General features: G+C 32.7%; 2 long non-coding RNA genes across 2 annotated transcripts; both read left to right on the top strand.

The window, feature by feature from the left end:
* The first annotated feature begins 29,137 nt into the window (after nt 1-29,137).
* LOC133178811 (uncharacterized) lies at nt 29,138-44,868 on the top strand. The gene is made up of 3 exons (XR_009720038.1): nt 29,138-29,150; nt 41,445-41,666; nt 44,798-44,868. It is a non-coding gene; the product is annotated as an uncharacterized LOC133178811 (long non-coding RNA).
* A 13-nt stretch (nt 44,869-44,881) lies between these two features.
* On the top strand, nt 44,882-45,403 carry LOC133178810 (uncharacterized). The gene is made up of 2 exons (XR_009720037.1): nt 44,882-44,911; nt 45,010-45,403. It is a non-coding gene; the product is annotated as an uncharacterized LOC133178810 (long non-coding RNA).
* Nucleotides 45,404-72,089: the final 26,686 nt, after the last annotated feature.

Raw genomic sequence — 72,089 nt, 5'->3', positions numbered from 1 at the left:
ATAATAAGCTTAAGACGTCTCGTTCCTAGGTTGCCTTTGTTTTTACAACCCGACATTTTTTTTTCTCCTCTATAAATTCTTATTAGTGATTTATCCTTTCAGAGAGCCTTTGCTCGGAGAATTCTGATTCTATAAAGCTTAACAATACGCAATTTCCTCATAAGTAAAAAGAGAAAGAGATAAAAGATATACGTATGCCTAGGTCCACTGTAATCTGCAAGGTTTGATAGAAATGACTGCCTTTAAATGCAAAGATCATTGCTTTGAACTAAAAGATTTCTGCGTTTAAACGCAAAAATATTGCATTTAATCGCAGAAGTATTGCGTTTAATCGCAAAAGTATTGCGCTTAATCGCAATATAATTACGTTTAAACGCAAAAACTATTGCCTTTAATCGAAAAAATCATTGCGTTTAATCGCAAAAATATTATTGCTTTTAAACGCAAAAACTATTGCGTTTAATCGCAAAGTTATTGCATTTAAACGCAAAAGATTGCGTTTAATCGCAATCTTTTGCGATTAAACGCAAAGTTTTGCGTTTAAACGCAATATACATTGCGATTAAACGCAATCTTTTGCGTTTGAACGCAATGATTATTGCTATTAAACGCAATGTTTGCGTTTAAACGCAATAATTATTGCGTTTAAACGCAATAAAAAATATTTCTTTCTCTGAACTGGCCTCAACGGGCTTCCGTAGTTTAATATATCTCTGGAAAATAATCCATTTTTCTTATTTAAAAACTTGCTACAAAAAAATAAAATTTTCTGACACATTATAGATACAGTTAGTTATCAATTGCAATCTACCTGTGAAAATAATTTCAATGATTTCACAGTCTTTTTCCTGTTTTCTCTGTGTTTTGATAATTAAAACCAAGATTTTTTTTTTTTTTTGGGGGGGGGGGTGTTTTTGTTTTGCTTTGTTTTTTGTTAATACTTACCGCAATGGTTTTTGGTAATATTCATTCGGAACACCTATAGAGAGGACACAGTGGCAGACAACTTCAGTTGATCATTCTGAGATTGTTTCACTTCCGTCTTTAAGTCACCCAGCGTTTTGTTGATATCATCTGAGGGAGAGAAAAAATATCTAAAGTAAAATTTTTCACAATAATTAAAATGAAAGCGGATATTTTTTTTCTTGAATTTTCATGTAATTTAATTCTATGCAATTCTACAAAAGAATACTGAGCTCATTCTGATTAAAAAAATGTATTATGAATAATTAATCTTCCGTAACTAATTCATTTTCTGTAAGCCGTGCTGAGTGGGTTATGTTTCAAACATGGATCCAATCAATAAACAGCAATCGATCAATTTACATATGATTTCATATTTATCAGAAAGAAAGTGTTTTCGATATATTGTCACATATATTAGGGTAATAGATATGACCATGGGATAGTAAAAAGAAATAATAAGTTTACAATATTTGAACTATATAGTCTCATATCCCTTTTCCATCGGAATGCCTTCCCTTATTAAAATTGTGCTTTCGATATAACGACGATATTCATATTGCCGATTCCTTTCCATTCAGTTCATAGACATAAATATATGATGCACTATGTCTCAAGTATATATACCTATATTCCACGTGAACGTGGCCGTTCATTGGCATATCAGTGCCATACACCAAAAAAGGACCTATTATGTTGCGTTCATGAATATTCATGTTAATTAACAGAAATTTTAATAGGATCAATGGTCATACTTAAGATTATTAAAAATTATATACTATCAAGTAAATGTTCATATCATTTATTTTAAAGTTATATATAAGTTAAAGCTGTAGAAAATAAAGAAAAAAAATACATACCAGCTACTGATGCTATAATTGCATTCTGGGAGTTTTCCAGATTTGAAACTGACTTCGACAGCTTAGTGCTTGTGGCTATTAAATCATCGCTCAGGGTTTCCAGCGACATGTTGAACATTGCTGACAAAACATTAAACTTCTCGTCCATCATATCAGGAATAATTTTGTCTCTTTCAAGTGTATGTTTATTAAGATCAAGGAGTGTGACTGAGAGATATCGAACTTCAATTTTCAAATCACCAAGACCTGTACTTGTATTTGTTTCGAAATCGACTCTTTTCTCCTCGAATTTTTCCACAAAGTCTTGAATATGATCTTTAATCTGCGTGAAGTTGTCCTTGACGAGGTTGAAATTCTCTTCATATTTTCTGTTTTCAAGACTAAGCTTTTTGTTTTCACTTTTAAGGTCGTCCACTTCCTATTGTAAGGCTATTACTTTTTGTTCTGTATTCTGTTGTAAAGATTCCATCGACTCAAGTTTTTTCTTGAGGTCGACCATATCCTTCATCAATACGTGTACATTTTTCACCAAAACCATTCTAATAAGTGTCTCCTGGTTCAAAGGTTGTCTGAACACATCTGAATTTTTAGGATCAATGTTATTTAGGTCCAAGTCTGTGATATTTCGTCCACTATCATCTGTGAGTATAGAAAGATTATAAACACATGCACAATTAAGTAACAGTAATGCAAGTCCAAGAGCATGCTTCATTTTGAAAATCTTGAGTTGATATGAAAAGGAATATTTAGTTGTACAATTATATAAAATAAATTTATTTCAGAGCTTCCTCTTATCATGCTATATGATTAAGATTGAATTAAAAACATTTATTTTTGAAATATCATTGGCAATAAGTTATATGCTAATGGTTTAGTATATTTATCTGATTAAAAAAATCTAGCTTAAGCTTCTAACTATAGAATGAAGAATAAGAAAAAAAAAAATGGTGAGAATCAAAGCTGCACATAAAATTGAAATATGTCATGATGACACTGATGTGATACGCCTAGATAAGACCGCTTTTGTGAAGAAGATAAATTGCTTAAATGATTAATATTTACGATTTTTAAATTAAATTATCTGCAAAAATGTCTTTAGTTCTTATTTTATGTTTTAAATCTGAGTCAGGCCTTCGAAATAAATGTAAGGTGTCGAATATTTATAACTGAGAGACTTCACAACTGTAACTTATTTCCAACCCTTTTTTTCCCCTATTCCATTCATCATTTTCTGGACCGTGTTTTAAATGTATGATATATAATAGATGTCTTTGCTATTAGATTCATTTGGAAGTCAATATCTCTGTTAAGGAACAGCTACATAAATTTTAATGACAGAAAAAAAAATCATGAAGAGTTTTTTTTTTTTTTTATTCATACGGAGCAGTGTACAAATCTATGAGTTAATCAAGAAACATAACATATAATTTGGGGCGTACATTGTCCTCCTGGGTAGTCTACCTTGTGGATAAGTAGTTCATTGTAAGGAATATTGTCCGTGTTTTAAATTTTGACTTACGTGTATATTTTTTTTCTGATCGGATCAATTAACAAATGAAACTTTTTTTTTAATCTCTTTAAAAACAGAAATCAAACTTTTCAGATGTAAGACTTAAAACAAAGTTCTGAAAGAGGGGGTTATTACAATAACGATCATGCTTACATAAACTCAATAACTGCTGAAGGTTTTCTTTATGGGGCTTTGATACTGACGTACCAAAATAAAAAAAAAATAAATAGATAAAGAAAATAAATAGATAATAATATAAACAAGATTCAGTGAATTAAATTCACTTGGATAAATTTATAACGAATATAACTAGGTCAGAATTAACCAGGCATCAAAGGAAGTGAAAAAAGTGACACATCTCTAATAATACGCATCAGAGTAATTTTATATTATTTCAATTGGTGCATATGTGAAGCTTGCTGGTCTAGAGAAAATGAGATAACAGAGATAACAGTGCCACCAACTTAAGGTAGGTCGCGGGTTTACTGCTTAAAATTCTTACGAGAAAACATATCCTGAAAATTTGATATAAAGTTCCTTAGAATTTACAGCATATTATCTTTATCTTTTATTAGATTTGCTTACGTAGTTTTATTGCTATAAAACTGTAAAGGCGGTATAGTTTTTAGTACTATTTGTATGGTTTACTATAAAAATGACGTTTTTAAGCTAATTTAAAAAATTTGCGAAAAGGGTTTCTTTTAAAAAGGTTGGATAACTCTTTAAAAACATAGACGAACTAGTCAGGAATTTCAAAATGTCAAGATGAGGTAAAATTAAAACTATTGATATAAAAGCAATCAATACGTCTTCTCACTAGTTTTTTTTTTTTTTTTTTTTGTTAAATAATTTCAAAGTTTGCTTTTACATTGACAAAATGTTGCGTTTATGGCGTTATTTACGACTACAACGTCATATGTTGAACGTAATCACGTTAACATACGAGTATTAATATCTTTACATTTGGAATCTGCAAGATCTGAAAGATGACATAGATACAAAATGTAATTTTATTCATCATTTCACTTATTGCGGAAACATGTTAAGATGACCAGCACCTTATTTACACAGGTATTGTGAAATTTAATTCATAGTTTACCCAGAAAGTCCTAATGAACGGTATAAACATTCCTTGTGCATAAAAATTAACATGCAGCAACAACCCCGCGAGTGATAAATATTAATTTTTAGGATGTTCGTGTTCAACAAGATACCAAGCATAACACATGAATTTGATCATTTCATTCGAAAACGGTGAAAAAATAACAACATCCCAATACGAGGAAATTGGGAAGGGGGTGGGGGGTGGGGGGTTTACCGGCGATGTTTTTTCTATATTATTCACAAGGTAGTATATGGCCATAACTCTTAAACATTTGTTGATTTTTCTTAATCAAATTTCATACGCGAAATGTAAAACACTTGCACTTAGCTTTATACATAGACAGTTTTTGTTATATAGGTAAAAAATTAATGTACTTGATACATGTACTTGTAAATTATCAACTGTTTACAGTGTCATATAGGTCTTATAGTCAGGATGTTTGTATAAATTTATTTTTTAAAATGCATTTCACAATTTGTTAGCCTGCATATACATAGCACTACACGAGATTCAAATACAAAGTAAACAAATGATGATGATGATGATAAGAATACAGAATAAATAACAGGAAAATACATGTAATTAAATTTCACCCGTTTTTAGTGTTGAGGATTGATTCCATCCTGTAAGTATATAAATATATATTCGCTGCGAATTTGATTGGCAAATATAGTGTAATACAATGTACGCACGTTTCCTTTGAGTTGCAAATTACGTGCGCACATACAACCCTTCAAGTTTTCGGCTAAGCAATCTACGATAACTTTCTTTTTGCATACCGTAACTTTCACACTAATTCATTTGAATTGACATTTTAGCAGTTTAGTAACTCTTATGATATATATTATTCCTTTCATTTGGTACCTTTTTAGTTTGTTTTAAGACATTATACATAATCACATCGGAATTCAGACTGTAATTTAATAATACCCGATCTTGGTTCATACATGTACGAGGTTTACGTACTATGTATTAATCCACTTGATTCGTACAGAATATATGTATGAAGTCATTTTCAAAGAATTAAACGGGAAACAACGCAACGTCGCCTTTGTGACGTAACTGACGTCATAATCAAATGTGCAAAAAAAAAAAAAAAAAAAAAAACAAATCGTCGAAATTGTGTAACAAAATTGATGACAAAAGCAAACCCGCGACCTACCTTAAAAAGCTGTGTATTTATTGCACACCAATAAGTGCAGTGTTTATTGATTAACTTCTCTCCCATCTCGAAAGACATTACAAACCATGCATTCTCAGCATATTTTTTTTTTACTACAGGTACATGTACTTCCACAACAGTATATAAGACATGCACGAAGCGCGCTGGATCGAATCATTCTTGCCACCTAAAATGGCAATACATGTATATATAAAAGGCGAAAGTTTCGATGGTCGGAATTTTAAACCCAGAGGGCTATTACATGTAACAAAAGATTTGGAGAATGTTTTTAGTGTAGCCAATCCATTTTTTTCAGTGCTAGAGATCTCCTGCAATATTTTCAAAAGATTAACATTTTCAATATTGTTCACCTTTATCCATTATTAATCCCCTACCGGCGAAACCGGAGGGGACTATAGGTTTCCTCTGCGTCTGTCCGTCCGTCTGTCTAGCTGTCCGTCTGTCTGTCTGTCAGTCTGTCCCACTTGATTTTTCGCACTTTTTTTTTTGCTTTTGAGAATAGATTTAAAACTTGCTATTTAGTTCGTCAAAAAGACGACCCAAGGCTTGCGAACATCTTTTCTCGTGTAAGACTTGGTCAACATACCACAGAGGATGTAACTGTCTAAAAGGAGTTAGAAAACAATTCAAATGTGTCTGAAGGATCCCTTTCCATATTTCTTACAAATGCTCTCAAAGATCTCTACAATGAGAAGCAGTTAAGTTTGCTGCCATCGGAAGTGTTTACCATAAAGGCTCAAGATACTAGAAGAGATATATACACCAAACGAGTCCCAGTACAAGTAACAAGCAGTAATCCTCATGAAACAGGAGAATTAGAGGCTGAAATTAAAGTAGCCTTGTATGCCAGGTACATGCAGACCAAAAATGTTGATACAGAAGATGGACTTGTCAGTGGAGCTACAGGAACCATAATGAAACTGAATATTTTCACAATCCAATCCATTGGAGGGCATTTTGTATGTCAAGTTTGATGATGCAAGTACTGGGCGCCAAGCAAAAGCAAAAAGCAAATACAAAGATCTTGTTCCAATTCGGTCAGTATGTGCCACATTTAGTATAAATGACAAATGCAGCTCTCTTCAAGTTGAACGAGTTCAGTTTCCTGGGACATTAGCATGGGTAATAACTGTACACAAAGCCCAAGGCAGCACATTTGAAGAAATGATAGGAGATATGACCACTCACAACAATAAAAACAACACAATGCCAGGCCAAATTTGCACACTTCTAAGTAGAGCCAAATCAATGAATGACCTGAGATTATGCTCCTTTGATGCAGAGAAAATTAAAGTTAATTATTCAGCTTTGGATGAAATGCGTAGACTTCAAGCTACCAAACTTCTCATTCCATACACTTTCCAGAAAGATTTTGATGTAGCAACCCTTAGAGTGTCATATTTAAATGTGCGTTCTTTAAAAGAACATCACTAATATTGACTTAACTGTAAAATTGCAGAGCATCCGGATATTTTGTGCTTATCAGAAACAAATGTTCACAACTATACAGAATATCAGTTTGAAAAGATGAAGTGCATTTATAAAAAATGTAAACATGGGTCTGCCATATACATCAACAATGATAATGTTAAAATCTTTCCACTAAATACAAATGTCCTAGAAACGGTCTCTGTTGTGGTAAAAGAAACATTAATTGTTTCCCCAGCAACATCATGGACTCTTCTTGCAAAAGATATAAAAGATTTGACTCAACAAATAAACTCTTACCCAAGAAGACACAGCTTCTCAAAAATCCTTATTATTGGAGATTTTAATCTTGATGTCAAGATGCAAACTCTGCTATTTAATATGCTGCTTGATATTTGATTACATCAAATGATTACTGAGTCAACTCACGAACTTGGTTCCATACTTGATCTTGCCTTTACAAACCATCATGATTGTATAATTTATAACTTACCTGTCTGGTTTTCTGACCATCATATCATCACTGTGCATATAAATTAAATAAGTTCCTCCAGAAAATTTTAGTAAAATAATTAATCTTGGATATGAATAAAACATTGTTTGACATGTCACACTTTTACTCTCTTCTGCTAACACGAGCTTTTCTGACCAAAGCATGCATGTGTGTCTAGTGGCAGTCAAACACGTCTTTGTAAGACGGACTACAATCCAAGGCATTTCATTCATAAGCAAGTAATTACGGAAATGTCCACATTTTGGGGGGGGGGGGGGGGGCACTAATCATACACAGGGTATTATAAGAATGAATCCTAGAAAGAAAAGGGGATATCGGTAGGGGACATGTATTGCTTATGCAATACTCTCAGAATGCTTGTTTGTGTAGAAAGAATTCAAATTACATTCTTTTCTTTGAGTATGCATGTGTCTATTGAAATAAAAGGAATTTCAACATTTTTAAAATTAATTTATCGTAGATTTAAGTGAGGTGTTAAGTACATGATTTCCATTTAAAACCTCCATAGACAGTATACTTAAATACGGGATCACGCGACCCCATCTAAACATCTTATACATTTTCAAAAACGCTTCCCTCCTAAGAATTGTAAATAAACAGTCATTATATTATTAAATATATATTGAAATGCATTTAACATGTTTTGATATAACCAAATGAAAATGTCCTATTCCACAAAAATTACTAAGTAGATTACTAAAATCAGAGTTATATAAATATACAGTTTAAATAAATTTATGCAATGATTTAATATCTTACATGTAGTATAATTATGCGTGCCGCAAAATGAGTGGAAAATCAGCTGCTAAACAGGCTTTTGTAGACGATTCCGCGAACTGTTACTTAAAAATTCCACAAAACTTTGGTGAGTCTGCATTTTGGCATGATTTAGGTTGCCCTACTACTCTAGGAAAAAAATAATCATTGATTATTAAGTGATTTTTTTTTTAATATCTTCTATGTAAAAATCTCTATTTGCGACCTCCAAAAATGCATTACACATGTACAGATATATTTTTAAACGTTTAATCCGGTAGCTTCTTTAGTATTAGAGAAGTATGCTTGTAAATGTGAAATACGACTGTACTTTGGAGAATGGTTGCCAAATGGTTGTCTGAGGTTGAGGATAATAATGTGGCCCGGTAACCAGAAATATTTGCAATATATTCCTTTACCTGTACACATAATCCAACAATTTTCTAAAAAATGCATTTTTTTTTAAATGTTCAGTTTTGCCGAATGAGTATATACAAAATCTAAAGTGCTCCAACCCTTGCTGAAAGGGCAATGATTTAAAGAAAGATGGATCTTTACTGTATATGTACATGTACCTTTGGAAGCTTACGAATAAATATCACAATTCATGGTTTCCTTGTTCTTTGGGAGAAGTTTTTGAAAGATCCCCCCCCTATATATTCCCATGTTAAATATTAATCGCAATAGCCCTGGAACCACAAATTCAACAAACTTAAATCTACACTATGTGATGAAGTTTTCACATGTTTTAACTTTCTTGCTCCAGTGGTTATTGAGAATAAGATTTTTAAATGATGGGATTTGATATTCAGTTCTTGTCTGCGAAATTTTTTTCTCCCATACGGAAGATTCTTATACTGATATTTTTCAATATCTCTTTGAATAGAAAGTTTGCCACAAACAAATAATCTTATCTCTCTAATATAAGATTGACATTGTTTTGCTACTAATATTTGTTTTCAATGTAAATCTTTAAAAAAAAAAATACGCGTGTAGAATGTGAAAATAGACTCCTGAAAATTATCACACAAAAAAAAATCAAAAACAAAAACAAAAACTACGGAAGCCCGTTGAGGCCAATTCAGAGAGAGAAATATTTTTTATTGCGTTTCAACGCAATAATTATTGTGTTTAATCGCAAAACATTGCGTTTAATCGCAATAATCATTGCATTTAACCGCAAAAGATTGCGTTTAATCGCAATGTATATTGCGTTTAAACGCAATACTTTTGCGATTAATCGCAATAATTTTTGCGTTTAAACGCAATACTTTTGCGATTAAACGCAATACTTTTGCGATTAAACGCAATACTTTTTGCGTTTAAACGCAATAATCTTTGAGTTCAATGGCAATAATCTTTGTGTTTAAAGGCAGTCATTTGTATCAAACCTTGCAGAGAACAATGGACCCACGCATACTTATATCTTTTATTTCTTTCTCTTTTTACTTATTAGGAAATTGTGTGTTGTCTATATAGAATCAGATTTCTCCGAGCAAACACTCTCTGAAAGGTAAATTACTAATAAGAATTTATAGAGGAGAAAAAAATGTCGGGTTGTAAAAACAAAAGAATCCTAAGAACGAGACATGTCTTAAGCTTATTCTCTACATTTTTAATGAAGTTTCGGTCAGTTGTTCTGCTAAAAAAAACTGTCCCATACGTTGCAGTCACAAGTTTAAATCATGTATAAAGGGATTTTTGGAAAGGACTGAGGAAATGTTGGAATTACGTACAACATGATTAAGTATTTAGACTTCAATGTACATTCATAACCCTTCCTATGGTTGCATACAGTAAACACAAGAACATATGTGATGGATTTATATGAGGTCAAAATCAAAATCAAATGAAAACAGATTGATCGATGTGTACTACATGTATCAAATTGACAAGTGCTATTAATACCACTGAAACTTTCTCTATAAGTTATGATACACGTAAGCAATTGATCAGAGACTTCATTAAGAGTTTTGGGTTCTAATACATTTAAGACAATCAGGTTGTTAGGATGCCATTGTTTTATTACAATTTTCAAAAACTGGAAAATTTTGCAAAAAGAAACAGAACAAATCGGATCTTCTTAAAGTTGAAGTGTCGGGTCCTAGTACATGTAATTATAAGCTTTGACTAATTCATGTTTGATTTTGAAACTACAGTATCATTGTGTTTAAATGCAAAGCAAATCCTTATAAGGAAGGATTATTGCGTTTAAACGCAAATATTATTGCGTTTAATCAAAATATTATTGCGTTTAAACGCAAAAAGTATTGCGTTTAATCGCAAAAGTATTGCGTTTAAACGCAAAAGATTGCGTTTAATCGCTATCTTTTGCGTTTAAACGCAAAGTGTTTTGCGTTTAAACGCAATATACATTGCGATTAATCGCAATCTTTTGCGTTTAAACGCAATAAAAATTATTTCTTTCTCTGAACTGGCCTCAACGGGCTTCCGTAAAATAGAAATAAAAATAATAAATAAAAAAAAAACAACAACAACAACAACAACGACAAAAAAAAAAAAAACAAAACAAAAAAAAAAAAAAAAACAACTCCACACTATTTCTAAAAAATTACAAGAAAGTATAATGAACTGTAAAGTAACATTTTCCAATTGGTTTCCAAGCTGTATTGCATGGTCAAATATACAGTTCATTTACTAAGCAAACATAACTTTTTTTAGTAAGAGAGGTATCATTTAAGCAAAGATATTTGTTATAAGATTTTAAAAAAAGAACTGTTTACGTTATTTTTCATTTTCTCTTTTTGATAGTTTACTATAACTATACATAAAAAGGTGAAGTTTCGTTCTGATTTTTGATTAAGGCACTTTCAGTTATATTTCTCGAAGATAACCTTCAATTGTTAGAGACCAATTCCCTGAAAAATTTGCAGACAGAGGTGGGAAGTATTTCCTTTCTAGCTCGATCTAGTACAAGGTGTTTCAGAAAACATGCAACCATTTTGATTGACTATATTTTACTTGGGTTTCATCCTGTGCCGTGCACCAATATATCAAATTAAAAGGCACATTTTCAAGATTTATTCTTAAAAAATAAAATAAATATGGCAAATAGATAATGAGTTACAAAAGAATTCGGAAATTTTGAAAATTTTCATTTATTTACAAAATATGTTCTAAATGGCGTCCATTTTGCTGAATCAGTAAATCTATCCTATGTGAGAAATTTCTCATGACTAGTTCACAAGTTTCGCGTGTATTGAGTCTGATTTCATTTTTTATGGCCATTTTGAGTTCTTGTATTGTTTTGGGTTGTCTTTTATAAACAGTGCCCTTTAAATGTCCCCAAAGATAAAAGTCAAAAGGGTTCAAGTCAGGTGAGTGTGGAGGCCAAATGTTCTTTGATTTGAATGAGATGAATCGTCCTCCAAACGTTTGTTCTAACCAGTCCAAGACACATAGTGCAGTATGAGGGGCTGCTCCATCTTGTTGAAACCATGCATTTTCCACATTCTCTTTCTTTTCTTCTTCAATGAAGGTAGAAATTTCTTTTGTAACAATTTAAGATATCGTTCTGAGTTGACAGATTCAACTTTTCCATTTGCATCTTCGAAGAAAAACGGGCCAATAATTCCACTTGTACTAAGGGCCGCCCAAGCTGTAACTTTTTCACTGTGGAGAGGTTTTTCTACATAGAAATCAGGTTTCTGTGTTCCCCCAAAGCGGATGTTCTGTTTATTTACATCAGAATTCAAGTAAAAATGCGCCTCATCTGAAAACCAGGCATTATCCCAGAAATGTTCGTTACGTTCCTTTGCCCATGATGCAAATGTCATCCTTGCCTGAATATTGCTGGGTTTTAAATGCTGCATAATACTGATTCGATAAGGTGTAAGATTTAAATCATATTTTAGCATCCGATATACACTTGATTTACTCATTTTCGAGTCACAATCGTTTACAAGCTCGGTTATTTTACTTAAAAATTTTGTAGGAGTTTCTGAAACAACGTCTTTGACATTCTCAATGTTTTCATGTGTTCTAGTTGTCTTTGCTCTTCCACTTTTTCCCTTTCTTTGATCATCAACTGCTCCACTGGCTTCAAAATTTTTAACAATTCTGTATAACTTCCATTTATTAAGCTCTTTGCATCCTGGATACCTTTTCTTCGTTGTCCTCATAACTAGAACTCGTGACATGCTTTGATAAAATAGTTTCACAATTTCTGCTAATTGCTCCTTAGTAAATTCCATATTGCAAATTCAAGGTGTCTGTTTTTCAATGATGGCATATATGAAGTCATAATTAATTGAAATGATAATTATTTGCCGTATTTTTGTTATCAATAAAAATTCCTACATTTTTAGCCTAATTTGGCATAAAATTTTAGCATGATCATATTTGCATGTAAATAAAATGAGGAAAGGAAATAGTTGCATGTTTTCTGAAACACCCTGTACATTCATACAACGGTCAGGCAGGGGTTTTTTTTCATATAAAACAACACCTTCTGAAATGTAAATAAATAAAAATAGGAGTGAAGACCTCTGTAAGATTTATACCCATATTTTGTCTATTTTGTTGTTTGCTTGGATTTCTTTGCATCTAAATTCTTAACAATGCAATGTGATTCTAGCTTCTAATCTACATGTAGGTATATGTTTTAAGGTAAAGCAATGACATTTAGTTATGCACATCACTAGTAACGTAATTTTCCAAAATGTAATGAACGTCACTAAAGTCGTCACTTGCCAATGAGTAATACGCTAGAAAATGTTTAAGAAAAAGGATGAAGATATTGAACAGAGATCGATCTCATAAAAACCTCAAAATATACAAACATGTGAACAGAGCATGTACATGGACCCCTGGGAACTCCAGAGGTGGGATAAGGTGCCTAGGAGGAGTGAATATCCCCTGTTGACTGGTCACAACCATCATGGGGCCCAATATATTAAGTAAAATCAATACTCCGTATACTCAAATTGAGTACATAAATAAAGGTCTAACAGTTCTTACGAAATAAGTCACCCAAAAAACACAACACAGTGACATGTTATATTTTCTGATATGGTCAATAAATCAAGGATACGAATTTACGAAATGCATAATTTAAAAAAAAAGGTGTTGAAATCCCTGCAACATCAACCAATGTGTGAGGTGAGTAGGCTACCTCTGTATAAAAATTGAGTAGCACAAAAATTGGGAGACTTACCGGTAAACACCATTTGCAGGTGATAACGGAATATTACTCCATAAATAAGGAAAGCTTACGATGGGAAAGCTGAAGTCATCTCGTTTGTAATAAAATTCAGTTGTTAATTTGCTTTTGTCGTCGACAGTCAGTAGATTGGAAGGTCGTGTGTTTGAATCACGGCCGCGACTGACCAAAGTCGATAAAACAAATGTTGCATCTATTCCTTCGCTAAGTGCTCGGCACATTGAAATGAAAGTTGCGGGTCTTTCAGATAAAACCTTTAAAATCGAGGCGTTAGCACGATAAAGAACCCTAACTACTAAATGGCATTGAGTGCCGAGTAAAGGTCTAAATATGCAGCCCTTGACCGGTATATGGTCACGTCTCTATATGATTGAATATTTCTCGAATGGGACGTAAAGCAATATGCAATCAATCAATCAATCCAAATAGGAAAAAGATGTGAAAGAATCGGTGATTTCTTTAATTTGAGTTCACAATGATATATCGAGTCTACATACGAATGGAAATAACTATTGTTAATTGATAAAACCTTGTCGATACATGTATATCTGAATGTCGAGTTCAAGGCCACGGCAAGTGTTTTTTTTTTTTCTCCTGTAGAAGTTTTTGAATAAATTTTGCTTCATAGAAATAATGGTGAATATCCGGATTCCAAAAATTGGAAGATTTGGTCTCCAAAGACTATATAGATATTGTCAATGAGGAACTCCAGCATCCTTTGAATATCAACTTCAGAGTACTTGTGTGTAGAATCGGAGTTACTTTTAATGAAGTAATTTTGTTGATGACTAATCACAAGTTGTGAAAATTTCCGAGTTCCGTTTATTTAAGAATCAGTTGTCTATTGTTTCAAAAAAATCTAGTTTTTTTTTTCATTTAACTTGAGTAACAGAGTGTAGAAAAGTCGTGTGTGTTAATGGTATAGACTTTTGAAAAAAAAAAATGACTTTACATTTTCTAAAAGTTTTTTAAAGGGCTTCCTGTATTTAGGACCCTTTACAATCATTGATTTAAAGTATTTATTTTCAATTATATTAACACCAGTAATAACGTGTCCAGCGGGACTCTAGTAGAAAAAAAAAGAAGAGCGAGAACATTTAATACAAGGGGTTTTTTTTTTAGATGTTCAATGTCTAGAGACTGTATGGTTCGTTTATAATAGAAATATATGGAAGCAACAGTTTGGGAATATCTTGTATGGTGCAGACGTCAATTTTAAATATAATGGAATACAAGACTGAACTTTTTATGGTGAAGAATGTTACCTATAATCACTATATCTGATCCTTGTAGCACACAATAAAATAAAACCCTTGGTTGGCAACATTAATTTTCAAGAACAGAAGGGTAGAGTCAGAATTATCTTTCGACACACGTGGCGTCCTAAAGAGCATGTGCTGGGCAACATTCATAATCACAAACACTATCTTGTCTTCTACAGTTGGAGAATCTAAATATGGTCTTGCATTAGCTTCTTTAAAATAGTCCATTCAAAAATGTCAAGGAAACCAAATATAGTTTAGTGCGAATGTGATGAAGACCAGATTGTATATTTTTGTAAGGTAAAAGTGAATCAAAAGAGTATTCATGTATAATTGATTTATTGTATGATTGATGTCCATGACTACGCTTACGTCTTGATGTACTGATAAAAATTGCCATCACATTCACATTCATTGGCATGTTGTGGGCTTGAACGCAAGTGTGTTATGGCTACATGTAAGTATAGATGTTTCTATGCAAAGGAACTAATTAAAACATATAAGGGTTATATACTTAATGCATTACACAGAGAAGGTAGAAACTTATTTTCTATTACATAGTTGGTACCCTCGGCATTGGATAGCCAATAAACATTGTGACGTCATATTATTATGTCATTGTTCTTTTCTATACGAGTTATGAAGAAAATCAACAAATTAGCTTCGGTGCAATGGCATACTCTAATTAATTTTACGGAAGCAGGGCATAATTAGAGGCAGAAAATTCCCAGGATCGACGATGTCAGCAGTTAATTGCTTAGTTAGTCTTTCTAACGTTTTGAGTTCAAACAGGTTTAAAATTCAAAGTCTGGTGCAAGTTTTCTCAAATTCTTTTCAAATAAGAAAATGCATAGCATTTGTGCAGCAATTTTATTAATCTTTAGAATATCCTTCTAACCATTATACGTAAGTTATGCAAAAATAATTAGGATACGCCCTTGCGCCAACACTGTTTTGTTGATATGTATTTTACTTCGAGTAGTAGAGGATAATGACATCATGATATATCATTATGTGTACTGGCTATGAAATATTTAGGGTATGAAAAAATTATAAGAAAATTAATTTAAACTTTTCCTATAATGTATATTTCTTTTATGAATTTTTATTAGCTCATTTGCATAGAATCGCCTATACCTGACCTTAACTCATATGCGAGAGATTTCCTACAATATCTATGTGGTCGTTGCAACCATACGGAAATCAGTGCCTAGAACTTTTACCGGAGATCTTCTTGGAGTTTGTTACCCATATGCTTCGCTTATCATCAATATTTCTTCAACCTTCAACGAAATACGCCAGTTTACATATTTATTTCAGATGATGACCAGTTACTTCCCCTTATGTTTATTTTTTCATTGTCCTTGCCCTTCTGTAAAGTAAGCGCACGTTAAAAATGTATTTTAGAAAGTTTGACGCAGTTTGTATGAAAGTGAGAGGTGGAATATTTTAAACTATGAAAAAATAATTTAATAATCAAGTAAAATATTATTTTCAGATATGTTAGGGGCCTTTAACTTGGATGCAAAGCCTGTTAATTTATGTATATATATATTCCCGTACATTCCATGGTCAAGTGATACTTTGATATTGTTGTTTGCCGTTTCAGTGGATGAAAATTAATGTATCTTAGATTGGAATGAATTGATAGAATTTATTTACTTTCGTTGGACTACAGGAAGTGTTGAAATATTTATAAATCAAACTTTTTTTTTTTACTTTGTAATGTTCTATAGTGATGAATTTTTAGATGACTTCTACACTGCCAGTTTATCCGTTAAAGTCATGTGCTAAGTATAAATGAAAATTTAATCGCCCTTAACATGTAGTTTTCAACCATTCTACTTTTATCATATGTTAGTTAAGTACTAAAACAATCTTATCCTTGTAAAGAATGTATTTTTAATCTTGAAAAGTCGCCGACATAATCTGTTGAGCACTTTACCTGCACTGTGTCGTGCAATCCAATCCTGATTCTTTTAAACAGAAGTCAATATAGAGAGATAAATAAAACAGAAGCTAGTGTTGTTTTAATTAGCATGATCCTATGTATGTCTTTCTTTAGGACTCCATGTAACTGTATTATTCAAACTCCATATCAATTTCTTGTAATACACATTTATCATTTTGAACCTATCATACCAATGATTTTTCCAGTCGCATATTTTATTATGTCCACCAAGTATGTCACTGATGCTGGGTTGTTGGTGATTTCTGATATCTCTTCCGCAGTTTTCAATGCAGTGTTAACTTGTACATGTGACGATTCTTTCGGGGAAAACAGACACATTTAAAAGTATCAAATATGCTGAAATATTACACAATCCTCATGAACTAGGTCATCAGATATAATATAGATCCTTGAACTTTTACAACAAGAATTGATGACCTTGAATAATAAGTTAAAGAAGAATTACATCATTTTTTGTATCCTGGAGTTTGTTTCCGATTTATGCATAAAAGAATACTGAGTGTTTCTATACATGTACATGAATGCCTTAACCTAAGCGTGTTTGACATGAATTCATTTAATTTGTAAAAAAAGATGTATCTATCGTGTTGTACTTATAATTACCTTTTGTAGTTACCAATTTGTCACATCCCTTAAACCTGTTACAATTCTCCCTAGCACATGTGCAGTTTTCTGTGCATTCTAATCCAAATGTTGGATATTTACAAGCTAAATCCAGAAAAGAACTACACTATTAAATGATGATTTATGCTTTTTGTTTTCTAAACAATATATTTTTTTTCAGTTCAAGTAAGTAGACTTACGCAAACATATATCGTCTTCTTCAATATATTCAAATCCTCGGCAGCACCTTAGAGGACTTTGAAAAAAAAATTACATCATTAATCATAAACATTAATAATTTCAGTTATTTTTTTGTCTGGCCCCGAGAATGTACAATAGACTTTTCGTAAGTATATGTAAGTATTTGTGACTTTGTAAGATTCTTTTCAAGGTTCAATTCATATTCAAGAAAGTAAATGCAATATTCAAGAAAGTAAACATTTATTGACTTGCAGAACGGTATTGATGTATTTATAAAATATATATTATATCACAGAGAAGTATTTTAAAAACTCAGGTCAGTTTCAACACACATAAAACATAAGTGCTTGATCATTTTTGAATAATAGAACTTACATTGGTTTCCTTTCTGCTTAATCCAAATACAATGTGATCTTAAAGTTTGTAGATTATATGTCACATTTATACGCGAGCTTGGGAAGACTGTATAATATTTACACACACACACACACACAAATTAACAAAACGTGTCAATAGACTATAATATCAACAAATCGTGGTAGTATAGCAAGTTTCACCTATTTTTGCAGAAGATCATCTAACTTTTTTAATAAAAACTCATGAAAACTGATAAAAACTCTGGTTACCTATATGCTGGTGTAATGCATCGATTAAATTTATTTGTCGAAGCGGATATAAATTGTCTTGAGGTATTTTCCATCACAAATATATGATCCACATTTTTCACTACCAGTTAGGGGCCAAATCTATACACATGTAAGTGCAAAATGACAGATCACATCACTTTAAACAGAACCTATGGGGCATTATGTGAATTGTTATCAATATTGCTAAAATAATACCAATTAAATCGAAAAAAACATACCCTTCACATCGACCGTCTTGACCACTGATTGACTGAACACAAATAACGACAATTACTTCTAAAAATCTGATCATCATGAGGCTATTTTTTATCAGCAAATATCTTATTATGTTCTCTATTAATACTAGTATATATATATAGGATATACATAGTTATGAACTAAATGTAGAGTATAGTTGTACGTCGGTGTTCTATTTTGAATTAACTGTTTGAGGAACTTCCTCTATAAGTGGAGGAAATCCGGTCTGATTTTGATACTTTATTGTATTTATGAGTTCTTTTCAAACTTCATAAAACTCCTGTGTAAGCTCATTTCCCCTTAATTACTCAATTGAAAAAAAATACTCGCCTATAAGTCGGTTTTTTGGAGTTAAAATTTGGTCCAAAACTCTATGTCCGACTTATAGGCGAGTCATAAAAAGATTAGGATTTTTCTGGACAGCGAAATGTAGTATTTTATAAACATTTCCAATGATTTTCGCTGAACAATGTCTGGATATATTATATCATTTATGTATTCTAAGATTATACATAAACACATGTATTTACAAATTAAATATCGGTGTCATTTCTAAAAATATTGATCAAAACTAGGTTAAAACATTCCACCATTGATTTGAAATTGTCAACTGATTCTGGCAAAACGTTGTACCGACTTATAAGCGGGTCAATGGCAAATCCCTCCAAAATAACCTCAAAAAATACAACCGACTTATAGGCGAACCGACTTATAGCCGAGTATATACGGTATGTATATTATTTCATTTTTTTTTTTCATTGATCTCTAGGAATATACTGTACATGTACTAAAAAGTATGTTTGAAAAATGATGTGTTTTATTTCAGCATTAATATATCTTCTTTTTTTATTTCTAGTAAAAATACTTCCATCTTTCAAATTAACTAATTAACAAAAACCTATAATAAAAAACTGATTTACAACTGTCATTTGAATTTATAAGTACAGTTATTTAGATTTCAGACACCGTATGTAATTTTCATTTTATTAAGCTTGTTATTGAATCCAAACAGTTCAATTCTAATAAACATGCAATAACAAAATAGATTGTATCCAAACAAGTAAAAAAAGATTTCTTTTCTCAAATAATAGTTTACATAGTTCTCTTGAATGTAATTCATTTTATGTAAAACCGAAGGAGAGCAGAACTCCGCTTATATGTCGAGTGGTGTAGGGGAAAATTCAAGGAAGTTTTTGAATAAGTATGTTTCTATTTTGAGCACCCTATAATAGTTATATATATTACTCAATAATTTTTTACTAAGAAAATGTACTGTGACGGTACATATTGTCGTTCTGTACATATTGTCGTCGGCGACAATATGTACATACCCTCACTGTACATATTGTCGTCCATCGGTACATATTCTCGCTGGCGACAATATGTACCGAGACGAACCTTATTTTCCTCCTGCGTAATGGACAACAAAATGTACAGTCAAGCACCAGCACATATTGTCGCTGACGAAAATATGTACAGTCAAGGTCGGCATAAATTGTCATCGATATATTGTTTTGAAGAATATTTACTTGAGAAAGAAAATGGAGATTGACAAACACACACGCATGCACGGAGGGAGACAGACAGCATTACTCGCAATACTGTTGGGAGAAAACGTTTTGGTCAGAAAATTGTGTCCAGGATTGATGTACATCACTATGATACATGTATGTCAAGATACCGTAATTCTTGAAATATTTTATAAATCAGCCTATTCTTCTTCTTGTAATATATACTTGGAGATTGAAAATATGTTTAAGTTTTTTGTTCAGTAGTAAAATTTTTTTGGAAATTATCTTTTGCCGTATTCTTATATACAATCATGTGTCGATATAATTGGTGTTGGGGTGAACATTTTAATATCACCTGGTATGGAAGTTCAAGTGACTTTTTCTGATCACATTTTGTCTGACCGTCCCTCTGTCTGTCAACTTTTCACAATTTCAGCTTCTTCTCAAGAGCTACTGGATCAATTTCAACCAAACTTTCCACAAGGCATCCGTGGATAAAAGGAATTCAAGTTTGTTTAAATGAAGAGCCTTGTTCTCTTTCAAGGGAAGTAGTTAAGAATTAGTGAAAATTTAGTGACATCTTTTAATAATCTTCTCGAGAACCACTACGTCAGAAAAGTTGAAACTTATGTGTAAGCTTCAGTATGAGGTGTACTTTCAGTTTTATTGAGATCTTGTCCCTCGGGCGAAGGGTGTGGCTACAATAGGTGATCAAATTTTTTTTATAGAATATTTAGAAAAATCTTTCATTTTTTTTTTCAAGAAGTGTTGGTTCAAAAGAGATTTTACTAAGGTGAAAGCTATGTAACATAGTTCACGATCAATTTTGAGAAGCTGCTCACTGCCCCTGAGTGCCATGTCTTTGTCTATATTTGCAGCCCTCCACCGGCAAGTGGTGACGTCTACATACGAATGAAAAATTCTCGAGATGGACATTATAACAACAACCAAACAAAAACAAAATCAATTTTATTCAAACCATGACCCTAGGGATAGCGTGGGACCACACTAAGTGGTCAAAGTTTTACATAGGAATATTTATAGAAAATCCTTAAAAATCTTCTCAAAAACCAGACAGATGTAACACCGGCACCCCCCCTCCCCCCCCCCCCCCCGGTTTGTTATATTTCTGCTTTGGTAAATTCTTTATGTATAACTTGTATATACTCTCACTTTAGTCCACATTTAAAATTTCATAATTAAATAATTTACTAAACAGATAAAGTAAGACGCCTTTACAAACAAGTGACTTTTAAATTTTTTTTCTTGTCAAAAAAAAATTCTGAACCGCCTTCACCCGTTGTCCCCCGCCCCCCCCCCCCCCCCCCCCCCCGATTGAAATTTCTGGATCCACCATTGAAATCAGCAGTGGGCCCGTGATTGGTGATGTTTATATGGACGCATTCTCAGGTAGTACAGATACAGATATCTTTAAATCAAACCGGACCTAGGGTGGGGCCACAACGGGCGATCGATATTTTACATAGGAATGTATGAGATATTTCTTTAAAAATTATCTTCATAATAACAACAAAGCAATGATTAGTCACATTTATATGGATTGATTGATTGATTATTGTTGTTTAGCGTCGAGTTGGCAATATTTCAGCCATATTTTGGCGATCAAATTAAGTGTATATGACCATTTCTGAAGTTTTTGGTTTCTCTGGTCATATTTATGGAGCATTGCCGTGCATTGGCATGCGACATGTTCTGATGGACGACAATATGCGCAGTGATGGTAGGTACATATTGTCGCCGACGACAATATGAACAGGACGAAAAAATGTACCGTCACAATCATGCTGCATGAAATAGCTGAAATAGCATACGAGGCAAGTCAGTGTGATTCACACACCAACAACATTCGCAAAACTACAAAAAAAAAATCTTTAAGCAACAATATCTGTGGGACGACAATATGAACAGTAAGGGTGAGGCACATAATGTCCCCATCGACAATATGTAAATGTGTAACTTTTCAGCAGGCGACAATATGTACCGATGGACAACAATATGTGCAGTGAGGGTAGGTACATATTGTCGCCGACGACAATATGTACAAAACGACAATATGTACCGTCACATGTACCATTAAAGACATGTTCATAAACTCCTGAATCTCTCCAAATAACTATGTTCTACATGTAAATGGGCTTCATTTAGCTCTTCAAATCCATGATATAAAAATATGCATGTTATTTAAGTCTAGGTATAGGAGTTTCTATGCAAATCTGCTAATAAAAACACATATTAGGTATATCTATATATTATACAGAGAAATTTAAATTCTTATAGCCAGTACATACCAGTACACGCCGATATGACGTCATCCTTCTTTACTTCTCAAGGTAATAATACGCATCATCGATATCTAAATAGCTTGGCGCAAGGGCATTTGGTTTTGTTCAGATACTTCTAAGTCTAAAATTGTAAATCCAAAACAGTTTACGTCAAGTGATACAGTGATTCCCAAATTATCCGGAGTTGACAACATGCTGCCAGTAATTGAAAAGTCGACAGCATTAGATTTTTTACCTAGTAGAAGGTCAGATGGTTGCAGTCTTAGGAAAAGAAAAAACGGATGCTCTACTGTGTTTGTGAAGAGTATGCTTCTTTCGCACTCTGATAAAACATATCTGTCGAGAGTGATAATTCTAGCAGATGGATCTCAAAGAAATTGTGATAAGGCAATGGTAAATCTAAAGACTCCTTTTGTATCAGGTTAGGTACATGCCGGTGTTCTTGATTCTCAGTTTCCTGATGTAATTATTGGTAATCATGAAAGCATACTCAAACCAAAGAAGTACGGAAGGAAGTCAAGATGGAGGGAGATGATGACTCTACAGCTGACTTACGCTGCAGTTCAGACATTTTGCAGCCCAAAATGGAACAAGGTAATAGTGGTTCTCAGAGAAAAGCAACAGAAAAGAATTTAGAGGATGGGGTTTTCAAATAGTTATGATGCAGCAGAGAGAAGTTGATAAAACTGCAAGAATCAGATGGCAGTTTGGAATCTTTTCAGAGTATATCCCAGAACATTACTCAAGAAGGTAAGTTTTACTTTCAGAAGCAAGAATAAATTGTGTTTTTGTGAGAACAGTTTACTTGGACACTTGACAGGTGACATTACGTTAAAGCCAAGATACAAGCGATTAAAAATCTTCCAGTACCACTCACCAAAAAAGGAAGATAATTTTGGGGCCTCATTGGATTTTACAGGAGGTTCATACTTAACTTTTCTAGTCTAGTTCAACCACTCACTGACAAGACAAAAATGAATTCTCCAATAAAATAAAATTGCCAGACGAACTTGATACTGCATTGGAGAAGCTTAAAGGTAAGATTACAAGTTAACCAGTGTTGCACAATCCAGATTTCAGTCGTACGTTTGTTTTGCGTACGGATACAAGTGCTGCTGGAGCAGGCGCAGTTCTTGAACAAAAATTCGACACTGGTAAGCACCCAAACTTCTTTCTCTTTTTTTTTTTTTTTTGGTAAATAGTTTAGTGCAGCTTACAAAAAATATGTTTGTTATCGAAAAAAATGCTTTTTGATTATGTGGGTTATCAAAACGTCCCGAGTAAATTTGTAGTTAAAACAGATCGTTATTGAAACTGATGATGCCCCGTTGACAAAGTTCCAAAAATCAAAATTGTAAAATCAGAGGCTTTTAGGATGGTGTTTTTATTGCAGAAGTTTTACAGTATTTTAGTTTTTTACAGTTCAACATATGCCAGGTAATCACAAGATAAATGCAGATGTATTGTCAAGAACCAGCGCAGATTTTGAGTAAATTAATACCAGTGGTAAATTTTATCGGATTTTATTACATGTATGTTCGATTCGTTTTTATGTTAGTTTGTAATTAGGTTTGACTAAATGGTGTTTTATTCTTTAAAAAAGGAAGGTTTGAAAGAAACTGAAATATTACTTCAGATACTTCTACCGTTTGATGGTAAAATATAAAATGCCCCTTGATTGGTTATTTTATCTACCCAAGGTACCTATATGGCTTGTTCTGCAGTAGCCAAGGAGGGTGACAAAAGTACTTCTGAGTCAGCTATTTACGGGAATTATAATGTAACTGGTTAAATACGTCAATATAGTGATAAAGTATACACATTAGATTTGTTTATCCTTTTCTACTTTTTTCCCAGGGCTTTTATCCCGTTTTAATGATACAGGTCATGGGGGTTGAAGGGGAGGGGGTGGGTTCCTATTGCTGACACAAAAGCCTCTCGAGTGTGAAAGGGCGCTGATTTGATATAAAAACAACAGCTTATGTAAAAGATTGAAAAAGACAGTCTTTGCAAACACCCAAGATCAGCGCACAATTAACCGTAATGTGGTTGAATCAAGGGGCATTTCAAAAGTTGTGGCAACTGTTTAATAAAGAATTAACCGTTTTACGGAAATTATTGAGTTTGATATCATTGGAAAAATCAGAAAAATACACACATATTGTGACGTCACGTTATAATTTTTATGACGTAATAACTCCGAAAATGACGTCAGACTTCCGCATGTTTAGCACACTGACCATAAAAATGACGTAACAAAGACAATTTGATCCATAGGCACTTGGGGTATGGACCCCCCCCCCTTTTCCATTTTTTTTTCTTTTTAAATCTGGGGTCGAGTCACCTTTTTCCTATTTTGGTATTCTAATATGCACTGTATGTTATCAGTAATGTAACTCTTTTGTCTCTATAAGCTGTTTTTAAATATATCGTTTTCGACTGATACATAAAAAGAGAGAAGGCTTGCAACTCTTTTCTCATCGTCTGCCTCACCTCGCTTAAACTTTGCCTGATTATTTATCGAAAGCACAAGAAAACATGGAATATGCATACATCAATAAATTCGTTATACATTCTTCTTCCTTTTCATATTTCCATTTAATTTTTATGTGCCCCCGATTTGTAAATATTTCGATTAAATCACCCGCATCTAGGGTAAATTTTGTTGATGTGCACCAGCTGGGACGGAAGTGCCCGGTATTTTCGGGTATCATCATTACGTGTAATGTCATTCGGAACATAAATGCGAGAAGGAATAAATCCCGAATTTTCTCTTTATATAACATGTAACGGTGAGTTCTGTGAATAACAAGATAACTGTAACTAGAAATTCTAATGGATGAAGATTAACTTTTAACAGACGACCTAGACAACCAAATTTCACAATATTGTTATTGCAAAGCCTGGAATTTTTTTTAATGCAGAACATTTATAAAGTTAGAGTTTCCGTTCTTGCACTTCCGTCCCAGCTGGTGCACATCAACAAAATTTACCCTAGATGCGGGTGATTTAATCGAAATATTTACAAATCGGGGGCACATAAAAATTAAATGGAAATATGAAAAGGAAGAAGAATGTATAACGAATTTATTGATGTATGCATATTCCATGTTTTCTTGTGCTTTCGATAAATAATCAAGCAAAGTTTAAGCGAGGTGAGGCAGACGATGAGAAAAGAGTTGCAAGCCTTCTCTCTTTTTATGTATCAGTCGAAAACGATATATTTAAAAACAGCTTATAGAGACAAAAGAGTTACATTACTGATAACATACAGTGCATATTAGAATACCAAAATAGGAAAAAGGTGACTCGACCCCAGATTTAAAAAGAAAAAAAAATGGAAAAGGGGGGGGGGGGGGGTCCATACCCCAAGTGCCTGTGATTTGATCAAATTAAAATTTTAAAGACAACCTTTTGCTCATTACTCGGACGCAAGCTAACGGACGCAAATGCCAGTTGGTGGAATGTTTACATAGACTACAATCTATCATATGGTGTTCTATTTCGGAGATCTTCTTGTTCTGAAATGGTTTAAGCGAGTGCCAAACTTAGCATGTTTTTATCGAATTTCGCTAAAACTACTGCGTAAAAGAGACCTAACTGTGAGAAAAAGACAAAGTTGACAATCAAAGAAAATTAGACGATCTTGTTACAAAATTTGATGGCATAATTTCGTCATGTCTTTTAACCAGATTTGTGGGATCGATGAAGGCTCAAGAGAAGTTAAGTTTAGTAAGCCCCATATTTTCTCGTAAAATCCAAAATGGCGCCGGCGCAGTTGTAACTCCACCGTACCTCCACATATTCACAGATTTTAATTCATGGAAAATAAATAAGATTTTACATGTCTTTGTAATTTATAATCCTTTTTTGGAGTCAAAAGTCAAAATCAGTAGTGAGTTTTGGAGCGCCAAAGTTGAATTGATATGAAAAAATACGCACAGAAACAAGTCAGGGGCAAGACTTTTGTACATTTTGTTCATAAATGGTAAGAGTCCTGTTACTCAAAATATATTTGTTGAAAACTGCATTAATATACTTCAGTTTTATACAGAACATGTTTTATTTCATACAATTGAGAACTTTATAAAAGACCGAAAATCAAGTCGTATCATGTAAATAAAAATCTTAAATGAATGTCGATGATAGCAGAACCGGACATAAACCGTGCTAGTAAACAAACCATACAGCGAAATATGGAAATGCTGATAAACAGTACCATAGTCCTACTGTATCTCTTTGCAAATTAAAATTTTCTTTGAAATATTTTTTCAAATAAGCCTTTGGCAGCACTTTTACGATCGTCTCATATGGATAAAAAAGCGACTTTTCAGTATGCTAAACGTTCTATATTCTGGCGTCATTTTCAGAGTTATTACGTTATAAAAATTATAACATGACGTCACAATATGTGTATATTTTTCTGATCTTTCCAATGATATCAAACTCACTAATTTCCGTAAAACGGTTAATTTTTTATTAAACAGTTGCCAGAACTTTTGAAATGCCCCTCGAATTGTCTTTTGTTTGGAATTAAATGGACAGTCAGTGATTTATCTATGTAAGAAACATGAATTTTATACACTAAGGAACAATAACATGAACAGTACAAAAAGAGTAAATGTTTCAGAACTAATATGGACAGGAGAACATTCCAACATTCACAAATTTGAATAAAGGGACTCTAAGCCTAGAAGAATATTATGTAGTAATTGTAGTGATATGGGACATATCATAGGAGTGACAAGAACTGCATGAACATTTATTTGAGAAACAAGTTAATTCAAAAGGATTTTTCAATTAATTGTGTTAAATGCTTAATTACGAAAATAAAAAGGTTACAGGAATTATTGTTGAACTAAAATAATTGAATCGTCGATCATTTGCCAACATGTTTATGGAACCTAGGGCCAACCATGATCCAACATTACTCTTAGTTTTTTTTTAAAAAAAAAAAAAAAAAAAAAAAAAAAAAAAAAAAAAAAAAAAAAAAAAAACATTGAACTAACATTTGGCCGACAGGAAGTGTACATTGGACCACTGTTGGGCCAATGCCAAATAACCAACCGTCCAATTTTGGCCCAACGCTGAGCCAACTTGTTGGGTGAACGTTGGGCCGATGAGAACGATGAGGTACGGCCATCGCACAAAAAGTGACAGAGGGCCAACGTAATTTTCACCGTTGGGCTTGCGTTTGCCCAACGTAAGCTTGCTATCTGAGCTGCTTAAAAAACTTTAATGTTCCACTCAGTTCATATGCATGACTTGTATCCTTGTGTATTAAAAATCGGCGCACAGAATTCATACAGCTGTACCCTTCAATTGTTTGTACAAGGAAAGAATACAAATATCTGCTTGTAAATTGCTTTTATAATCATAAGAATGTTATGTCACTTATGTGATAATTTGTTGATCTCAGAGTTGGTTTTCTAATAAAATATGATTCTCAGAAAGCAAGACAACTCTTAAAAACCAACATTGCTAAACCCTATCACGAAAAAGATTTAAAGAATCCCTGCCTAGTTCGTTGGGTATGCCAGGGCATCACCGAGAGTTGGAAACGTGGGATAATTTCCATAACTGTCGAAGCCCGTTATGCATATTATCCCACGTTTCCAGCTATCGTTGATGTCCCTGGTATACCCAACAAACTAGACAGTGTTTCCTTATATTTACCTTTATATGTGAAATAAAATTGTAAATATGAATAAAAAATGCTTTCCAATAAATTTTAAATACAGGAGGCCTCGCATGTTAATTTCAATAGACCCAACCCGCTGACGTCAGACACAGACACAGTTGCACGAGATTGACATGCACATACATGTAAGCTCTGGACCTTTCACCTAGCGAAATTAACATTCTGTTGAATGATTAAGAAATCAATTCACCTAACTTTCAAAGAGTTATCGCAAGGAAATCAATTAGAAATGGAAATATATGGATTTATTTATCATCAGACTTCGTTCGCGTTAGAGCAATAACCCTTACCTTTCTTAATCGCTTAAAAAAACCTTGTTATTTTCAGTCATGAATAGTTTAAAGCTATCTCGTAATAACGATATGATTATCTGTTATTACGACTGTCATTACATGTATTAACTCATTACAAGGAGACCTTTGAAAAGGCAATTCAAACAATGCCAACATAGGACGGCAATAACTTCTTTTCCCTTTTGAAAATTTATTTTTTTGTTGATTTATTGTGTAACGTCCCTCTCAAGAATTTTACACTCATGTGGAGACGCAATTTTGTTTTCGTGCCAGAACCTATACTGCCACACGGGATTTGGTTTATACGGTGTCTCCACGTCCCGCAGTGTGATTCGAGCCCACGACGTAAGGATCAACTCCTTATGCCACGCATATATATATATATATATATATATATATATATATATATATATATATATATATATATATATATATATATATATATATATATATATATATATATGTATATATATATATATATATATATATATATATATATATATATATATATATATATATATATATATATATATATATATATAGTTATACAAGAGGCGTGTTATGGGATATTTGGCGTATCTCAGACTCACGTTGTGGGATCCTTAGGTGGTTTATGGGTCATCTATATTTTGACCCATAAACCATGTAGTCTAAACTTCACAGAAATGTTGGAAATGCTATTCCTACCATAAAAAACAAAAAAAATAATTTTTTTGACCCATAAGGATATATAGAAAAATGTCCCACAACGCAAAATCTATTTTTAGAACAGTCAGTCTAAGTCCCTCGCTTTCAACATTTTGTGTATCTATAAATGTCAATTGGAATATCCCACAATACGGTGTAGCGATACACGCAATGCATTGTGGGAGGACAATGGCGGCGTTTAGCAGGGGTTAAGAGCTGTAACTGTAAGACAGTAAGTATCTTGTTATTATTAGTAGAGCAATTGAATATAACACATATTTATGATAATTAGACGAGAGAACGACGGACTTTCGAACTTGTTTGATCGTAAGCACAGTTTAAGGTTGGTCGCGGGTTTACTGCATAAAAATTCTTACGGGAAAACATGTTCAGAGAAATTTGATATAATGTTCCTTAGAATTTGCGGCATATTATCTGAAATTTTTATTAAATTTGCCTACGTGAAGATAAGTAGCTTATCTTCTTTAGTATTATGAAATTCATAATTCTGCCCACAAAGTCAGAATGAACGGTATATTGATATAAACATTCTTCGTGCATTAGAATTAATATGCAGTAACTAGTGATGGGAATCGGTAAGAATTTCATAATCGATGATCGGGCTACTGTAACTAATTAATTATCAATTATAATCGGACATTTACAAAGTCTGTCAATTTAGTTTATCAAATGGTAAGAATGGATGAATAACTACTTTCTGTGGTGGTCCAGCTGTAGTTGAATAATCTAACTGTGTTTCGGGACAAGCCCTAGTCCTTAGGACAATATTTTAACGATAGAACGTTCGATCTAGTCCAGCTGGTTCTTCATTCATTTTGTAGAATCCAAAGTATGTCCATACCCGGGAATTAGCGTTGTTACCCGGGTATGAATACAATGTCTGTTCGTCTACGCCATTACGATACACAAATAAGTTAATAGAAAAGTCGCGGCTGGAATATTTGGCTTGAAAACTATTACACTTGTAAAATAAAATAAATAACCCGATTAATCGGAATAGAAATTTTGTAATCGAGCGCTTGGATTATGCCAACAATCGACTGATTTTCGATTATAATCGATGATTGGAACACCACTAGCAGTAACACTGCGATAGATAATATAATACAAGTAATGTTAGGATGCTCAAGTTCATTATTAAGAATTCAAGTATATCACGGTAAAGGAAAAAAAAAAGTCCACCATTGAAGGGGGGTGGGGGTTATCGGTAATGTTCTTTTTAAGTCAATCGCAATTCAGTATATAGTCAGAACTCTCAAACATTTGTTCTTTCTTGTTTTTTTTTTCTTTATTAATTTTTCATCATTAAAAAATGTAAAATACTTGCATTCAGCTTAAACACAGATAGCTTAATTTTGTTATAGAAAAAATTGTACTTGAAGTCTTGATACTTGTATTTCGTAATACATGTACAGTATATTAATATCTGTTTAGAGTGCCATAAAGGTCCGATATGCCGGGTGTTTGTATGAATTCATTTTAAGGGGATGAAGGACACATGGTCACATGACTCTGTTTAACTACATCATAGTCTCCGTTTATATAAGTGCAATATGTGTAAAGCATTAATTCTTGTATAATTTTTTGACAATTTTTTAACTTTAATTACCATCTTATATAAAAAAATTAAAAAGTTTTTATGTTCTTGTAAACATTAACAAATTATGAAAAAGATTGATCCACTCCTCTGTTTCCCTAAACTGCGTGTCCAACAAGTCGGTGACGTCATACATGATCTGTTAGTACAGCAAGATCATACTTGGTGAACACAGGGGTGGTATTACATGTATTATGTAAAAACAGTTCATAATCAGTATATGATGAAATATTTTGAGAAATGGGGAACACAAAAATTATTTTTGCATGGCTGATGACGGAAATCATATGTAGGTATTATCTTATTTCGCTTATTTAGCTTACCTGTGACGTCATAGTTGGTTTTTCTCGTAGTCGAGAAATGTAACATGACACATTTTTGTCATGCTTATGTCCTCTTTAACGATGTCCTGTGAAATAATGAGGTCAGCTTCATCATTTGAAATTTTTACAGTTATTCAATAATTTGAAGGATTTGCATTTCAACGTAAATTTAAAAATACTGAATGATAGAATTTTTTGTAAATTACGTTTTTTATTGTTTAAGTTGTCTTAAAAAGTGCGTAATTTTCCCTATCCAGATGCAGTGTGATAGACAAAACTTGCTTTTTTGAATTTTAAATCCTAGTTATACTCTGAAATAATTTAAAAGATACATGTCCACTTTGATATTTTTTACATATGCTTAAAAAATCCCATTAAGGACAGAGTAATTAGCCCGGAAACATGGAGAATTAAAACTCCACTTAGATACAGTAGGGCATAGTAATTGTCAATCAATATCTCCAAAATAAGGTAAGAAACCTAATGATATAACTGCTTTAAGATATGTAGGACATACTTAATTAGAAATATACAAAATATGAAAAAAATTGAATGACAAGTATTTTTTCAGCTCAAGGTCCTTCTCCTCCTTATTATAACATGTTTAACATGCATTTCACTGATAAATCAATTCCTTGCTAGCCTGCTTATAAATAGAGAACAACTTTATTAGATTCAAATACAAAATATTTTTTTAAAAAAGAGGAAAATGCATTTAATTAAATTTCATCCATTTTTAGTGTTTAGGGTTGATGTTATCCTTAAAATAACAAATGTGTTGTTTTTTTTTTTGGCTGTGATGAGCAAACATGGTGCATTACACACCTTCCCTTCATTGCAAATTTATGTGCATACATACAGCCTTTCAATTTTTCAATGTAGCAATTTACTGAAACCGTTACTTTCATTTTGCATGCCATATTTTTAACACTGAATCAATTTGATTGACCTTTAGTAGTTTAGTATCATTTTCAATATAAAATGAATTCCATGCATTTGGAATCACATTTATTATGTTTTATAAGTTTGTTCTTATACATTACACATATAATCAGAGCAGAATTAACTTATAATCCTCTGGGTTCATACATACAGTGTGCGAAACTAATCTGGAGAATGAAATAGCCCATTTGACTATCTCATTTGAAATTGGGATAGACCGTAGACAAATAGGAATGTCCAAAGAAAGTAAATTAGGAAAAAATGTGCTCTTGTTATTGTTAATTTTTTAAAAATTTATTCATTTATATTCTTATTGAAGTATCTGCTATATATTTTCATGATTATCTAGTGAAAATTAAATATAATCATGCAGTGTTCATGCATTTCACACCCCAAAAAACTGTGCAATTATTCAGACTCGTCGTATATGAACTTCACTCTGCAGACCAGCTAATATTTGTGAAAGACACAAACTCTAATTTCATCTTTATAGCTTTCCCTTTTCTCGGATTCATTATTTTATTTTCATTTTTTTGGTTGTCTTTTTGTTGATTCAATTTGTGTTTTAATGCAGTGCTTCCTGCAGTCAGGATTTGTAGCATGCCTGATATACATAAACAGCAAGCATTGGGTAAAAATTGTACACCACTAATTCATTGAAAGATGCACAATGTTATAAATTAATACGTAAAGAGATTTAACAACAGTTCTTTTACCATGTAAAATATAAAAGTATTAAATTATTTTTTCACAATTATTTTGTTTATAATTATGTGTTAAAAATACGAAATGGTCATTCTTGTTCAGTCTCATTTTACCCATGGCCAAAATTGGGATAGAGAATTCGGTCTGTTTCAATTCGGATCGGGGTAGACCAATTCAATTTGAGATAGATTCGGACCATCGGACAGGCGTTAATACTTTCGCACACTGTACATACGCCTCGTATGGACTAGATTCTATTGCTAATTAAAGTAATTTTCAGAGAAATAAGCAGGAAGCAATGCAACATCGCCTTTGTGATGTAACTCACGTCATAATCAAATGTGCACAAAACAACCACTCGAATTGTCTAAATTGTGTACCGAAATTGATGACAAAAGCAAACCCGCGACCTACCATACAAATGACGGATGCTTCAGCCTGAAGCAGCTGTGAAGCATAATTACCAGCTTGTCAACCTCAAAAAAGCACATGCACCGATTCTGAATGCAGATGGCATACTTGGGGTGTTAGTTTTATGTTTATAGTTTCCATACATGTTTAGGCCAAACAAAAAAATATGTTTGTTTACTGTTACATGCCGAAATAAAATAGGGCCGATAGGTAGGATTTTTTTTATTTTATTGAATTTTTTTATACACAAATTCAAATGAATTGGTTGAAAAACAAGACAGTTTTACCATTGTGTGGTGCTTTACTTTTGTTTGGGCTTGCCATATGGCAATATCTTTCTTGCCAACTGCCTTACAGCTACCACACAATGAAAAAAACTGTCTTGTATTTCTTCTTTAATTCCATGTTGCACTAACTATTTCTTGTACTTTCGATTTCAAACGCTTGACTGATTAAGATGCATGTAAAAGTTAAACCGACGAATGAGTGACTTCTGGATTTTTACGACGAAAAAAAATTTGGGTTGCCTATTAGATATAGGGTCAGTCGGGTAACTGCAAACAAACATTTTTTTATTATGCCTTACCTCTGATGAAAGAAAGGAGGGAGAACATAATATAGGGCCTACTACAGAAGCATTAGGAAAAACCTCAGTTATAAAACATTTTTTTGCATTTGTTTGAGATTGGCATGATTCAATTCCCACTACGGTTATTTCTAGATATTTGTGGCTTTTCCACATTGCATCTTTTGCCATTTGCTCAATTGCTAAGAGAAGTGTTGCACAACTTTTCATACGAACAGGGTTTTCTAAACATTTTGATCGTGATCATAAAATTTTTTATGACCAGGACCTGGGAAGGGGCCATATCATGTGCTATATGTGCATACTGCCGAAAAATGGCCCAATGCATTGATGCACTGATGCCATGCAGCACAACACACATTGTTTTCTACTTTGTGAAGTTCATATCAGTCTGCTCTATCGGTACAGTATTCATCGTCGAAGGTAGATGGAATCTGTAATGTATCATATTAAAAAATTGGAACCGACATTCAACATATTTTACATCCATTGGCAAAGAAATGTTAAGTCATTTTGGATTGCTTACCACAGATTTACGAAAAAAAATTTACCTTACAATGAAAAACCACATCATCGAAGTTTTTTATCTTTGCCTGTCCCTTGATCTCTAAATCGACAATTTAAAAAAAGTGTGTGTTTGGTTTAAATGTAATTTTCCTAAATACTTGCTGTGGTAGATGACAAATGATTTATGAATTTCTTAGAAACAGAAAAATCACTTTTGCTAGTCAATGTCGAATGATTTGTCAATTCCTATGGCATTCTTTAGCAACTTAAATTTAGGTGTCAAAGATACATGTATATGCATTATTATTAGCACAAAACTATGACATATTTTAGAATGACCTGAATATATTTCCTCTAGACCCCTTAAATTTCAAAATGACCCTGGTTAGTGGCTATAAATAACAGGGCCATTTGCCCGCATCTGTTGTTTTACCTTCCCAGGCACTGTATAACAACTTTTTTTACACTTATAAATAATTGAAATTAAATACAGGTACATTGATATTTTCGGAATTTCCCATATTTAACATGACAAGGATCACGTCAACAAATTGCTGTAAAGATCGCTGTATTTAACATGTTTAAAGAGGTCTATATGCTGTTTGTTTGATAATTAAATGCATTAAAGTTGACAGTTTGTCAGTTATAATGCTATATTTTCTCACAATAAGCTAGCTTACAATTAAAAAATTTATCATCTTTTAGAAATATATGTATAAAAGTTCCCACAGGTAACAAGGACTTCCTGTGTATACTGTGTGTGTATAGGTATTAACACCATACACGTTCAGCCTCTGGGAAAATCTTAGTCCCTCCCCTCACCAGAGAAAACTGTTCGGTTAAAAATATCAGCCTTTAAAACTGGTCGCTGAAGAGGCTACTAGTTCTAAAATGGTATTGGCCCATACTGATTTTTAACAGCTGGTATTACAGGCACTTGTTTTGGTAATAAATTTTTCAACCCATAGTATGATGATAACACAAGGTATCCAACTCCATATTACATTGAGTACCCCCCCCCCCTTCCCCAAAATTGAACTTATTTACACTTTCAGAGGAAATGCACTGGCAAACTGTTTATTACCATTGTCCTCTACGATAATTTATCTACACAACTATCTATGACATGTTTGTCTTATTTATTAATTTTCTTTTATTTCCGTAAACAGTGTCAAAACTCTGCTCGCCGAGTGCAAAAGTCGACTTTCTTGTCTAGTCTAACTTTCAAGATAAATTTGTTGTAAAGTAAATAAAACTAATCTTTTAGTATATAATATAATTAAAACTAATTTGATATTGTATATTTAACAAGTAATCAAAACTAATTATATAAAAATATATATATATATATATATATATATATTGTATACGCAGCTAGGTTTAGGACTCCCATACTTACATCAGCCTATATGCAGAGCTTCTGGAAATCGATTATGACGTCACAATGAAACTGAACAAATAAATCCTAAATACTAATGTTTTCTTTTTCATACACACTCAAATACAGTCTTTTCTCATAACATGATAAATATTGTAAACATAAATTGATGTGTAACTTATCATGTCATAATAACACTATTTGAATGTAGAATTTAAGCCATCTTGACCTTCCTGCACTGACTAAGATGACGTCACACCCTAGTTTGACAGACAGTTTCTCTGTACTTGAGGCGTAGATCAAGCTATTATTGTAGCTTGTAAATATCAAGTTAAAATAAGTGTGATCTGACCAAAACTAAGGCCAAAGTTTTTATTTTTTTTGGTTTACGATTTTCTGTCTCAAAAAAATGCATTGGGTGGTCGAAAAATAAAAATAAAAATAATTTAGGATTCAACAATTTCATTTTAAAATACCAGCAATGTTTATTTTAATAAAAATAATACACGTCAATACACGTAGTACTTTTAAGTTTTATTGTCTAGATCACATAACTCTTTTTATTTAATTTTAATTCATTTCTAACTTTAGACTGAATGTCATTTTCATTTAGTTCTGATTTTTGTATGTCAATCAGTGCTTGGTTCATGATGTTCAACTTCTTTAATGCTCTTCAGTGATATGTGATGTGTTATAAACCTCAGTATCCCCACAAACTAAAAATATGGATCCAAATTTAACTAAAGTTTAATTTAGATTGAAGAAAAATACAATTTAATTGTTTAACGATATTAAAAGTAATTGACGTTCAAAATAAAGGTTATAATAATTTGATCATGCATGGATTTATCTCCCTATTTTGGGAAATGCCATTTTTGGGGAATGGGTAAACAAATTATTGTCTATTTGATGAAATTGGAAAAAAAATTTAAAATGTTGCTAAATCATGTATTCAGGGGTAATTCATTTAACATTTCAGCATGAACTCTAATTTGGGCAACCAAACGACAATTAAATATGATCCATCTTAATTCATCATACAAGATCAATTAAGAATAATAGACTAATAAAAGTAAAATGGACTTCAATGAGTATAAAGTATTTATAAAACTTATGGTTGTACATGTACATGTGTGTATGAGATTTCAATTTAGGTCATTATAGTGAATCTGTTTCTGGAGATTATAAACCTCCTGCAAAAATTATACTAAGTACACATTTTCTAAAAGTCCTCTTTTAATATGTATTAATGCATTGAAAATATATTTTTCTATCTGAAATAATGCCTAAATCCTTACCATTCACTCGCAGATCAATTGAGTAGGTGGAAATAACTTAATAAATGTATATAATTACACAATATCATCATTTTTAGAAAAACGGAGGAAATTCGGATTAAAAGTTGGCGATGTTTTTACAGTGTTTTTAAACATGTGTTATGACTGTAGCTTTAATAAATGAGTTAAATAGATGAAAAATACAGACAATCTGACAATTTTACTTTGTGTTTTTCCAAAATAATTAAAAATAAAAGCATTGTTCAGTGTTCACCAACTGGGAAAAATACTGCCAAATTGGGAAAAACTGAACTCATTTTCAATTGGGAATGGGGCCGAATTTCGGCCCCTGAGAAGGCACTGATAAATCCCTGTTATCTATAGGTGTATGTCTGTTAGGTCGATCAGGGTTGGGCATACACTCCTCAATATTACAGTATGAATTTAGCCAATTGAGACATTGCAATTGGGGAAAGGGATCATGCATCCAAGATTTTACTTTTCCATGCAGAAAAAGTTCTTTAAGTGTGTGTCATTGCTTTCAGTGAGGAATTACCTTGTTACATGACAGAACCGCCATTTTTGGTTTGCACATGTGTTTATTTACGGTCACCTAAATGTTTGTAAAGTTCTATATAATTTATAAACGCTTATTTAACTAAGATGCATTCTAAAATTTAAAACCCACCAGCTCAGCTGAGAAAAATCCGGAAAAATATGTCGGAAAAAGACATTATTTTTATTTTCATGATTGGTGAAAATTAGGGTCGGCGGAATCGTAAACCAAGTGAAAAAAAAAATTTGGTCTAAGTCATATTTTTGAATGTTTTAATCAATATTTTATAGTCTAATTAGGCCTAAAAAAAATTGTTTGCTTCCTTTAACATTCCCAAAAAATCAAGGGTCGGTAGGTCGGGATTTTTTTTTTTTTTTTTTTTTTTTTTTTTTTTTTTTTTGCTTATGGATAATAGGGTCAAACATCCCCAGACTGAATTAACCAGGTGTTATATTTAAAGTGGACACCCAAAATGGCTGCTTAGCGGCAGAGAACGAAATTCTAAAAGTTGTGGGTGGAAATTGTTGTTACAATAATGATTACTCTTTATATTCAAGGTAAATGTTGACTAGGATGACATATTTTATATCTCAAATAAAGCTACAATTAATATTTTTTGAATAAATGGAATCAGCTGATCGATCGAACCAAAGAGCAAATGCAGATTTGGCAGAAGAAAAAAAAATCCGCCGGGGGATAATTTGAATGGGTCGGTCGGGTTACAGGAAACAAACTTATTTTTTTTTTAGGCCTTAAATTGAAAATGTGTAGACCTCATATAAAGCCACAGTAAGGCACATTTATACATTAACAATCTAGAATAACAGGCACAGCCCCTCGAAAATCTCAAAAGTTCAACGATATCTGCTTCACTATAATTTATGAATTTTTATACGCCCGTCTTTAGACGGAACGTATTATGTTATGGCGTTCATGTCCGTCTGTCTGTCTGTCTGTTAGCTTTTCTTGTGTCCGGCTCATAACTTTAATACTATTAGGCCTAGGATTATCAAACCTTGTCAGCTGATACTTCTTTGGTAGAAAGTGTGTCATGCACTAAAAGTAGGTCGTTCTGACCTTTAATTAAGATCTATGCTATGGCCAAATATGGAAAAATCCTGTCCGGCTCATAACTAGAAAACTATTAGACTTATAATCATCAAACTTGGCCAGTTTATGCATCTTAGGTAGAAGGTGTGTCGCGACCTATTTCAAGGTCACTGTGACCTTTAATTTAAGTGAAATTTTTAAAAAAAAAAAACTTTCTTTTTACTATTAAATTACACAATTCCAAAAAATGTAGAAGTGTTGCAGTATCCTTATTAAAAAGATGTTAAAATCAAGAAATACTTATTTTTTTCATTATATACTTTACAGCAATCTATAACAAATACATGTATAATGTTACAAGAGAAATTCCACCTCTCCCATGGGTGTAATTATCAAGCACTGGTCAAGGAGAATTTTGATAACAGAAAATTGCATGTCAAATTAGCGAGAAATTAGTTTAGTGTGAGGAGCTAACTGGTAGAGCATCTCTGATCAAGCAGGTGTTATCTATATCTCTTGGGAATTGGGCAGAGGAATCAGCCATGTTGGATTAAATAGTTTTTTGTGGGCTAGCCTAACATTTAAAATGAATTTGGTGAAAAGTAATTAAAAATAATTTGATACAATAATTGTATAATAAACTAATTTAATATTGTATAATAAACTAATAGATAGTCCCTACAAATCTAAGAGTCAAGCAGAAACCTTATTAAAAATGTTGCATCAAGATTACAATTTTTTTTTCTTTTTATAAATCTTTGTAACAAATTGAAAAAAAAAAATCTTTGTTTTCAAATTTAATTTCAGAATGACATAAATATTCATTTTAATTGCACTACAAAGCAGATAGCACAGATCCATTCATCCCTTGGGAGTAATGAGTGGGCATGCATCCAGTTAAAGATTAATTAATGAGTTCAGTGTAGGAAGGCTAGCTGTCCTCAATCATTTCTGTTAGAGCATCTCTGATCAAGCAGTTCTTATCTGTATCCTTTGGGAATTAGACAGAAGAACTGCTGGTCAGTTTATAGCATATGTCATTTGATGGCCAGTCTTTTATTCTAAAATTAAATTGGTATAGATTAAGTTGTTAAGACTAAATTGATTTTGTTTAATATGATATTTTTATTTAATTTTTGGAAAATATCAACTAGTAAATTTCAGAGCATCATGTCTCACAAATATGAAAGATGTGTGTGTGTGTGTGGGGGGGGGGGGGGGGGGGTGCAGATGGGCATTTGTCAAGCTCTAACACTACCAGTTGAGGATCTATAATGTAATATTTGTTATAATGCCTACACCACAGGAAATGTATAAATGTATAAACAAAAATTGTAAGAAATGGAAAAATCTTGGAAATCCTTGTATCAAGGTTGACTTTATTTTCTTGCACTCTAAACTGTTCGTGATAATTGAACAATATTTGACGGGCGTATCATGCTGGGGCACTTTATTATACAAAGGTAGTAACATCCCTACTACTTTGAAAAGTGCCAGGAGCTGGTTGTGCGCTGTTGCTTTTTTCCGTATTTTACCATTATTTCAATGCATATTATGTCAATGTAGGAAGTTTATCAAAAATTTTACATAATTCTCAGGCATGGGGAAGTTGCTCCCAGCACTTTTCAGGTTAAGGAATTTGTCTTAAAGAAAACAAAATTAATTTCATAGTGAAAAGATATCCGTATATCGTTGTACTTTATGATCTTTGTAGCCATACATATTTTTTGTAATTTTAAACATGTCACTTGACAAACAGCTGATGTAAGTAAAGTTGCTTTGGCCGAACTCGGCAAAGACCTCATATATATGAGGGTTGTCCCAGAAAACACAAACTTTTTGTATATTTCAGAAACTATTTGACCAGAACTAATAATTTTTTGCAAGTTGTTGGAAAATGATATTTTCAGTATTATGACAAAATATTTTAGGCTTGTGATGTCATTAATATGTAAAAACGGCATTTAAAGGGTGTTAAATATCGGTGGTCTGCACACTGCAGTTTAATGACTTTTAAAAGTAGCATTGTCAATGAATTTTTCTTTATTACCAGGCTATACGGAAATATAATGTCACAAACTTTACCTCCATAAATACTCTTTGATCTAGCTGATATACTTGTGTATGAAAATTCATTAATTTGATATCATTAATGACAAATATATGACGTTATATGCCAGAACACTTTTAATTAGATATTGTTAAAAATGGTGACGTTTAGTGATAATTTGGAGCACAAATTATTAAGCAGCACTGTCTTTAAAACGGGATAGGACTCTTGCCCATACGATGAAAGAGATATTAGTGCTGGAAGAGACATTTTGTAGACCAAAAGAAATGAAGACAAATTGAAAGTCCTGAGCTTTACGTCATAAGCCTAAGCCAAGGCCATCGTTAAACAATGTGAACTGTTAGGTTTATTATCGGAATTGAGAAATTGTCTATTGAAAGAATTAATTCCACAATCTTTTAGCAACACACGCCGTATTTGAGATGCATTACTTGGTAAATAAAATAAAATTAAATACTGTGCCGAATTTATGCTTAAATAAACTAATTTTATCAGAAGCACATTTCCAGAAAAAATTCACAAAAATGTTGATCATGATCTATGCCTATTTTTAACTTTACAGTATTAGTGAAACAAAAGATATTGAAAATGTTCACGTATTTCTGGGACAACCCTCCTACATATGCAAATAGTAGAATTCCCATTAATCAAAACTCATGCTGTAAAAAAAAAATCAACACTATATTTATTTTCTCAGAATATTTTTAGGCGTATTATTTCCTGTGGGCATCCTTAACCTTGCTGCATTATATTTTTTATTTGGATTTTTATATCTTTACAACAAATTGCAGAGTGTCATGTCTCACTAGGATGACAATTTTTTAGAGTAAAGAATAACATAATTTTCTTGCACTCTAAAATGTGTACGATAATTGAACAATATCATACAGTGGCAGGGATTTTTATTACTCTTGCAAATTGTATGAAACAAAAATTATTTTTTGGAAAAATACATTGTGATTCATATATTGTGACTACTATATTGTGATTGTTGCATAAAACCTGTATTGTTCCTGCAGTCCTAATATTTCATCATATATGTTATTATGTTTATATGTAACTTTAAACTTTTTATTTATGGTTTTCATTATCATTTTACAAGCATTGATGCATCTGACAGCTTCCAAAGGCTTGGAAAGTAGGTTAATGATGCAGCTATAGACAACCCCATCTTATGCATGTTATGAGAAGTTAAAAGTGTTTAACAACTACTCAAGGCTTTTTCTTTGCAAGAAGGGATATTGATAGAGGGAAGGAGATCAGATATGACTATGGTGATCCCATGCCCAATGGACAATCTTCCTTGGAGTTTATCACTCATCAGGTAAATATTTAGAATAATGGATTTTCAAATTTGATACGCTGCATCCTCTTTGTAGTGCTTTTTTTTTCAATGTCCTTGAGAGGTCAAGAGATGAAAAATGTTTTACCCAACAGTGTTCCAAGTCACACTTACTTTCAGGTCACTAAATGAGGACCTTAAAAAAAATTTTGGCCACCATTTCAGAATATTTCACTTGCCATAATGAAAATATTTTGTGAATAACACTAGTAAAACAAGGAACTAACACCCTGTATGTTTTATGTCTTTACTAAATCAAAGATGTAAGGTATTACTGTGACTATAAACAATTTGCTAGGTTTAAGGAAATATTTTTATTAATACAACCACCCTTATGGTTGTACAGTACACAGAGGAACACAAGAAGACTGATCCTAGAATTAAAATTTATTCAAAAGAAAATACCAAGTTTGACACTTATTGAGACAGGACTTTGCCAGCTGTTTGTCATGTTTACTTATTATTACATAGTACGTACCTAACCCATTAAACAGTCATTATTAATGCTGCCAAAACACTTAATAGTTGTAATATGCAAGCAATTGACCAAATGTTTCAATAACAAGGTCAGGTTCTAAAAAGTTTATGACGTTTGGATGCCATTCTGTCAGGGACGTATAGTATAGGTCCGTGGTTCCATCAAACTGTATAAGTAGTCACTATTAAAGCATGCTGTCATAACATTACAACTTGATGATTAATGATTTTTTTGGCGGACAAACAGACAGATGGATGCACAGGGCAAAAACTATATACCCCCGAATCTACGATTACAAGGGCACTAAAATTGGTGTTCAGCAGATGCAAGTTTCTGAAGTTTACATCACGTACATTGAAATATATTAATTTGTGAACTTTTTTTCCAAGAATAGGAAAAAAGCAATTGGTGAAAAAGATGAATTAATTAAATTGATGGGGAAAAAACAACATCTTTTTGTGATCCATATTTTAGATAAGACCAAAAAAATAGTCTTGTTTCCTGCTACCAGCCTGAAAAAAAAAAATAGGGTAGGTAGGTAGGAAAATTATTTTATTGTATATTTTCATTTTATTTTTTTTTTCGACAACATTTTTTGGATATGAACTAATAAAAGATAAAATTAAACATGTCACAGGTCAATATTGTCTTTTAAAATCAAATTTCATGTCTTTTGACTAAACTCAAGTGGTATTCTATGAAAGTCCACATTTAAAACAAGAATTTCTTGAAATGCTTGTTTTGTGTTAACACAGAAAACGATTATGGTGACAGAACGATGAAATTCCGGAAATTCGAGATTTTTTTCTTCCAAAATTTAAAAAAAAACAAGACTATTATTTTTTTTTGGCCTAAATAAAGTAAATTATTGAAAATAATACCTCTAAGACAAGGTTAGAGTGATTGTTATTATTGGATTACAAGATCACCTTGATATGAAATATATGGAGATAACGAACAGTATTCAAGCTCAAAAGTCCATTATACAATACAAAATAGGAGCAGAGCAAACACGGACCTCCAAACATCAGAGGTGGGATCAGGTGCCATGGAGGAGTGAGCATCCCCTGCCGACCGGTCACACCCGCCGTGTGCTCCTTGTCATGATTGGGAAATAACGGAAAAATCCGTTGACAATTCAGTGTGTAAATAATGGTCTAACAATTAGTATGAAAAACGTCAGTCAGCATTTGACTCAATGATAAATTGTATTTGCTGACAAGGTCATTGTATCGACCATACATACATGTGATAAGTCAAAGACCACAAAACTGTACAGGAGCCATAAAAAAACTGGAATTTGGGTGAAAAAACTGTACACTGCCTATCAAAAAACAGTACAAAAATGGTATAAAATATCGCTTAAATTCTTCTGAAATTCCATCGTAATCATTTTAATAAACATTGTATATTTTATACCTACGAAGATCTGGGTCAGATTCACGTATATTGAGACTAAAGTCATGTATATCAACTTTAGAAGTTGGCTTAATTTTTTTCAATCAAGTTACGTATACGAAACATTAACAGTAATTAAGTACCCCTTAAAAAATAAAGCTACCTAAAGGGGTATTTGATACGGATTTATAGCAAGATAATTATCCCAATTGGCAGTTCACACCTTCGCACGCGATGGTTTGTGTACACTACACAATTATCAGAAGGTCAAGTGTCAAACACAGGTGACGTTTTCCAGTGTCTCGCAAGAATGAGAGGAAAATGGAGGCATTTAGTGAGAAATTCAAAATACTGTACAAATTTTCATATTCCGTGAATTTTGGTGTCCCGCCAGTACACGATGAATGGGCTCAAAAAACTGTACATTTTGCGTACAGCCTGTACATATCACATGCATGACCATAGAACTTACGAAATGATGACTTTAAATGAGACAGCTGATATTTGATTATATGTACAGGATCACCTCTTTGCCTCATGCTATAATAAATATATTTACCTAGGTTACACATATCCTTAAATTTCTTAGTATTGAACAATTGCAGTAATTTATACGTATGGATGTTTTTTTTAAAAAGAAATAATTTGCATTGATAATCTCGATAAACAGGACATACTAGTAGAAAGTGATATTCATCCTCGACACAAGTATGACACAAAAAAACATTTCCAGTGGGATCTGTTTGCTTTATTATATCCAGTTTCAATAGTTAAAAGGTGTGAAGATAATCTTAACTTTGATATACATTTTTGAAACTTAGTCAGAATTGAATTTCTTAAATAATACGGTAGGTAAAACCCATCAAGTAGATATTTATAGAAAGAACATTTCTGCGAACTTTGAAGTTTAGTATATTTCTTGTTTAGCCTGATCCAAGATCCTTTGATAAATTGTCATAATGGTCCTTTCAATTAGGGTCTACCTAATAGGACTTCTCAGTTGATTGTACAATTTACACCTGGGTGACCATTGCCCTTGCTGTTTAGTGTTATATAAAAAAAACAATTAGTTTATTTGATACTTTTTATTAATTTATTTTATGTTAAAAACATTTATTTAATAGCATGTTAAATTTCTATTCAAAATGCATCGAAATAGCTTACATTAAAGGTATCTGAATGTAGTTGCAGGCATAAATATAATCACAATTAATTTTGTTTTGCACATATATTATAGGAAGCATTTTGGAGGCAAACCCTGTTGCAGCATTTCTACATGTTCCACAGATTGTACAGACTAGTCAGGACCTTGTAAATTCGCATGTTCAACAGCTTAGGCATTTTAGTACAGGTATGTGTAACTCTTCTGAAATATAGGAGGAAATTTCAATACAAGACTTGTAGCATAACTTATATTACATTGTCAGTTCTTCTTTGCATGTTCCTTAGAGTGGATTATTGAGGCAGACCCTGATGGAAAACTTGCACATGTTCCACAAACCAGTGAAGACCATTTTGCAGAATATAAACTTTTTCCGCAGATAAGCCAAGACCCTAATGGTGTTCATGTGTGTGTGGTTAATTATTTGCTCTGAAGCTGATATGTGGACTGAATATAAAACTGTTTTTTTCTACAGTTAAGTCCATCTTAATCTGAAAATACTACCGGTACATTTTGAATTATGCTTTATTATGCAGAAAAAAAAATAATTAGTTTCAAATATGAAAAGTCTGTTGATACACTGCTTTGCAATTCAAAAAGTGATAATGTGATAAGTTTTGATGTGAATATGTGACATGTGCCATTATCAATTTTCATAAATAAAATCAAATACAAAGGCCATTCCAATTTAATGTTTTGCTTGTCGGACCCGCATGCTCTTATTTGAACAAAGCTATACGAATAATATTAATTTAAATCTCCTGCACCTGTGAAATTCTGTGCCAGTTTCTGTTTTATTTCCGCTCTATTTTTGATAATTTAAATCTGTTTACTCTACAAATCAGAAAAAAGTAGAAAAAATATAATTGTCACTCAATTTTTTTCATGTTATGCCTAAAAATTTTGCGTACAAAAAAGTAATAATATTATTATTTAATCTCTTGCCCGCTCTTACTTTTTTCACCAGATGTGCGACAAACAAGAAATTAAATTCGCGTGGTGAAATAATGTTTTATTAAAACTCATTTAAGGAATAATAAGTGGCTTGCGTGATAATTTGCATAAATGCCGAAGGCGTTTATGCATAAAATTATCACGCAAGCCAATCGATTGATCATCGTCATGAATCCAAAAAATCTGATAGTTATTCCTTATATTTACATGCTCCTGATTCTGCAAATTTCCATGCTAATAGCCCCGTTTCTGTCTCTATTTGTCCCGCCCCGCAAGTGATTTTTTTTTAACCGCGCCTATAGATGAACTAGTAGATTTATGTAGAAATAAAGTATTTTTACAATTTGTAATTTTATCTCGGACAAAGACATTGGAAATGTAAATATTTATGCAATAAATGATAAATAAAGACTAAACAGTCATGTTCACAAGCCAGAGGTGATAAAATATACATCTATTCTACATGTTCTATAGGAAAAAAAGAATTATAAAGTGACATCAATTTTTCAAGTAATGTCTGTCTAGAACCTGTACATCAGATTTCGTATTTTGTGTGATTTTTTGAAGGATTTTTACACTAACAAAGTTAATAAAATCAAATCTTAGTTCTAAAATTTAATAATTTATTTTTAGATTGTCAAAATGCTTGTTAATTATAGTATCAAAGCTTGAATTGTATATCAATATTCTCCAGGAGATAAATATATCTATATATTGGTATATTGGTTGTCCCATAGTTTGTGTATAGTTTGTGGGTCATTGTCATATCGGTTCAACTTCTTGGATTGTGGGTCACGGTTATTTATTGTTCTAACATTTTACAATTTTTTTTCTGTAGTTTGTTTATGTATTTTTGTATCATTTGTGTATATGCATACATGTATATGTGGTTTGTGGATTACTGTCATATTTACATGCATGTGTCTGTTCATGGTGGATTGTGGGTCACTGTCATATATTGTTTGTTCTTACATTTTTCCTGTAGTTTGTTCATGACTTTTTGTGTCTTTGAGTTAAGACATTTGTGTATAGGCATACATATATATATAAAAATGTTCAGTTTGTGGATCACTGTCATATATATACATGTATGAGTCTGTTCATGGATTGTGGGTCACTGTCATAGATTGTTTGTTCTATCATGGATTGTAGGTCATTGTCATAGGTTGTTTGTTCTAATACTTTGCCTGTAGTTTGTTCATGACCTTTTTGTGTCTTTGGGTTAAGACAGTTGTGTACATGAATACATATATATGAAAATGTTCATGGTTTGTTGATCACTGTCATATATAAGTGTTTGTGTCTGTTCATGGGTTGTGGGTCACTGTCCTAGATTGTTTGTTCTAACATTTTTCCTGTAGTTTGTTCATGTCTTTTTGTGTCCTTGAGTTAAGACATTTGTGTATATGCATACATATATATAAAAATGTTCATGGTTTGTTGATCACTGTCATATATACGTGTATGTGTCTGTTCATGGGTTATGGGTCACTGTCATAGATTGTTTGTTGTAATATTTTACCTGTAGTTTGTTCATGACTTTTTGTGTCATTGAGTTAAGACAGTTGTGTACATGCATACATATATATGAAAATGTTCATGGTTAGTGAATCACTGTCATATATATATAAGTGTTTGCGTCTGTTCATGGATTGTGGGTCACTGTCATATATTGTTTGTTCTATCATTTTTCCTGTAGTTTGTTCATGACTTTTTGTGTCCCTGAGTAAAGACATTTGTGTATATGCATACATATATGAAAATGTTCATAGTTTGTGGATCACTGTTATATATATACATGTATGTGTCTGTTCATGGATTGTGGGTCACTGTCATATATTGTTTGTTCTATCATTTTTCCTGTAGTTTGTTCATGACTTTTTGTGTCCTCGAGTAAAGACATTTGTGTATATGCATACATATATGAAAAGTTCATAGTTTGTGGATTCACTGTCATATATATACATGTATGAGTCTGTTCATGGATTGTGGGTCACTGACATAGATTGTTTGTTCTATCATGGATTGTAGGTCATTGTCGTAGGTTGTTTGTTCTCATATTTTGCCTGTAGTTGTTTCATGACTTTTTTTGTGTCTTTGAGTTAAGACAGTTGTGTACATGAATACATATATATGAAAATGTTCATGGTTTGTTGATCACTGTCATATATAAGTGTTTGTGTCTGTTCATGGGTTGTGGGTCACTGTCATATATTGTTTGTTCTATCATTTTTCCTGTAGTTTGTTCATGACTTTTTGTGCCTTTGAGTAAAGACATTTGTGTATATGTATACATATATATGAAAATGTTCATGCTTTGTTGAACACTGTCATATATACATGTATGTGTCTGTTCATGTATTGTGGGTCACTGTCATAGAATGTTTGTTCAAAACATTGTAGAAGTTTGGTTATGGCAGTTCAATTATGCATGTGTTTATGGTTTCTTGATCACTGAGTAATCATTACTTTCATGTATTAGAATGTGTCTGATTATGGTTTTTGGATCAGTATCAGTGTAAATATATGATATAGATATTTGTCTGTTCGTGTTTGTGGGTCACTGTTGTAAAGTACTTGATTGTGAATACTATTATGTGTGTTTTCCTCACTTTGAGAAATAAATACATAATCTTTAACTGATAAAAGTGTTACCTTATCAGTGTTATCTTACCCCTGCAAATGAAGAGCCTGGGCCTAAAATAATTTTTTTCAGCTGCCTAGTGACCCACTGAAAATGCACCTGACCCGAACTTTTTCCAACTATTTTGTATTATTTTTTTTAAGCTTCAAACTTTCAGGATAGTGAAACTGCATGTTTCATTTTCGATTTTTGGTATTATCAATCAGCGACTTATAACAAGAGGAGCTTATGTTAAGTAAGCCTATTTTTGTTAGTTAAAACATATTTGAAAACTACATTTTTTTAGAAAAAATAAAAAAAATACCGCCCATTCTAAAAATTTAGGTTGACAACTGCAAACCAAGAATTTTTTAAGATTTGGCCCTGGTATATAGGAATTGCCTTGTCTGTCTGTTTATGTTATGAGGAGGGATTGCCATGTCATGGCCATAACTTTGAAAAAAGCATTTATATGGCTTCTGCTTATATCTTACACAGAGATGGACATGACCGTGGGTTTGTCATGACCTTGACCTGGTATTACTTGAACACAGTCTCCAGAGAAAATATTTTGTATTATGACTTTTATCAGGTATTATTTAGACAAGGTCACAAGGAGAAAAATGTTGGAATTCTGGTGTGAGCCATAGCTGTATCAGAGAGAAGAATCTAACTAGACACAGAGTTTACTTAAAACCTAATGCTGTGTCAATCAGATCATTTTCATTTGATAAGGGTCGGGGTGGGATGTGATAAACTGTGTGTGGGCCATTTTTGTGTTACAGAAATTTAAGAATCTTATGGACACCATAGTTGCTTGTGATTTGAGGATTAGTCCTGCACCTGACACGAGTCAACTAGACGTGCAGAACGTCAGTTTGGGGAATTGTATGGGGGTCATCAATTTTTTTCAAATTGTATTTTTTTTACCATAATATTCTGAATTCTATTGTCTCTATATTTCTTTAGAGATTTTTTTTGAAAGGAGAAAAATCATGAAATTCAATTGATTTCTTTGACTACTTTAGTTAATTTTCTACTTAGTTAATTAAAGTAGTCAAAGAAATCAATTGAATTTCATGATTTTTTCCCCTTTCAAAAGAAAAAATCTTCAAAAAAATATAGAGACAATAGAATTCAGAATACGGTAGATGTAGGGGTCGAAATGTGACAGAGTATCGCATTTGTCTTAAGGAAAAGGGAGCAATTATGATTTTTCCATACCGTGAAAATTTCTCTCTCTCTCTCGTATTCATCTATCTAACTATTGAGAACATGTACGAAACAATGGTTGACTCATTCATTTAATAGCAAGAAAAACAAACCTTAGTCCTCAGGGCTCTAATTGGCGACTAATTTAGTCGCCGTGGGGCTTAAAATATTTGATTGACGCCTAAAATTTTCTACAAGTCGCGAAATTGGCGACCATTATAAACTGACTTGGCGATTCTCAAATTTCGGAACTATCAACATTTTCAACCTTTCTTTCTGAAGAGGAGAAAAGATAATTCAAATTTAGCAATGGGCATGCCTTGCGTTTTCTTTGTCAACTTGTTTGTTGTTCTTTTAGTCACGCACTTGTGAACGAAATTTCGCATCGCATCAGTGCACATACTGCTCATGTCATGAAAAAAAATAATCCTTAGATTTGTCTTAAGACGTGTCTAAGGATATTTTTTAGGACATACATGTATCTTAGGAATATCTTAAGATACGTCTTAGTGTGTAAACCAAAAACGTCATAGGAATATCTTATGGTCAGACGACGCGTTTCTCAAAAATATATAATTTTTCCCAAGAATTTGCCATTGAAGTATTGCTACTTAAACAAGTTTCCTCACCAAAAATTGAGGTACCCTATCAGGCATTTGGGCAAGATACCAGAGGGTGATATTTCCTATATAATCCATATAGGTAATCTTTTGAATTGCCAATGTTACAATTACTGGTGTACTTATTTTTAAACATATTGAAAACAATTAAGAAATCACAAGACAATGACAATTATGAATAATTTTTGATATAATACCAAGGTATACAATACAAAACATATAATTGAGTAACGTGTCGTCTGGCCTTAAGTAAAGATGTCTGTAGTTCAATTCTAAGCATTTATCTTTTTTCCTTTTTTTTTTTTTTGAAAACAAGTGTTTCATTAAAATTCCTATTTCCAGATTCCATCATAAGCATGTGCAGATGATCAGGAGGGGGAGGGGTGCTCATGGAGTCACCCCGAGTTTTGAATCAGATTTTTTTGATGAGCGTGTCCCCTCCCCCATTGGAAAAAATGCTTGGATTCACGATTGATACCCGAGGTTTTACAATGTAAAAGGTCAGGGGGCATATTAAAAGTAGCACATGACTGCATCCTCCTACCGCCGCCCCCTTCCGAATAAAAAAAGAACAATTAATTAATTACTGAAAGTTTTGTATATATTTTAAAAGGGTTTAATTGAACCTACTTCAGAACGTTTTTACGAAAGCCGGATAGACTCATTTTTGATAAGAAAGAAAAATTACTCGTTATAACGAGATAGTTATCTCGTTATAACGAGTTACTAATAGTTATCTCGTTATAACGAGTTGGTATCTCGTTATAATGAGATAATTATCTCGTTATAACGAGTAAGTTATCTCGTTATAACGAGATAGTTTTCTCATTATTTCGAGATTTAATAGCAATATAGTAAAATTGGCTGTAGTTTTTAATGCCATTGAATTATTAGCTAGTAATTATCAATCAAATTTAACTTGAACAATTGATAAATGGTTGAAAATTTAATTTGCTCTGGGGTTTACTTATGATTATATCTTGAACTATCTCGTTGTCAATAATCATATTTTGATACGTATAGCAAATCTAAGGCGAACACATTTACACATTAATTCGTGAACGTCTACTCAAATTGTTGCATTAGGATGCGATATTTTTCTTAAAATAATATTACCGAATATACTTGCTTCAAACTTTGTCAATTTATTCATGACAGCTATTTCGGATGAATGACACTATTTCGACATGTTTTGGACGACTTATAAACTTTCATATATCAATTTCTATACCGCTAAAATTAGATATGAGAGACAATACAAGTGCAACATATCGCAGGTGTTCATGCAACATATAATAATATATACGATTACAGTGTGATACATATGTTATTTTTTAAATTCAGAATTGTTTTGAAGAAGGGGTATTGTGAGACATCAGCAATTAGATCATTGGCGTTTTAATAGGGGGCTAATGTCCCAACCACCACTTTTGAAAAGGGGGCGGACAATAGTATCTTTGTGCCCCTTCCTCCAGATTTTTTTTTTACCTGAGTAAATATCTCCCGAAAATAATGGCAAATACTCGTAGTTGAAATATCAAATTTCTTTTTGCTTGTCAAATATTTTGCTTGGTTTACCCCCTCCCCCCCCCCCTCCTCTCCCAATTGAACTTTGTGACCAAGCTTATGCAGATTGTCCACGATGATGAGGAATGATGAAGCAAAAATGATATAACATCCTTTCTACGTAATACGACGTTAGATCTGATCTGCTGATATTGACATTTTATCTAATATTCTGTCATGATTCACTGTTTAAATTTTTTTGAGGGAGGGGGGGGGGGTTCAAACTGTAGAGATTCACGTAAACCTATATGAGATTCACGTCTGTTTGGCGGATTTTACAGATTTTACTAAGCCAGTTCCGATTATTACTTAGGATTGATCAACGAATAGGCCTAATACTACATGTATATTATTAATACAACATTGAGACACTGCCGTTAATTATTTTCCTCATCACAATATTTATTATGTATACTTTGCAAGCATATAATTTTTATTTCAAAAAGAGATTGGTGATTTTTTTTTTTTTTGGGGAGGGGGGGTTAATAAATAGAGGATATTCAATGTTTTGTAGTTGATATGAAATTTATTTCACGAGTGGGACAGAATTTTTTTTTTATTTTCATGAGTGCAAAGCAAGAGTGAAAATATCAAGAATTCTTTCTCACGATACAATACATATTTCTAGGCATAATTTATGCTTGAAATACACCTTAAATAAAGCGTATCGTATTGTAAACTTTAGATATTAAACTTTCATTCTATACCCAAAAAGGATCACAAACATGTCAACTGTTTTTACTATCAAAGTGAGGCATGTGAATTCCTACATGCACTACATTCAGCCTGCTGACCTTCACCTTTTTATTTTGCCTTCCGTAGAATAAAGAGCCCCCAAAGTTTTTTATTCTACCACATTGATAATAAGGCAAAAATTACATATTGTACATGAGATTTCATGCCAAATTGGTAAATATTAATAATTTTAATAAACAAAAGAAATATATAAATTATTAAGTGATAAGTACAGTATTAGTTCTTGAAATTAAATTCATCATATTTATTATTGAGGGGAAGGAGGAATTGATGATAAAAACAACGTGATTTATTTTTTTGTCAGACATTGAATTTTGATCTGTATTCCTTGTTAACAGGCAAGGAATTATCAAAATATGGACGTTAAAGCCTTACAAATGGTATATCGACATTTTTAATCCGGAATATATTAAATAATGGGATTATTTCTTTGCATTTTTATAGCGACAAATGTTTCGCAAAAATTATAATTTCAACAAAGTCAACAAAGCTTGAACAGGGCAGTTAAAGCAGCCAGAGTATATCTTTTTGTTTCCTTGACAAAATTTTCACGTTATGCACATTCCATTTGAAGATGACACTAATTCTGCAATTTTAAGGTATAAAACAACAACATGAGGCGGTCATATGTTTCCGTATATTTCTCTTCGGTCTTTTCAATAAACAATAATAATCAAAGGCATAACACAAAAAAACTAGTATGTTGTTGTTCCATAAAAACACACACACTTCAAACAAATTTGATCGACTCGCTTCTGTATATTTCCTATAATAATGGTCTATTCTTTACTTAGATATTTAAACACTTTAAATCAATTTTTATCTCGTTATAACGAGATAACTAACTCGTTATAACGAGATATTAACTCATTATAACGAGATATTAACTCATTATAACGAGATAACTAACTCGTTATAAAGTGATAATTGTCTAGTTATAACGAGATAACTAACTCGTTATAACGAGATAACTTACATGTACTTACATGAACTCGTTATAACCAGATAATTATATCGTTATAACAAGATAACTAATTCGATATAACAAGACAACTAACTCGTTATAACGAGATAACTAACTCTTTATAACGAAATAACCAACTGGCTATAACAAGATAACTAACTGGTTATAAAGTGATAATTGTCTAGTTATAACGAGATAACTAACTCGTTATAACGAGATAACTTACATGTACTTACATGTACTCGTTATAACCAGATAATTATATCGTTATAACAAGATAACTAATTCGATATAACAAGACAACTAACTCGTTATAACGAGATAACTAACTCTTTATAACGAAATAACCAACTGGCTATAACAAGATAACTAACTGGTTATAACGAGATAACTTACACTTTATAACGAGATAACTAACCCGTTATAACGAGATACCAACTCGTTATAACGGGATAATAACTGGTTATAACGAGAAAACTAACTCGTTATAACGAGATAATTATCTTGTTACAACGAGATAACTAACTCGTTATAACGAGATACTAACTAGTTTTAACGAGATACTAGCTCGTTATTACGAGATAATTATCTCGTTGTAACGAGCTAATTTTTTTTGTCTTATCAAAAATGAGCCTATCCGGCTTTCGTACGTTGTAACCATTAGATGCATGAATTTTTTAATACTTCAATTAATGAAAATGAAATTTTACCAAATATATTGGATTTAATTAGACAATGTTAATTTCATAATTGTAAGTTGTTTTCCTGGCAACATCGCTTTTTAAAATTACCATAGACATGTCTTTTTAATCTCGTGGTCGTTAATTTAAGGATAGCTTTATAAGCATGCCTGCAGGGGTAAAACAGCAGTACCGGGTAATTGTTGGCTTTTGATATGAAGTGTTCATTTCTAAAAGTTTTAAAGTTTAAGTAACAAAAATTAAAAGGTACTATACTATTGTACTATACATGTATCTTTCATCTTTGATACAAAAGTTTTATCCCCATTAAAGGAAAACATGTTCTGTGACTATTAGAGCAAGAGTTTGTGCATTCTTAGGTTCGTTTTATCACATATTATAAATAAGTTTTCACAGTTGTTATTATTTAAAAAATCAAGATAATTTTCTTAGCTGGTGTCAAAAAGAGAAACCTATTAAATAGAGAATGTATTGTTTCCATAATTGTAATCCTCTTTGATTTAGCTCTGGGTAAATAATGTGCAAAAAGCCAAAAATCCAAAATAAAGTCTCAAACCTTTTTTTTCAGATGTTATAAGAAAGGTTAACGTTAACATTTGGACCCTACCGAAATAAAACTTCATGAAACAAATGGGCGATTGCTAAGGAAATTAGATCTCATTAAGATCTTTTCAAATTTCTTTATTGTTCTTCTCATAAAAATGTAGGAAAGATTAAATTTATGAAAAATAACAGACATGACAAAATCAGTATGCCCCTGACCTTCGAACTCAGGGTCCAGGCAATATTTATCACCAGGGTGGGACCAGTGCAAAAAATAATAATTATTGATTTTAAAAAAGTTTTGGTCCAACACCTTAAAGAATGAATAAAGTAAATGATCCATCCACATTTTGTTTAGAAAAGTCAAATAAATATTTCTGCATATATAACATGATCTGAATTATCATCAGCTATCTAGAGGGGTGGGGTATAGATGACTAACAATTGTAGCTACATACTCCATTCAGTTGAAGTAAAATTGGCATTTTCCTTTTCAGAACCAAAATGTTTATGTTTTGGAAATTTAAATGTGATTTTGGGAAAATATGCAACTTGGAAATGTATAAAAGACGAGTTAAATCATGTATATAAAAATATCTGAGCCATATTGCATTTGAGCGATAGAGGAAGATGAGGGATACCTCTAATAGCTTTGGTACACACCTTGCAAATCTGATTATCCCCTCGCAACGGAGTTGGAGGGATATAGTAACGCAATCGATCGTGTGTGGGTTATGTCCTGTGCGAAACGGAAGTGACGTAATTTGCATCGGGATCGATTTCGAATGCTCCCTTGCATTTATAGAAAAGCTCTTTGCGAGGGATGCTCCTCTTTGCGGTGTCCTTGTTAAATTTAATTTTTAATATGTATTTACAGGCCTGAATAATCAAACTAAATTTCTTAATGCTACTGATTTAGAAAAATAGAGCTTCTGATATTTAATGAGAACTTGAATTTTCATAGAAAGCATGGATCCAACAATCATCATCTTAGGGTCAATCAATCCATATGGTTGTATTCTCGTAATTGACCATAACTTTTTCTCTTATTTTTCATTGAAACATGGTAAATATGGTGTTGTTTTACTTGTTATAGCATGTAATTTCTTAATCTAAAATAATATATTGTAAAAAGACCTGAATTTCCATCGACAGCATCTATAATCATGTAAAGTTCAGTCAATTGCTATTCGTGTGTTCTCTTAACTAACCATATAAGGTAAATTTGGTATTATTTTTCTTGTAAAAACCCACCATACTTTCTAAATCTAAAACGATATCTTAATTTCCAGACAATTTAGAAATGTTAAAGGAGACAGATGACAGATTAGCACTTAATGTCAGGTCTAAATAGTTGAAGTTGGAAGGAGCCTGTGATTCTATAGGGTTTCTTTTAGGCTTATATATTACTACACATATATGACTATGAAATGTTCTCCCACTTTTTATGCTGCGTTTGACCAGGCGTCAATAATTTCAGTTAAGGAAAGTGGTCTGTTACCAGCTTATCTTTTGAGATTTACAAACCAATCTTAAGATATACGATGCATATATTTTAAAAGACGTTTTACAGATCAGGCCAACTTTTTGGTCTGTTTTCAGTTTATAATCAAAGTACTGAAAGTACTGAAAAGCGGTTAGCATGCTTTCATCTAAGATTCTAAGATTTAAAAAAAAAAACTTTGCATGAAATGATGTTAAAAGTACGTGTAGCTGTTGTTCAATGTCATCAGAGAAGAAGCAAACATTCCGAACTTTGGAATATTTTACTAAATGACAAAACCACTTACATCTCATTCGTACACCAAGACATCATCTTTTATCGTTTGATGTCACAAATGCATGTTTAGAAATATCAAAACGTGATTTCTTGAGTTTGAAAGACAGAAAGCGCAATTTTTTAATAACACTTTAGGTAGCGACCAGAAGTGCCTAGGACGAAAAAAGTAAATTGATGTAGATTTATCTACCATGCTCTATGGTTTCTGAAATCAGGTAATTGTTAGGTTGCTAGCGCACAATTTAAAAAGAAAAAAAAAAAGATAATTCAAATAGGGATGTCAATTTTATTCGGACAGCTTAGTCGAATAGTCGGAGGCTTTAGTCGAACGATAGTCGAATATTCGTTGAAATTTAAATCAATTTTTCATGTCATTTTCACTATTTGTCTTTTATAGACTAGTTGTACAATATTTAACCTACGCTATCACCATTATACAACGAATTTCTGAATCGTAAACATTTACGTAGTACATGTACAATACTGTACATCTAAAATTTATCCAATGCATTTGATTTCAAAATTAATATAATATTTACTGCACATTTCATCTAAATGCAGGATGTCAAACGCTTGCATTTGTCCTTTCTTTTCATAACGATAGTACATGTACCCGTTAATTGAAGCCATTTCTATGTGCCGTGTCAGTGACCGTTGACTGCATGGTAAACAATTAAAGTGCGCCTCTTATAAAAACAGAGAGAGCTTGCGATAAATTTTAATTATGAGATTTTGTGCAAATATTCAATACAGTACAGGCCACGAGTTTTCCCCGAAAAACACGGGGCCCCGTGGACCGCAAGTCCACGCTTTTGCGTGGACCTCGATCAATGTCGGCGTCTTTGAAGTTAGGATGGCTGCGCACCGTGTAACACGGTGTGTACGCGCGGTGTATCACAGTGTCCCATTACGATATCACGCAGAACTTAAAAAAAGTATTCATTGTCGTTGTTTAATCAATTATATCAATTTCCTTTGAAATAATTTTTTTTAAACTTTTTTCTTAAATATTAGTTCCTCATTATCGATATACAGTTGTTTGAACAAATAAGATTTCCTAAAATCTAAGATCCACGTGCTCGTGCCCAGCACCGAAAAGGCAAAGTCTTCAGATGTGTACACACATCCATGTAAGTCGTGTTTCAAAACCTAGTTATACGAGAGAAAAAATATGTTCGGTAAACTATCATAACGCTTAGAAGGAATAGTGATTACACTTTCGTAAATAAATTACCTGGTTGTCTTTTCTTTCGATTATAGCTGTGTTCATTTTAATTACAGTCATTTTCATCTATTTCTTTTTCGGCACGTATGCATTCATATGTCGTATTTATCAGATGCATATTTTATTTTATAAATCATTTCTACATAAAGAGAATTTTTTTTTAAAAAATACCTAAAATAAAATTTAAAACGTGTCAGATACACGCACAATTCATAAAGTCTCTGATAATTTAAGGATTATTGCAGTCTGTAATGTTGTAAAATATGGAGGTAAATATATATCACACACAAAAAAAGTCGAGTTTTGGTATACTGTACATTTATTACCTTATCCTGAAATTATTTAATGAAAAATGTGTCGAACGGCTTGCGAAAAAAAAATCAATTACATGTAGCGAATGTAGTTCGGGGATGTACATGCATAGAATAAAGCTTCTCTTATGATCAAAGTCTTTGTAAAGTTATTATCATGGTTTTAGAGAAAAAAAATATGTAGTTACATGTAGTAAAATCCTTGGCCTCTTTCAAGCTATTACGTTTGTCCCCCCCCCCCCTTCTAAATTAATCGAGAGTCTGAAGATTTTTTTTTTATGTTACGTTATTTTGAAATAAAACAACCATAATCTAACAGGTTACATGTTTATATGTGTCTGAAAAGGAATAATTTACAAAGTAAGTTTGTAATCAAGCCAAAGTACACGTGTGGTGGCGTAACTCGGTAGATGAATTTCGCTGAAAGTCAGTTGAGTGTGTTATACACTTGATGTGGTCAAAGACGAAAGGCGTGATAAACACACAGCGCCCCCGGCCCTCCGGCTCTGTCCCAATATATTTTTAAGAAAGGTGTGAACTCGGAACTGACCATAAGAATGTTTCAAATCACAAGACTTTCCGTGTAAACAGACTTTCTGGGCCATCTAGCGTCGTGCGATTTTGATTGACAGGTGTAGCACGAGGATTTCGTGTGTAACCAAGAACAACATGTTGCAACTGGGTTGACTATGAAACAATGTTGCAGAATTTAAATAGTATTATAGAATGGTTAATTGTGACTTTGGTAATGTAAATAAAACGAAGAATTAATAATATTATTTTTTTTAACAGATTTATGTGAAAGGGGGTTAAAAGAATCTCTCTCTCTTTCTCTCTCTCTGATTTTTTTTTTTTTTACACACTTTTCAATTAAAGAAAAATTTATAAAATACTTACACTGAAAGGGTTTTAAAACATAAATACTAGTTTATAAAAAGAAAAAAAAAACGTCGGTTACGAGAAATACGCGTCGGCATTATTAAACGAAGAATTAAATGATTTTTTTTTATTCAGACTTATGTGAAATGAAAGGGGGTTAAGAGCATCTCTCTCTCTCTCTCTCCTTTATCTCTCTGACATTGTTTCTTTACATAATTAAGGAAAAAACATATTAAATTCTACACTGAAAGGATTTTTACAACAGAATTTATACTTACTAGTTTATGTAAAGAATTTATTCTGTTACGAAAAATACGCACATTATTGTACACAGGAATTTTGCTCTCGATTCTCGCTTATAAATTCAGAATAATATAAGATTTACAAAATAAATGTGCACTACACAAGAATATAAATGCTTGGTTTGTACACTAAAACAAATACATGCAGCTCGGATCGTATAACACATGTAACACTGATCATGCCATTTCTTCGTTACGTGATTACGTGGGATTAAATTCTTCAGACATTAAAAATTTCAATCCAAGTAATAATTTTAAAAAGTAACTAAACAACTTTACAAAATATGAACTTCTGGGCGAACGGTAAATTGAACTCCATTTAATTTTTCTGTTACTGATATTTAATCCTGTTACATGTATCATTAGTACAATTCAGAACACGTAATGTCTTCTAGATTAGAAAACGATAATTACACACTACATATAAATCAATGTGCTAATTGTTTAAAAATCTTAAAATATTTTATCAGAACAAAATTATTTTTCTCTGTAATGTTATGGACACGATGCGGCACGGAGGGAATTTTTTGGGCACGGTGCGACACGGGGTGCATTAGCAGGGATTTTTCTAGACACGGTGCGGCACGGTGTGCCTACCTGTGTATTTCAAATCCACACACACCGTGCTACACCGTGTATACGGTGTAACACAGAGTATTTCACACGGTGTGTTTTCCACCGTGCGACGGGGAAAACTCGTGGCCTGTACTGTACAATCTTAAAAAGACTGCATATTAATATCAGAAAGAAACACATTTAATTACGCTCATAAATGTCCCCCAATTTACATGTATTTACAATTTTGTAACAGCTGTTTAAATTATTCTTTATGAATTAGTTACATTACGTCAGATCTTATGGAATTGCAGGTTGAAACTTTATAATTTGAATCTACAAAACCAAACAATTCTTGAACGTCCTGTCCATTTACAACGATAAGCGGTAGACAATCCTTGATAATCATGTTTGTGAAAGCAACATTTTTCTTTCCGGCTCTGCTTTTTTGGGGCATTTTGCGGAGAACTTACTTAAGAAAAGTTTCACTTGAAGACTGTGTTTACTACATGTATATGTTTGACGGATTTCAGCATATGATCCATCATATTTGATGTTCCACTGCAGACTACAAGTTCAGTTTCAGATGACCTTGAAAACCTACTTTTAACTGTTTTTCCATCCTGAAATCTTTTGAAGTATTCCAAAACTGTAGATTCTGGAGGCATATTTGCAGAACATAAATCGACATACAAATAATTTCCTTTGAACAGTTAAACCATACCCTGAGTTTTACTTACGAGAACATTGATCTGTATATAAATGAAATGGGCGAATCCAAGTTTATTTCCTTGAATTTAAAATTACTTTCAGGTAACACATTTTTAACGAATAACCGACTAAAGAAATTTTAGTCGATAGTCGGTATGATCGAACGATAGTCGAGTACTCGAATATTCGTTGACATCCCTAAATTCAAAATATTTAGATATATGAATTTGGAGTAGCTGCAGATCTTAAGCTCGCTGGTCTAGAGATTTTGTCAGTATTTTTTCGAAGAGTTTCAGTTCTGTAGCTATAATTTTAATTAAAGGTAAACTAGTCGGATCAAAACAAAACAAATACACTATAGATTTAAACTTTATACATTGCTCAGGGCGGGTGTGACCGGTCAATTGCGGATGCTTACTTCTCCAAGGCACCTGATCCCACCTCTGGAATTTTCAGGGGTCCGTGTTTTATGCCATCTTAACATATTTGTATGTTTATATTCGTGATATTTTGAGATCGATCACTGTTCGTTATCTTAGCCTTGTACATTTAAATGTTGAAGTTCATTAAAGGGATTCTGTATTTTTGAGGTACTGAGTTCTTCCATTTTATATTATGTGCTACTACGGCACTACCCTCAGTGGAAGACGGACAAGTAAACTAGAAAGTCAAGTTTTAAGAAATGTACATTATTGACCATGCAAACATTTTAAATGTTCAAATCAGTAAATGCATATGTAACAATCATTTAAAATAGGACAAGGATATTGCAAATATATACAGGGACAGATACTGAATATTTGGCACATACTTTTCATGCAATACTCTTTATGTCAAAAAAACGCATGAAAAGTAAATTTGTTGTCTAATCCAGTTATATTAGTATTTATGATTTCACATATACACTTAATTTAAAGTAATTGTTTGATTAACAGTTTATTTGTCCTAAATGTTTGCATATTTTATAAACTTAAGGTTGAATTTTAGAAGAGGATCAGTATGCCAATTTAAGTTTTTATATGTTTTCTGTTTTTTAAAAATTAATTTTACTATTTTCAGTTTCCCATAAAATATTTTTTTTTTAAATAAAAGTATGTGATCGTTTATAATTGTTTGTAATTTTTAAAAAAAAAGAGAGTACAGAATGTACCCCTGTGAGCTAAACTTTTATATTCTTTTAATTAGAGAAGAAATAACTTTTTCAATATGAAAGTAATTCCATTGTTTCTATTAAAGCAGTTGTACAATTTAGAGAAACTTAAAATGTATTTAATGCTTTTAATAAAAATTCTTTTTCGTATATTACTTCACTTAATAAAACTAAATACTTTGGGGTAAACTCGTAAGAGAAAATCAAACACGAAAGTCTCGATCGCCTACGTTTTGCAGTCGGTAATAACCTTCAACCCCTTCAGTCAGCAAGGAACCCGTCTATCTAGTGCCCATCGTGGCATAATTAGGTCAAATAATTAGGGCGGTCTATAAATTGTTCATGAGAGGTGCTATATAATTTATACAAAATCGTTCAACTCCCAAAAATAAACATTAACTATAAATCACGATTGCAGGATTTACCGACGAGTTTATACTCTGCAGGTAACCCCTAAAATTCAAGCCGTGCGATTATCTCGGTATTAGCCTGTCAGAGTCAGAAAGGCAGTAGAGGTAGCGATGGTAAACAGACCATAGGTAGCGCTTTGACGAAGCTTCCGATGTCGCATAGGTAGCGCTTTGACGAAGCTTCCGGTATCGACAAAAATTGCGTAAGATCTTTGGTTACATGACATAAAGCGATTAGCGTATACGCTAACCGCTTAAAAAGGGGTACACAAACCAAACTTCCTCCTGAGGTGTATCTACATATCTATGATCATTTCAATGGGTGCTTTGCATGCTTCATCTGGCCTACATTTCATGCTTCCGTGATTCATTAAGAACAGTTTCAATTTTGTCTTATCACAAGGAGTTTACAAAGCAAACTTCCTTAGCACATCCCTGGATGTTCTGTTTAATGCATTTGTACAAATCTGCATTCTCTTTGAGTATGTCCCACAGGATGCACTTTTCCACTTAGGAGACAGCTCTAGTTCTCACAAGTGATTTGATGGAAATTTACCTCAAAGAAAAAAAAATATACACTAGTCTGATAAAATGATATGTGTTTTTAAAGCTCCTTTACAAATCATATTCAATTGTATGCTATATATAACTGTTTTTGCATCCATACGTGGTTTGTGGGATATCTCCCCCATATTGCTATGATATGGTTTGTGGGTCCCTACCCACAAATATGCTGCACTTTACCCCTTAAGAAACACCTTTAGTTCTCACAGGTGCTTTGATGAAAATTTACCTCAAAGAAAAAAACCTATATACTAGTCTGATAAAATGATATGTGTTTTTTGAGCCCCAATACAAATCATATTCAATTGTTTGCTATATATAACTGTTTTTGCATCCATACATGGTTTGTGGGATATCTCCCACAAAGAATATATATATATATATATATATTTCTATGATATGGTTTGTGGGTCCCTACCCACAAGTATGCTGCACTTTACCCCTTAGGAAACACCTCTAGTCCTCACAGGTGCTTTGATGAAAATTTACCTCAAAGAAAAAACCTATATACTAGTCTGATAAAATGATATGTGTTTTTTTGAGCTCCGATACAAATCATATTCAATTGTATGCTATATATAATTGTTTTTGAATCCATACATGGTTTGTGGGATATCTCCCACAAAGAATATATATATATATATTGCTATGATATGGTTTGTGGGTCCCTACCCACAAGTATGTTATATATAATTATCTACTATAGATCGCTGTGGGACTCATACCCACAATGTAATGACCCACAACGTTATCTATAGCTTTGAAACCAAATATGAGAAAACTTTATAATATTTCTATATTTGGGATCTACATCAAAAACTATTCTTAAAAATGTGTTTCCTTTTGAAATAAGCCCATTACAAATGCAGGGTCCCATAAACCATGTTTATGTGACATGACCCGCAAACCACGTCAAGTACGTATATATATATATATATATATACTTAAATAAATGAAAACAGAATGCTACAGTCCAAATTAAATAAAATCTTTACTGTTAGCGCTTTCAGCCATGTTGGCTCTTCAGACAGTTGTGAAAAGTTTAAAACGTTGTCAATAACGTTACTAATGACGTCGTGATAATCTTACGTATTATGACGTCACAGTGAAGTTTGTAGTAGCGGCTGCGTGAACTTTTTCAACGCAGTTAAAATACAATGTATAATTAAAGCATAGAAATAATATAAAATCTGTGAACATATAGTCTATCATTTGCGATTAAGTTTTGGATTAAACAGTTTTATTAAATAGTCCTCTTTTGTAACTCGGTCGATTTCATCCGATGTCCACATTTTGTAGAACGGGAAAATCTTCAATTTTCCTTTACCACACTCAGCGAAATGTTCTGAACATGGGGTGCATCTGACAGTTCCGTCCCTTATTTGTTGTTTGTGAACCCTAACTCGTGCGTTGAGTTGATATGTCTGCCCTATATAATACTCTCCACAGGTAGGGCATATTGCACAGTATATCAAATTTGAAGATTTACAATTCATACTCGTATTTGGTTTTAAAACTTTCCTTTTGTTAAGTTTAATCTGTTCACCCTCCTGAATGAAATCACGCATTCCACATCGGGGGTCACCACACTTTTTGACAACTCTCTGGTTGCCAGAGGAAAATTTCGCTTTGGTTAAAATCCGCCTCAGGTTTGGTGTTTGTCTTCTGCTGTTAATTATTGACGATTTGTCCAGAAGATTTTTCATGTTTTCATATTGTTCTAATATTGGAAAAAATCGTCGTACCTGTGGAGAGTATTATATAGGGCAGACATATCAACTCAACGCACGAGTTAGGGTTCACAAACAACATATAAGGGACGGAACTGTCAGATGCACCCCATGTTCAGAACATTTCGCTGAGTGTGGTAAAGGAAAATTTAAGATTTTCCCCTTCTACAAAATGTGGACATCGGATGAAATCGACCGAGTTACCAAAGAGGACTATTTAATAAAACTGTTTAATCCAAAACTTAATCGCAAATGATAGATTATATGTTCACAGATTTTATATTATTTCTATGCTTTAATTATACATTGTATTTTAACTGCGTTGAAAAAGTTCATGCAGCCGCTACTACAAACTTCATTGTGACGTCATAATACGTAAGATTATCACGACGTCATTAGTAACGTTATTGACAACGTTTTAAACTTTTCACAACTGTCTGAAGAGCCAACATGCGCTAATAGTAAAGATTTTATTTAATTTGGACTGTAGCATTCTGAAAACATCATTTAATATCCATAATTAAGAAACAGAAATCACAATATCAACTTCCACAAGGGGCACAAATGATTAATTTTGTACTCATTTCTTTCTGAATAGTATTTTTAGCTCACCTGAGCCGAAGGCTCAAGTGAGCTTTTCTGATCACTTTTTGTCCGGCGTCCGTCTGTCTGTCTGTCCGTCTGTCTGTCTGTCTGTCTGTCTGTCTGTCTGTCTGTCTGTAAACTTTTAACATTTTCGACTTCTTCTCAAGAACCACTGGGCCAATTTCAACCAAACTTGCCACAAAGTATCCTTGGGTTAAGGGAATTCAAGTTTGTTAAAATGAAGGGCCACGCCCGTTTTCAAGGGGAGATAATAAAGAATAAGTGAAAAATTAATAGCATCTTTTAAATATCTTCTTCTCAAGAACCACAGGGCCTAGAAAGATGAAACTCATGTGGAAGCATCCTCAGGTAGAGTAGATTCAAGTTTGTTCAAATCATGACCCCTGGGGGTAGGGCGGGGCCACAATGGAGGATCAAAGTTTTACATAGAAATATATAGAAAAAATCTTTAAAAATCTTCTTCTCAAGAACAGCAAAGCCCTGATTGGTCATATTCATATGGAAGCATCCTCAGATAGTGTAGATTCAATTTTGTTCAAATCATGACCCCCGGGGGTAGGGCGGGGCCACAATGGAGGATCAAAGTTTTACATAGGAATATATAGGAAAAATCTTTAAAAATCTTTTTCTCAAGAACAGCAAAGCCCTGATTGGCCATATTTATATGGAAGCATCATCAGGTAGTGTAGATTCAAGTTTGTTCAAATCATGACCCCCAGGGGTAGGGCGGGGCCACAATGGAGGATCAAAGTTTTACATAGGAATATATAGGAAAAATCTTTAAAAATGTTCTTCTCAAGAACAGCAAAGCCCTGATTGGTCATATTTATATGGAAGCATCCTCAGGTAGTGTAGATTCAAGTTTGTTCAAATCATGACCCCCAGGGGTAGGGCGGGGCCACAATGGAGGATCAAAGTTTTACATAGAAATATATAGGAAATATTTTAAAAATCTTCTTCTCAGGAACGGCAAAGCCCTGATTGATCATATTTATGTGGAAGTATCCTCAGGTAGTGTAAATTCAAGTTTGTTCAAATCATGACCCCCTGGGGTAGGGTGGGGCCACAATGGAGGATCAAAGTTTTACATAGAAATATATAGGAAATATTTTAAAAATCTTCTTCTCAGGAACGGCAAAGCCCTGATTGATCATATTTATGTGGAAGTATCCTCAGGTAGTGTAAATTCAAGTTTGTTCAAATCATGACCCCCTGGGGTAGGGTGGGGCCACAATGGAGGATCAAAGTCTTAAATAGAAATATATAGGAAAATATATTCTGAAGAAGAACAGCAAAGCCATGATTAGTCATTCTGATATGGAAGCATCCTCAGGTAGTGTAGAATCAAGTTTTTTTAAATCATGACCCCCTGGGGATAGGGATGGGCCACAATGGGGGATCGAAAATTTTACATAGGAAGATATAGGAAAATATCTTCTTCTCAAGAACTGAAAATCATGTTTAGTCATTTTGATATGGAAGCATCCTCAGATAGTGTAAATTCAATTTTGTTCAAATGATGACCCCCGGGGGTAGGGTGGGGCCCAATGGAAGATTGAAAATTTTACATAAGAACATATAGAAAAAAATATTTCTTCTGAAGAACTGCAAAGCTATGTTTAGTCATATTGATATGGAAGCATCCTCAGGTAGTGTAGATTCAAGTTTGTTAAAATGATGACCTCTGGGATAGGGAGGAGCCACAGTGGGGGATCAAATTTTTACAAAGGAATATATGGGAAAACTTTCAAGTTCTTCTCAAGTACAACAAAGCCATTACAAAGCCATTTGTTATACTGACATGGAAGCATCATCAGGTAGTTTAAAATTCAAGCCCAAGCTCCCCCTCCCTCCCCCCCCCCCATAATCTTTTCAATACTGAACTGATTTGTGCTTTTGCCTAGCAAATGTGCTCAGGTGAGCGATGTGGCCCATGGGCCTCTTGTTAAACACTAAGGAGAACAGTTTGAAATATGAATATTTTTTTTTTGATTGTTATGAAATGGATTCTTATATGCCAAGCCGATGAAAAGTTCTTGAATAATAATAATTCTGAATATATAACCGAAAAATCACTAAAATCAATTGAAGACCACAGAAAGGTCACTGAAAGAAAACTGAAATGTGTTGGCTGAATGCTGACTGAAATATGCCTGAATTATGGCTGAGGGGTAATTGAAAGGTCACTGGAGTGTATCTGCTATCCAGAGACTACATTGCCATTGAAAAGTCATTAAATCTGCTTTTTAGTATTAAGTGAAAGGTCTCATTTCCTGCTGAATGTCATAAATTTAAACGGCGTTGGCGGCACGTGTTAAAATTATGTGCTTTTTTTGTTTTGTTTTGTTTTGTTTTTTACTAATTATTTGAGAGTAATGTTAACTTAAATTAACAGTAAAAGCAAAATATGCAATACTTTTTGTATTGCATGAATTGTTATTCCTGTAAACTGTATTTCTCTATCGATAATGTGAATGTTTCAACTGATTTTTAGTATTAAGGCTGCTTTTTAGTATTAAGTGAAAGGTCTCATTTCCTGCTGAATGTCATAAATTTAAACGGCGTTGGCGGCACGTGTTAAAATTATGTGCTTTTTTTGTTTTGTTTTGTTTTTTACTAATTATTTGAGAGTAATGTTAACTTAAATTAACAGTAAAAGCAAAATATGCAATACTTTTTGTATTGCATGAATTGTTATTCCTGTAAACTGTATTTCTCTATCGATAATGTGAATGTTTCAACTGATTATTAAGCACACAAAGAATAGTTTCAAGGTATTTTATTCACCAATGCTTTGACAAAGTTTAATTTTACAAATATCATTTTATCTAACAAGCAATCAAACTGAAAACTCAAAGACATACATGCACATGAACGAAAGATCAGAATTTTATTTAAAAAAAAAAAAAACGAAAAAAAAAACAAAAAACGATCGGACTGTTTTCCAAAGCTTTTTTTCTCAAAATCCAAATTTTCATAACACTGTTGTGTAGAAAAAGTTTACAAAGTTATGTCAGGCATGTTTCCTAGATATTAAACATGTACTTTCAGATATATCAGAATATCAGAAGTGCCATGTAAGGCTCTGTAGGTAATAACCTTTAAAAAAAGCTCTTCATTGTTTTATCTATTTTTCACAAATATAGAAAAGAAATGAATTACAAGACTTGTCATTCCAATCACCCCCGGAAAACATTTCCAGGCAATTTTCACCTGTACCCCCATTTGGTTCATCATTATACCAGTTTGTGAAATTCAATGTGTTGTTTGAGTGTTCCCAGTAAAACGTGCCTTCTGATTTTGCATCTGTTCCCCCCATCCACCATGCATTCCCAGAGGCTGAAACTTTATAACACAGGGAGATAATCTTGTGTACCTCATTGACAAATATTCAAGTGTATCTTTATTTTGTTAATGATTAAATATACATTTAGGAAAAGTTAATTAAAGTTAAACTATAATGCTAAACGTTAATCTTTTATACTTGTATATTTCGTTTAATTTGGTGTCTTAAATTGACTAAAGTGAATTCACTATGCATGGGACACATACTTTTGATCGGATAGATTTAATAAATAAGATCATGAAGAAAACCAAAGTAGTTTTTTAGGAAGCAAAATACTGCAGACCATGCATAAGGCAAATTAATAATTATGTCTGATTTAATATGAGGGAATCTCTGCGGATGTGAGGTAATAGAATATTGCTTAATACGACATCTTAAGTAAAAACTTCATATTCATAAATCGCCTATATATATATATATATATATATATATATATATATATATATATATATATATATATATATATATATGGCAAAACATGATTTGGATTGAGGGGATCTATTTTTAGAAGAGGCCAATTTAAACAGTAATCTTCTTTCAACATGGATCAGTAACAATTTTATAATGCATCGGACTAGATGACAAAAAAATGGTAGTTTTAAGGTGTTATTGTATGCTAGTATCTAAATGGGTTTATTCATTTTATCTCCGTTTACATCGAATTTCGTAATCATAGTTTTAATTAGATGCTGTCATGTCTAGACAGTAATACCCGCACTAAGTTGTTTGCCTCTAAATGCACACTCCTTCATATTGGGCTTACCAAGGAAAAAGTCAAAATAATTTACACAGTACATGTACATGTATTCGTCAATTCGAGCACAAAATGCTCAGGTGACCATGTGACCTATGAGCCTCTTATTGGTATTTCCTTTACTTAATTCATTACCAGTCTGAAATAACAGAATTTAATTAATGATGTAAATTAGGTTTTGATAAAAGGGGGATATAAATTTTTGGCCCATAATTGGAACTTTTTAAATCTATTTTCTCAGCAACAAATAACATTATTTTAGTAATAGCGTTATTGATGAATTTATCAAAATTTCAAAAACGTTTTATTTAGTATTTCGTTAGGCAAAAACCTCCTTGAAAAGCCATACCCAATCAATTTTGCCCCCCCCCTCCCCCTCCAACACGCACACACACAAATTGCCTGTTTTTGGAAATAGGCCTAGATGGCAAAGTTACGTTAAAACATCGTTTGTTATGATAATTTAAAATTTGTTCTTGTACGGTGCATGTATGTGAACACCTTTTTGAAAATTTCTACATCACATTTGGCTTGCGTCACCCTACTAGTACTAGTCTTACCATTATCATTGCACATGGTGCAGCGTGGTGTAAACATCATGACATGTATATCAGTAGAAATTAATTCATTTTGTGTTTTAATTGGATAATATTTCATGAAGTTGATAGGACCTATGACAGTCGGTAAGTACAAGTTTAAGTATTGATTGAGGTAAAATAATCGAAATGCAAATGGTTAGGTAAAAGTTTAAAAAGGATCAAAGATCATCGGATTCTGAAGAGTTATCTCCCGTTGTCGACATTACATGTACATTCAGTTACAGGCATATAGTGTTTGTCATGTCCGACTTCAATCAAACGTCATGTGCTGATACATTGATACTGATGTAAGCTTTTCAACTGCATAAACTTTTTTGACCTTGACCTTTCCTTTGACCTTGACCTCACTTTTCTTAAATTAGTGTCTTAGATCAGTTTTGAATAAACAATTCAAGATATATATATCAAACTTTATATACTGATATATACTGCTGAGAGCTATCAATTGCATCAACTTTTTTACCTTGACTTTTTTTTTTTTTACCTTGACTTCACTTTTTAAATTAGTGTTTATCTATGTTTTATATAAACCATTTATGACATTTTTATCAAACTTCAGATGCTAATGGTAAATACATACTGATGTAAGCTTTTCAACTGTATCAACATTTTGACCTCAACCTTTCCTTTGACCTCTCTTTTCTCAAATAAATGTTAAGCTCAGTTTTAAATAAATCATTCAAGATATTTTATCAAACCTAATATGCTGATATGTATTAGTGAGAGCTATTCAACTGTATCAAAAACTTTTCACCTTGCAATTTCCTGTGACCTTGACCTCCCTTCTCTTTAATTTGTATTTTGCTTAGTTTTAAAGAAACAATCCAAGATATTTTTATGTAAGCATGCACTTATACATAATTTGGTGAGAATTTATCATCTATATCCATTTTTTTTTTTTAGATTTTAGTTTCAATTTTAAAGAAACTGTTCAAGATATTCTCATCAAACTTCATACACTCATACAAATTTTCATGTTGCTTTAGTAATATACATTCGGCGGGGCATTTATGTCCTATGGACATATTTCTAGTTTTCAAATCATGACCTCCGAGGATAGGGTCAGGCCACAATAAGGGATCAAAATTTTATATAGGAATAAAAGGGAAAAAAATCTTCAAAATTCTTCTTTTCAAGAACAACAAAAGCATGATTAATATGGAAACATTCCCAAGAAGTGTAGATTCAAGTTTGTACAAATCATGACCCCATGGGTTAGGGAGGGGTCATTTTTTTCCTGCCCCTATTTGCCATCCACATGGAAATGCAAATTTTAAAACCATTTTACACATCCACAGGGCAAAATCAATCATTTTCCAAATGATCATGATTTAAGGATAGTGCATAAAATATAAGGGAAGTTCTGGGAACCAGGGGGTTTAAACATGTTAAATATTTTTTTTTTAAATCTAACCCCCATTTGACCCCAGGGGGGGGGGAATAAAAATTCCGAAACCTTACTGCACATCTATAGCACACCACCAACCATCTCCCAAAAGATGATTAGGCTACTGTGTAAAATGGCTTTTTGCATAAGAAAACGTCATTTTTCGATCCCTGTTTGACCCCACGAGGAAAATTACAATTCCGAAACCTTACTGCACATCTACAGGATACCACTAACCATCTCCCAAAAGATGATTAGGCCACTGTGTAAAATGTAAGAGGAGTTCAGGGAACCAGGGGCTTTTTGCATAAAAAACGTCATTTTTCGACCCCCATTTGACCCCCAGGGGGGAATAAAAATTCTGAAACCTTACTGCACATCTACATGACACCACCAACCATCTCCCAAAAGGTGATTAGGTTACTGCGTAAAATGTAAGAGGAGTTCAGGGAACCAGGGGCTTTTTGCATAAAAAACGTCATTTTTCGACCCCCATTTGATCCCCAGGGTGAAAATAAAAATTCCGAAACCTTACTCCACATCTACATGACACCATCAACCACCTCCCAAAAGATGATTAGGCTACTGTGTAAAATGTAAGAGGAGTTCAGGGAACCAGGGGCTTTTTGCAGAAAAAACATCATTTTTCGACCCCCATTTGACCCCCAGGGTGAAAATGAAAATTCCGAAACCTTACTGCATATCTACATGACACCACCAACCATCTCCCAAAAGACGGACGGACAGACATGAGTAACAACAATATACCCGAACTTTCTTTAGAAATATAATAAATCCTCTCATTGTTAGATAAATACTATTTTAAAAAATGTTTAAGATTTAATTATTTCTTAATTTCCTTTATGTTTCATTTATTTTCTAACGTATACTTATTTCATAAAAACATGATCTTCCATCTCTTATTAATTAGTTAATCTACAGTTTAAAAACTTCGATGCTGATTTATAAAATAATTTTTATTTCAGTGGTACTTACATAAGATTTTATTTATCTTTTTTTTTTTTTTTTTTTTTTTGCTAAAATTTAAATTTCAATTTAGTTTACATCATTTGATTCAAAACTATTCAGAATATCCAATCCAAGATTTTCCAGATAATT

The sequence above is a fragment of the Saccostrea echinata genome, unplaced genomic scaffold (genome assembly GCF_033153115.1).
Source record: "Saccostrea echinata isolate AGI-Se365-2 ecotype Australia unplaced genomic scaffold, CSIRO_AGI_Sech_v1 ptg000003l, whole genome shotgun sequence".
Classification (NCBI taxonomy): Eukaryota; Metazoa; Mollusca; class Bivalvia; order Ostreida; family Ostreidae; genus Saccostrea; species Saccostrea echinata.
This window is presented reverse-complemented; position numbering and strand designations above follow the sequence as displayed.